Source organism: Coregonus lavaretus (genome assembly GCF_964263955.1).
Source record: "Coregonus lavaretus genome assembly, chromosome: 11".
Classification (NCBI taxonomy): Eukaryota; Metazoa; Chordata; class Actinopteri; order Salmoniformes; family Salmonidae; genus Coregonus; species Coregonus lavaretus.
This window is the reverse complement of record NC_139998.1, coordinates 6,511,857-6,583,945: the sequence shown is the minus strand read 5'-3', so window position 1 is coordinate 6,583,945 and position 72,089 is coordinate 6,511,857. Positions and strand designations below refer to the sequence as shown.

Genomic DNA, 72,089 nt, shown 5'->3' with positions numbered 1-72,089 from the left:
GGGTGTAATCATTAGTCCAAAAGTTGCAAATTAGAATTTCTATTGGACAAATTCAGGTATGTTTATCCCCGTTTCGTTCCGTTTGCTTCCGTTTAAGAACGTTTTTCAACAGAATCGGCGGCATAAATACACCCCTGATCACACGCAAACAGTTCACTTTCATAGCAGCCACATACAAACAGCATGATCACTTTGCTCGTTGTATATATCATTCCTTCTCGCAACTATCTATGCACTCTCCTCCTCTCACCTTTTCCTTTCGCTTGTGGACTTCAGTGCACAACACATCAGCTGTCTGTGACCAGGCGAAAAAGCTTTGACCGCTAACCGCTACACACAGACTACATCGTTGTCACGTCATAGTCAACTAGAGGTACTAGAACTAACGCGTTAGTAAACCCGCTACAATCATGCAGTACAGTGTACAGTCAGAAAGCAGTTTAGCAGTTACAACGGTGCTCCCCTGTGGCAATAAATTAATAAAACCAAAAGCTTACCTTGACTTGGAAGAGTTCCAGTGTTGGATAGCCATAGCCAGCTAGCTACCATAGCATCCCTCTCTGTTTGAGCCGTGTGTTTGCGTAGGCTAAACTAGCTAGCTGCATAAGCAGTTTAGCAGTTACAACGGCGGGCCCCGTTGGCAATACATTTACAAAACCAAAAGCTTACCTTGACTTGGAAGAGTTCCAGTGTTGGATAGCTATAGCCAGCTAACTAACATAGTATCCCTCTCTGTTTGAGCCGGTGTTTGAGTAGACTAAACTAACTAGCTGCATTTGCTAGCTAAGTGAAAGTTTAAAGAAACAAAACCAAATATATCTCTTTCTCTCTCTCTCTCTCTCTCGCCCTCTCTCTCTCTCTCTCTCTCGCTCTCTCTCTCTCTCTCTCTCTCTCTCTCTCTTCTCTCTGTTCAAAACTGTCCAACTATTGTCTTTCTCTCTCTTTGAGTCATCTACTCACCACATTTTATGCACTGCAGTGCTAGCTAGCTGTAGCTTATGCTTTCAGTACTAGATTCATTCTCTGATCCTTTGATTGGGTGGACAACATGTCAGTTCATGCTGCAAGAGCTCTGATAGGTTGGAGGACGTCCTCCGGAAGTGTCATAATTACTGTGTAAGTCTATGGAAGGGGGTGAGAACCATGAGCCTCCTAGGTTTTGTATTGAAGTCAATGTACCCAGAGGAGGACAGAAGCTAGCTGTCCTCCGGCTACACCATGGTGCTACCTTACAGAGAGCTGCTGAGGCTACTGTAGACCTTCATTGCAAAACAGTGGGTGTTTCTCAAAATGCATACTACTGTGCTCCGAGCACGCAAATTGGAGCACGGGAGGGTGCAAGCTTCAACGGAAAATATGCAAATAAATATGATGCAACCACGTAAAATGATGCAAATTGTATTGAAATCAATGGCGGGCATCATTTGAGCTGAAGCAAGAGAAAATAAACGTACATCTCATATGTTGCCTGAGTACAATATTTTCTTGATACGTTAATAAATACATGCTGTGTTAATTAGGGCATGGTTACCTACCTACAGTACCCACTGTAGTGTGCGTAGGTCGTAAGCCCATAGTAAGAAAATAGAGCTAACTGGCTAGCTACTACTGTTAGCTAGCCAGATAGCCACAAAGAATTGTTAGCTAGCTGCCCACGAAGAATCAACATCTACCTTGGATAACATTGATTTTAGGTCATTTTTGCCTGTTATATTATCTGGTTAGCTACATTATTACGATTCACATATAGCTAGCTGATAATTATGAAGTAAAAGTTTTGCTTTGTGTATATCTTGTTTCGTCTCTATTGTTGCCATTGTCCTGGCTGGAAGAAGGTTCAGTGAACGGGGAGATGCAGCGTGAGGTAATACAGTAGGGGTGTGTGCTTCTCAAATGAAACGTTTTATGTGTTCTCCACACTCTCGTCCTCACAAGAACGTACTCAAGAGAATGTCCTCGGAGAATGTACTTGGAGCATGAGAGTGTGGAGCATGGTAGTATGCATATTGAGAAACACCCATAGTGTTTTAATAAATTATTTGGTGACATGAATATATTTAGTATAGTTTTTTCTAAAAATGATAACTTTTTTAATGTTTCACTATTTCGATTTTTATGAAATTCACTGAGGAGCCTCCACTGCCGTATACTTGACCGTATGCTGATTAAGATAAACAGAGTAAGGTGTTTACATGACTATTGCATAATCTGCCTATTGCCATAATCAGTTGAATATCAAATTATTATTATTATGTAAACGTATCCTACTCCAGAGATTGTTGATCTACCACCCCCACAGATGTGCAAGAACAGGCCGCCTACCTCACAGTGGTCAGCGCGCGAAGCTGGGCACAGTGCGCAGTTTAACTACAGTTGGCTAGTGATATCGCCTGGGGTTGTTCGGCATTCAAAAGTACTTGTAGATCAATGACTGGGCGTCTGTACGTGTGTTCGTGCGTGCATGCGTGTGTGTGTGTGTGTACACTGCATAGATGTTGCTGTATTTTCAGCGTCCACCAGAGCAGTAGGTGTAACTGAATCCAGCTCAGAGAGCAAATGTCTGCTAGGTAACATTAGAGACATCTATAAATAAACAGAGACGCATACTCCTCTAACGTTCCAATGCGCCAACGCCGATCTTAGTGGCCTATACGGAACACATGGAATGATGAGCTCATGGCAACAGGCTTCTTCTGATCCTCTGGGGGTGTATCTACAAAGTCTGATCCTAACCGAATTGTTCCATTTCACTTCATCATGAAGCAATTTAGTTTGGATCCATGCTAGAATGTTAATGGTTAACTGAAATGACAAGTAGCCTAATTCATAGGCTATTACTGTGTAATTACCATTTTACTAGATGCAGTAGGCTACAAGTAAATATCTGGTAATATATTTTCCAACCCTAGGTTAAGTGTTCTGAGAAGAGGTAGATCTTGTTACAAATAAAATGAATAACATCAACATCAATCATTTAGAGTTGTGCAAGTTACATACACTATAAGTGTGTGTGCATGTGTCCAATGCAGGTGTCTTCAACTCCTTCCTTATGACCTTTTCTCCTCATGGCTCAAGGAGGCCTTATGACCCTTTCTCCTCATGGCTCAAGGAGGCCTTATGACCTTTTCTCTTCACCCCTGATAACAAACTTTTCCCTGCCACCTGGCAGGTCATTACAGACCATTACAAAATGAACAATGTATATGAAATCTAACATGAAAGCAGCAGTGCATGATGCCTCCTGAGTGGCGCAGTGGTCTAAGGCACTGCATCGCAGTGCTAACTGTGCCACTAGAGATCCTGGTTCGAATCCAGGCTCCGGGAGACTCATGGGCGGCGCACATTTCACTGTCATGAGATGAGTCACAAACACCTTCTTACAAAAGAAGCAGAAATTATTAATTGTGCTCTATCAAAATAATATTGGAATTTGGAACGCTGTTATTCTTCCCATAAAATGAACATAAAAGTTACATGTGTTAATGTAGCCTGGGTACCAGTCTTTTTAGCTAACATTCCACTCCTTGCGGAATGTTCGCTAAAAAGACTGGTACCCAAACTAGTGTTAAAGACAGACTCATTAATTCCCAAATAAAATTTCACTTTTTTTCCTGGTTTAATATATCTCGAAATGTATAGATGAAGATGAATATGCCATTTGTATCACTTCAAAGTGATACAAATGAAGGTTTTATCAATTATAAGTAGGCCTACAACAGCTTTGTTTACAAATTGCATGTCAGATTTTGCCAGGTAATTATGACGCATAGGCTTATTGATAATTTATCTTATGTACATTCTATATGTCCCTCTGATCCATCCATTACTACAGCAACACATTAACAATACATATCTAGCTATATCCCTCTCAATATGAAAGAGACTCATAAATGAGAGTTAAGTGATACAGAATAAACGTGTAATTTAGCTGACAAATGCATGTCGTAACGGTTAATAATATTGGCTCCAGGCTGTCAGTCCGTCTGACGATACACAGGAGCGCAGATTTGAAACCACTGGTGGGTTTATCGCACAAAGTTGCTTTGATGTTGCTAGCTTGAGCTTCTGAATGAAAACTGGAATTGTGGGTGATTTTCATTCAGGAAGGAATTGAGAATATTTTCCTAGTGCAACACCTGCTAGTTGGACCATATTTCAGACTTGTCAGCATGCCAGTGCCAGCAGCATGTTGGACACTATGGATAATAATCACGAAAGCCAGCTCTGTCTACTGTTAGCTAGCTAGCTAATTTAGCTGGCTAGCAAAAAGATAGATCCACACACGCATTGCTTGCAAATGTGCATAGCCTACCGGTGGGTGATTATGCTTGTTGTAAGCTACAAGCAAACGAGAACAACAGCCGTCTGATACTGACTGATGGAAGGGTGGCTGGCCCAGCGGCTGCTTGAGAACTTTCAGATATAGCACTGGGTTTGTTTTGTCGCCCTGACAGTTTAATATTTCATAATCACAAATGACGTAATGAGATTTACTGAGTCTGGCTTTAATGTCATAGAAATAACAAATTAATAGAAAAGGCGTCTCCATTCAAGTCAATGGTGGCATAATGGGTGGACTGGCAGCCATTTTGAGTGTACCCATGCCAGAAAGTAAAATCAGGAAGTGTACCCTTCAATCTGTTCTGTGATTTGTTGAGTCAACTAAACTGACATGACAAAAAATAAATTCCATTGCATGAGCCACATCAGTTAGCATCATTAGAAATATAGCTAAGCTTATTTTGCTTAGTTCATAAGTAGCTACATAAAACCACAATTTATGAGTGAGAATGTCACAGGAAAACGACAGTCAGTTTAGCCTCTATCTGGAAAGTGTGGCTTGTCTTTTTGAATGTCAATGTTGCTAAGTGAGATCAGGCCAGCAAGTTTTAACTGACGTGGTGCATTTCTGTGGAGTCAGATGGAATTACAGTCAGGCTGGCACCAGTTAGCAATGAGCAATCGAGAGGCCGGCGTCCCTCCAGAGTTGTCGTGCGCCTTGCAGTTGTTTAATTATTTAACATACATTGAATGCCATGTCCATTTGAAAAACGGTTTGTGATTTCCTATAAGTATTTACAAGTACTGTAAATTATTGTGTGTGCAAAATATATCCAATAATGAGGGCCAGTCCTGGTTCCCTGGATCAACAGGTGACAAAAAAATACATCCAGTCAAATCAAATTGAATGAAAGAGACATAGAAAAAAATACTAAAAATAACACTAAACTAAATCAAGTAAAAAAATAAGATAAAACAAAAATAGCCTATAGGCATATAGTATAGACATTGTTTGCCCGTGTGCAGAATAACTACAGTGCATTAGCAGGATATCATTATAATTCAAGTATATCTACATAGTGCAGTTAGGTGACATAACTATTGCATTGGTCCGGTAGACTAAAGTGATTTAAGTGTGTCTATGAATAAATGGTAAGTATGTGGTAGGGTGCAGTAGTCAGCCCAGGGTTGAGCTGTTGGAACGGTCTTGTGGTTTGGGGGTAGAGGCTGGCTTTGAGACAGGTGGTCTCAAAGCCACCTGTCTTGATGTTAACCCTCACTCTATGTAGAGGTGTTTTGGAAATCTGCCCTCAAACCACTATGGAAATGTATATTGCAACTGTAAAAAATGTATTTTGATGGGTTTGCCTGACTCATGTTTATTATGCTATTTGAAGCAGACTTGAAACTCAATCATAATCTGTGTCATAAATCAGTGATTCTCAACCTGTGGGCACGCGACACAAATTTGATTTTGGATGGGTTGCGAGTGTCTGATTACTTATTTTTTTACTAACATTTTTTTTTAATACTCCAATCTGAATTTACACTAAAATCCAGGTAGAAAGTGTGTAGAAATGATAATAAACCTATATTTTTTAAATAATTTAGCTTCTGAACAATTTTTCTGAAATCACAGTATTTCCAATATAGAGTTATTAGCAGCGCTATTTAGCGGATTTGGTTGATTTGGTGGTCTCAAACAAGTGAACTTAACATTCTTCATCCAGAATATGAACAAAATGTAATTATTGACAATGAGAAAGGTGGGACTGTAACATAGACTACATTTCTCCAAAAGTTCCATATGTAGAAACAGTTCTGAATCATTAAAGTTTCAGAGAACAATTAAACCACTGAATTAGCTACATGTTTTGGAAATTAGTTAACCTAACATCCACCAAACCAATGAAAAGTTAAGTTAAACTTGTAGCTACTTCCCCAACAGCTGATCATATTGGCTAAAACCCAAACGTCTTTCCACACCGATGTGTCAGGTGTTTCCCCACTACCGAGAACCACCCTGGTGGTATTTGAGATACAGTCGGGAAGGGCTGTGCCTCGCCTGCGGGATCCCCGCCACCTCTATGGTGTGTCTGGACATGTGTCCCAAACACTCCGACGCTTGCCCTACGAGTGTGAGGTCATCCCGGGGGAAATACAGAATATTTGTGAGCCGGTTTCCTATTTCATGTTCTCTTCTCAAGCTTTTTAGTTTAGGAGTAGACTTAATGAAAGCTAGACTTTATACCGGAGAGCGTTTTATGTCTGGAGGAAGCCCTTTTGGCTTTCCTGTGTTCCCGGGGTGGGCTCCTCCCTCCCCAGAGCCCCTGTGCCCTCAGATGAACACCAATGAGCGTCTTAGTCTAAGGAGGAGGACATAATTGTCTACAATACACAGGTAATAGAAAATGTCAATCACTGAGCTGCTCTCGCCTGGCATATATACAGCATACAGGATGTTTTTAATATGATGGACTGCTTTCACGGACCCAGATTAAACCTAGTCCTGGACTAAGATGCACTTTCAATTGCGATTCTCCAGCGAGCAGGATTTTAAGTCCAGGATGAGGCTTACTCTGTTTCCACTAGGGAAGGGGTTCTCAAAGTGGGGTCTGCAGACCTCTGGGGCCAGATTTCAAAATACATTATAATTATTTATTGTTTACATAATATTTTTTAAATTAATTTTACTAACAACAACAGATTAAGCAAGTTTTGGCCAAGGGATACTTGAAACAATTTTAGAGGGTGTAATACAATACAATACAATGTAATATGATTAATCTACAATTTAAGTTCTTAACCCTGGGCAGCCTGTCACGTTGTATAATGATTAGAAGACAGGCGCAGGAATACGTATTAGGGATTTTATTTCCTCCACCCAACACAAGGTACGTCATACAAAATGACGGGGACGAAGCCCAAAACAAACACGTATATATATATATCACAGGGATGGTTCCCAAACAAAAGAGTGAGGTGTAAACCTCTAAACAATCCACGGGACGAGACCCGTAATACCAAGTGCACAATCCACGGTACTCATGAGACCAACGGACATGGGACAATAATCGACAAGGACAATGGGGAACAGAGGGCACATATACAGTGGGGTGAACAAGTATTTGATACACTGCCGATTTTGCAGGTTTTCCTACTTACAAAGCATGTAGAGGTCTGTAATTTTTATCATAGGTACACTTCAACTGTGAGAGACGGAATCTAAAACAAACAAAAATCCAGAAAATCACATTGTATGATTTTTAAGTAATTAATTTGCATTTTATTGCATGACGTACTGTAAGTATTTGATCACCTACCAACAAGTAAGAATTCCGGCTCTCACAGACCTGTTAGTTTTTCTTTAAGAAGCCCTCCTGTTCTCCACTCATTACCTGTATTAACTGCACCTGTTTGAACTCGTTACCTGTATAAAAGACACCTGTCCACACACTCAATCAAGCAGAATCCAACCTCTCTACAATGGCCAAGACCAGAGAGCTGTGTAAGGACATCAGGGATAAAATTGTAGACCTGCACAAGGCTGGGATGGGCTACAGGACAATAGGCAAGCAGCTTGGTGAGAAGGCAACAACTGTTGGTGCAATTATTAGAAAATGGAAGAAGTTCAAGATGACGGTCAATCACCCTCGGTCTGGGGCTCCATGCAAGATCTCACCTCGTGGGGCATCAATGATCATGAGGAAGGTGAGGGATCAGCCCAGAACTACACGGCAGGACCTGGTCAATGACCTGAAGAGAGTTGGGACCACAGTCTCAAAGAAAACCATTAGTAACACACTACGCCGTCATGGATTAAAATCCTGCAGCGCACGCAAGGTCACCCTGCTCAAGCCAGCGCATGTCCAGGCCCGTCTGAAGTTTGCCAATTACCATCTGGATGATCCAGAGGAGGAATGGGAGAAGGTCATGTGGTCTGATGAGACAAAAATAGAGCTTTTTGGTCTAAATTCCACTCGCCGTGTTTGGAGGAAGAAGAAAGATGAGTACAACCCCAAGAACACCATCCCAACCGTGAAGCATGGAGGTGGAAACATCATTCTTTGGGGATGCTTTTCTGCAAAGGGGACAGGACGACTGCACCGTATTGAGGGGAGGATGGATGGGGCCATGTATCGCGAGATCTTGGCCAACAACCTCCTTCCCTCAGTAAGAGCATTGAAGATAGGTCATGGCTGGGTCTTCCAGCATGACAACGACCCGAAACACACAGCCAGGGCAACTAAGTAGTGGTTCCGTAAGAAGCATCTCAAGGTCCTGGAGTGGCCTAGCCAGTCTCCAGACCTGAACCCAATAGAAAATCTTTGGAGGGAGCTGAAAGCCCGTATTGCCCAGCGACAGCCCCGAAACCTGAAGGAACTGGAGAAGGTCTGTATGGAGGAGTGGGCCAAAATCCCTGCTGCAGTGTGTGCAAACCTGGTCAAGACCTACAGGAAACGTATGATCTCTGTAATTGCAAACAAAGGTTTCTGTACCAAATATTAAGTTCTGCTTTTCTGATGTATCAAATACTTATGTCATGCAATAAAATGCAAGTTAAGTACTTAAAAATCATACAATGTGATTTATTGGATTTTTGTTTTAGATTCCATCTCTCACTGTTGAAGTTTACCTATGATAAAAATTACAGACCTCTACATGCTTTGTAAGTAGGAAAACCTGAAAAATTGGCAGTGTATCAAATACTTGCTCTCCCCACTGTATACATATACTAATCAGGGAGGATGGGAACCAGGTGTGCATAATGAGACAAGACAGTCCGGGGTTGGTGGTAATGATCCAGGTCAGTGATGCCTAGAAGACCGGTGACATAGACCTCTGGAGCTGGTGAACGGAATGAGCAGCAGTACCGGGGGGATCCTGACACAGGCTCACAGAGATATTGGTATCCACAATACTCCACCAATTATCACATTTTCAACTCAAGAATTATTCTATTCCTGCCAAAATGTATTTTTTTTAAACATAAATGCACTGTAATTTAAGCTTTAAAACTACAAAGTTTTCTCTCTGCCTCATGACAAAATGTGTAGAATTGCAGGAATTTAGCTTGAAAACTGCAACATTTTCTCTCCGATGCCAAGAGGTGGGCCTTTAAAATGCTCCTTCCCAGGGCCTGAGACTTGGTTCATCCGGCCATGCACTGCCGAAGTCATAGTAAAACTCCTTGTATGCTATTTTTATGACACTCGAGTTGTGTTCTGAATATAAGGGGTCCTGGGTTCTTGTGTGGGGGGCCGTCGTTCTGCCCTGACCCCTGCTGCTGTGTCTCTCTCTGGGCCTGATGACACCACTCTGCTGTTCGAGGGACGCTTCGAGAGTGGCGACCTGCTGAAAGCAACAAGAGTGTGAGTACAGAACATCCATAAGTATTGTCAACCCTCTCACACTGTCATTCAGTTCTGAGTGATTGACAATTTCCATTCTGTGTTGTGTGATTTAATTTCAATCCTCTAATATTGTCACTCATCCTAGTCATGAGTGAATGAATGCCCACAGCCATTTACATTCTGTCTAATATTATTTCATTTAATTTCAGTGATGAATTTGATTACGAGCTCTCTCTGCGCACCGACCTGTACAAGGAGAAGCACACTCAGGGGTTCTACTTCCAGGTGAGGAACACCCGTGCGGGGGTGCGTTAACTGCTGAAGGTAGGTTGTTATTGCCATTTTTACTGTGACTCTTTTCCCTCTCCATCTTTTTTACATTTTTTTGTGTTTTACCAGATTTTCATGTGATATAGCCAACATTTTAAATACATGTTGATTTGATTTGATTTGATAGTGACTAGCCTGTGTGAGGAGGGGCAGCTGCCCCTGCTCTACTCTGAGGAGATTGCCTGGGTCCAGGGTGTAGGCTGGCATTGGGTGGGTCAACAGGCCTCCTTCCAATGTAAGGTGCACCAGCACACCAACCAGCCCTGCTACTCCCTCTCCTGGACCTTCTGCTTCCCTTACTACCAAGTCCTTACTACCAAGTAAAGAAAATGAGAGAATGTGCTTCAGCACTCCAGCACCAAAAGGACAGCACTCACTTGATTATAAATTACAAATGAAGCTTTGTCTAAAGGCCCAATGCAGTCAAAAATGAGATTTTCCTGTGTTTGAAATATATTTCCACACTATGAGGTTGGAATAATACTGTGGAATTGTGAACAGTGTAAGAGCTCTTTGAAAAGACTGCCTGAAATTTCAGCCTGTATTGGTGGGATGGAGTTTTGGCCTGCCTGGTAACATCACCAGGAGGTAGAGTATATTAGTTAACAGACCAATAAGAAAGAGAGTTCCAAACCTCTCTGCCAATAACTGCTAGTTTTCAGTTTTCCACTCCCCACTCAGACCACTCCCAGACAGTCCTAGCAAAATTCTTGCTTGAGAAATTGTTCTTTGCTAAGAAGCTATTTTAGTTAATTTTTTGACATTTTTTATTGAAAACAACCACAGTAAGGTACTTAATTGTTAACCCAGAAATTAAATGATATTGAGATACAAACAGCTGCATTGGACCTTTAAATTAATTTTCTTTATCTTATTCAAGCAAGATGTCTTAGTAGACCACACACTGTCAACCGTCATACGTTTTGGCTTGCACCTTCTTCAGTGCGACACACCTAAACGACATGTCTTTAATACACAAACATTCGTATAAATGTTTCCCTTATGACAAGGACACCTGCTACCGTTCTCACTGCTACCCCTACACCTACTCCAACCTGTGGGCCCACCCAAAGTTGTGTGAGGAGAGTAAGGTGCTGCTGTACTTTGATCACACAATGTCTTCACCTACGGCTGTGAGAACCCCAGGCCCGCTGACAGACACTCTCACGAATGCGTCTTTCCTCTGATTCTCAGCAAGAACTGCCCTGAGATAGTACAGTACTCCTCCTGTACTCGGGCTCCCGAGTGGCGCAGCGGTCTAAGTCACTGCATCTCAGTGCTTGAGGTTTCACTACAGACCCCCTGGTTCGATTCCAGGCTGTATCACAACCGGCCGTGATTGGGAGTCCCATAGGGCGGCGCATAATTGGCCCACGTCGCCGGTGTAGGCCGTCATTGTAAATAAGAATTTGTTCTTAACTGACTTGCCTAGTTAAATAAATAAAAATGGTTTCTGTGTTTTATCCCCCTCAGTCAAGGCCAGGGCCCATATCCATAAAGCTTCTCCGAGTAGGAGTGCTGATCTAGGATCAGGTCGTCCCTGTCCATATAATCTTATTCATTATGATCTAAAAGGCAAAACTGATCCTAGATCAGCAATTCTACTCTGAGATGCTTTGTGAATACCGGCCCAGTTGAGATGAAACACCCAACAGAAGATCAGACAGTTTTAAGTAGTTTGAGAATACATTTTCCTTGATTTGAACTGCTGTTGGCTGCTGGGGTTTCCAAGATGCAACAAATCTTAGCAAAAGACTGGCCTCTCAAACATCGGATCTTTATGTGTCCTCCACACATGAAAAAATACTATAGCATACTATGGTATAAATTCTATAGTACTAACTGTAGTGTTTTTGCAGACTTTACTGTAGTATTCACTGTATTATACTGTAGTATTTACAGTGAACTATAGTATAAATACTTTAGTAAAATAAAACTGTAGTGTATATGTAATGTTTTGTAGATTGTAGTATACTGTAGTATTTACTGTAGTTTTTTTGCAGACTGTACTATACTGTAGTATTTACTATAGTGTTTTTGTTTTTTTACCTTTGATATTGAAGAGGAGGCTTTCTCCTTCAGGAAACCTACTGGAGAAATACTAAAAGAGCAAATGTTCCATAACCTGTAGGTAGGTAGGTCTGGGGCCTGAACAGATAGTTCAGAGCTTCTGCTATTTTCTATAACCTGCATGGAACACAATTTAGTCTATACTTGGCATGTAGGTTTCTCACTTATCGGTGGCACAAATTGCGACATTGGGGAGGGGAATACTGTTGTATTTACCATAGATAGAAAAGTGTAGTGTTTTTGCGGACTGTAGTGTTTTTGCGGACGTTACTGTAGTATTTACTACAGTGTTTGTTGTGTTTGTTGTGTGGATAATACTGTAGTATTTACTGTAGTATTCTACAGTATACTACAACATTCTACACATGATCGAGGGATATTACAGTGTGTAGTATAGTATTCTACTGTATACTACAGTTTACTGTAGAATTTTATAGTAAGTACTGTAGTATTCTATAGTAAACTGTAGTATTATTTTCATGTGGGTCAGTTTTCGTTTGGGAGCTTTAAGTGTTTAAGCTTTAAGGTTCAGCGCAGGAAGGAGGGGACAGACAGAGTGGCTCTGTGGGGGCCAGGGGCCTTTTCTCCTTTACCCTAAAGACTTCTGTGGCTCCAACATCGGCAAGGATATCCACCACATCGCTGCATTTTTCCATCTCTACCATGTCTCTCCAGCAGAAGAGAGAGAAAGGGAGAGAAAGAGAGACAGAGAGACAGTGGAGCTAGATTTTTGAATGGAAAGGAAAGCTTTGATAGACTTAAAGCTAAAGTACTTTACTTTAGTCAGAGAACTCGGCACGTCTCAGGTTTTACCAGTCAGATTCAGTCAGTCCAAAGATTTCACTTTTGGTTTGATTTCAGGTTAGAGGAAGGGGACCCATTTCAGCATTGAGGACCTGGAGATGTTGGGGGGGGGCTCCGTTCTGTGACACACTACTGGACTATTGTGAACTGCATAGGACAAAGGTGTGACCAGAGCCATTGGGGTGGAACTGTTTGAGTGTAACCTGTAACGAAGATTCAATATCAGCTTGTTCACATTAGAAACAGACAGAGGCACCAGTCTCACCCGTCTGTAATGTTCTTCCTGCAGTATAGTGCGTGTGTGAGAGCTACAGGAGATGATGAGGTAGGAGGCAGGTCTGCCCATAGACACAGAACCAACTGATACCTCACTGACTGGCCGTGAGGCCAGGCACAGGTTACCCCATTCACCACAGAACATCATTTAGGGCCCGATTCAGTGCTGAGTTATTCCCGCACAATTTGGAATTTTGCATAAATAATTCATTGATGTGTATAGTTGTGTTTCAGCACCAGTGGATCCAACAGCTTAAAGTCAGATGGACCTCCTGCTCACCTCCAGGCCTTTAACAAGGTAGTAACAGTGGTAGTAGCAAACTAACAGTAGTGTTCTTGTACCATCAACAGAAAGTTTAGTACTGTATCTAGGTTGGATTTCCGAGGTCGCAAATAACTCCCATAACCCAGATGACGTCCCAGAAGAAGCTGAAGTCCAAGAAGGAGAGGAACAGATCTCACCTTGTGGCGGTCAGAGAGAGAGGAGAAGGGGATACGTATACTCAGTGTTTGGCGGATGTTTGTGTCATTCTCTCACTCTGAATATGGACTGCACTATCAGATTTTTCCTTTAGAAGTACGAATACATTTCCTTTCGGTAATTTGTTAGTTTGTCTTATTAAGCTTAATTTTTGCTATTCTTTTACGTTACAGGATAATGGTGTCAAAGAGATGTTAGAGAAAAGCAACATTACATATTCAATGAAGATGAAGAGGATGAATGCACACATCTGAACATGTTGAACATGAACTGTTTCCCTATCCACAAGAGTTAGGGCCAAACCCTAACCCTGCTAACCAGTCTGATGAAAGGGAAGCATGTCAGGTGAATCAGGAGCTGGCAGACAGACACACGACCAGGGAGAGATAGAGACGAGTGGTGTCACGTTCACTCCCTCGCTCTCTGTAGCCCCATACACACTTTGCAGAACTTTACACAACCATTGTGTTTTGTCTCCACTACAGTTCAGTTAATATTTTTGTGCAGACAAACTCAGCAAAAAAATATCTGTTACCAACTATTGTGGCAAATGCGTTGTGCAGTTGTAGAACCTGAGAACCTCTGTTTGAGTTCCAGCTGATGGCTTCTCCAGCAGTACACAGGAGGGAGCCTCCCAAATGGAGGGGGAGACTACTAGTCCCCCCACAGCCCAGCCTTCCAGATAAGAAGGTAGTCTGTTGTGGTAGTCTAAGGAGGGAGAGAGAGGCCTGCTAAGCCTGCTTAGCAAGGCTCCATTTCATAATTATCTTACCACCCTCAAGTGGTGTAGGAGAATACTGCATCTCCACATGCTCACAATATGATATCATGTTCATTTCAATCCCTGAATGAATTAAATCCCTGCGTGAATCTCTGAACATTCCTCGAAGCATGCAGCATGTTCGGTGCCTGAATCACTGTTCTTTCTCCAGGTGTCTGTCCTATACCTGGTCTTCGATACCGAGAGGGGGGCCATGACATCGAAGCTATATCCTCCATCTAATAACTTCCTTCAATGTAGTTATTACTACACAATTTCCTTCTCTCTGTATTTCCTCTATCCCACCCTCATATTCACAAGCCAAAGCCAAAAACCTGTATGTTTTACAGTATGTATATACGTAGCGGAGTACATGCAGCACCTGATGGCAGAGTAGATGAGCAGCAGGATGCAGTTGACCCTCGGCCAGACACTCAATGGTAGAGTAACTACCTTAGTAGACATCATTTCTGTTGCTTATAGCCCTCAAGGTCTGCTTGTCTTCTCTTCTGTTCTCTTCTTCTCTTCTCTGCTCTTCTCTTCTCTTCCCTTCGCTTCAATACATACAATATTCTATGAGTGCCTAAAATCACTTTATTTCTCACTGAAATACCACATACACGCTTGTCAGCGCATGTTTTGAGCATCTCTTCCTGTACATGTTGTATCCTAGGCTACGACTGGGGCCCTGCTCAGTGCCCCCAGGCTGCCCGCCTGCTACCCCATCATGTGCCCTCCTTCCTGCGTCCCACCGTGCCCACTTCACAGCTGCCCAGGGACAGCAGGGACAGGGAGCGCCTCCCCAGTCATTCTCAGCAACTGCCCGGCCTGGCTGACCTGGCTGCAGGAGACAGGACCATCGAAAGGCTCTCCCCAGTCCAGTGTAAGCAGAACACTGAGCATGGAGTTGGTTACTGGTACAGTTACTAGTACTGGTCTGAAACTGGCTGGCCTTAACTAATTATGTCTAAGATGTTGCAGATAGCTAGCTATTGTGAAGGCTTTACTTGCGATTATCATAATATGTTATTGGATTAGCTACTTTAGTTGAATGCACTTATTGTAAGTCACACTGGATAAGAGTGTCTGCTAAAATGTCAAAAGAAGCATTCTATTTCTCCTAAATCTTTTTCTTCTTCTGAACAGGGAGAGGGCCCCATTCCTACAATGCCCCTGCCAGTATGCAACTCAGATTCAACCGGTAAGAAAAACACAACATAAACCAGGTTTCCATCCAACCTTGTTATGGGAGTAAAGGACATGTCGGATAAAAAAATGTAATGACATGTCTGATGGAAACGGAACATTTGTCGGGAAACGTTCCAAATTTCGACAAAACTAAACACACTAGACAAGGTGTCGGTAAAATGTATTATGCGAGAAATGACCATGGAACCGCTTTTACGCGCAAATATTGATATAATAACCATCATATCGAAGTAAACTTGGAGTCACGCAATGACATGGTGTGTGGTCGTCCCACAACGACTCGTTGGGAAATCATGCAGTTTATTAGGCTACAGATTAAATAAGTTATGCCGAACATCACAGGGTGATGAAAGTGCAAGGTGATGAGCTTGATGCTCCTTTCCAATAAATATTGAGGGTCGTATTCTGGTGAAATGATCATCGATGCTTGGCTGCCGAGACCGAGTCTGCGTCTCTCTAATGGATAGGCAGACCATTCCATAAAAATTGAGCTCTATAGGAGAAAGCCCTGCCTCCAGCTGTTTGCTTAGAAATTCTAGGGAAAATAAGGAGGCCTGAGTCTTGTGACCATAGCGTACGTGTAGGTATGTATGGTAGGACCAAATCGGAGAGATAGGTAGGAGCAAGCCCATCTAATACTTTGGTTAGCAGTAAAACCTTGAAATCAGCCCTAGCCTTAACAGGAAGCCAGTGTAGAGTCTTTGGCATTGGAGTAATATGATCAAATATTTTGGTTCTAGTCAAGATTCTAGCAGCCATGTTTAGCACTAACTGAAGTTCATTTCTAGAGAATCTAGAAGTGACAAAAGCATGGATTAGCTTTCTGCATTATTTTTGGACAAAACTTTTCTGATTTTTGCAATGTTACGAAGATGGAAAAAAGCTGTCCTTGAAATATTCTTGATATGTTCGTCATAAGAGAGATCAGGGTCCAGAGTAACTCCAAGGTATTTCACAGGTTTTTTTTAGATGACTATACAACCATCAAGATTAATTGTCAGATCCAACAGAAGATCTCTTTGTTTCTTGGGACCTAGAACTAGCATCTGTTTTGTCCGAGTTTAAAAGTAAAACATTTGCCACTTCCTTATTTCTGAAACACTTGCTTCCAGGGTAGACAATTTTGGGGCTTCACCATGTTTCATCGAAATGCAGAGCTGTGTGTCGTCCACATAGCAATGAAAGTTAACATTGTGTTTCCGAATGACATCACCAAGAGGTAAAATATATAGTGAAAACAATAGTGGTCCTAAAACGGATCCTTGTGGAACACTGAAACGTACAATTGATTTGTCAGAGGACAAACCATCCACAGAGACGAACTGATATCTTTCCGACAGCTAAGATCTAAACCAGGCAAGAACTTGTCCGTGTAGACCAATTAAGGTTTCCAATCTCTCCAAAAGAATGTGGTGATCGATGGTGTCAAAAGCAGTACTAAGGTCTAGGAGCACGAGGACAGATGCAGAGCCTTGGTCTGACGCCATTAAAAGGTAATTTACCACCTTCACGAGTGCAGTCTCAGTGCTATGATGGGGTCTAAAAAACCAGACTGAAGCATTTCGTATACATTTTTTGTCTTCAGGAAGGCAGTGAGTTGCTGCACAACAGCTTTTTCAAAATTATTTGAGAGGAATGGGAGATTCGATATAGGCCGATCGTTTTTTACATTTTCTGGGTCAAGGTTTGGCTTTTTCAAGAGAGGCTTTATTACTGCCACTTTTAGTGAGTGTGGTACACGTCCAGTGGATAGGGAGCCATCTATTATGTTCAACATAGGAGGGCCAAGCACAGGAAGTAGCTCTTTCAGTAGTTTAGTTGGAAAAGGGTCCAGTATGCAGCTTGATGGTTTAGAGGCCATGACTATTTTCATGAATGTGTCAAGAGATACAGGATTAAAAAACTTGAGTGTCTCCATTGATCCTAGGTCCTGGCAGTTTTGTGCAGACTCAGGACAGCTGAGGTTTGGAGAAATATGCAGATTCAAAGAGGAGTCTGTAATTTGCTTTGTAATGATCAATATCTTTTCGTCGAAGAAGTTGAATTCATCACTGCTGAAGTGAAAGGCATCCTCTCTTGGGGAATGCTGCTTTTTAGTTAGCTTTGCGACAGTATCAAAAATACATTTAGGATTGTTCTTATTCTCCTCAATTAGGTTGGAAAAATAGGATGATCGAGCAGCAGTGAGGGCTCTTCGATATTGTACTGTTCTTTCTTTCCAAGCTAGTAGGAAGACTTCCAGTTTGGTGGAGCGCAATTTCCCTTCCAATTTTCTGGAGGCTTGCTTCAGGGCTTGGGTATTTTCTGTATACCAGGGAGCTAATTTCTTGTGACAAATGTTTTTTGTTTATAGGGGTGCGACTGATTCTAGGCTATTACGCAAGGTTAAATTTAGATCCTCAGTTAGGTCGTTAACTGATTTTTGTACTCCGACGTCCTTGAGTAGGTGGAGTGAGTCTGGAAGGGCCTCTAGGAATTTTTGGGTTGTCTGAGAATTTATAGCATGGCTTTTGATGGTCCTTGGTTGGGGTCTGAGCAGATTATTTGTTGCGATTGCAAATGTAATAAGATGGTGGTCCGATAGTCCAGGGTTATGAGGAAAAACATTTAGATCCACAATATTTATTCCACGGGACAAAACTAGATCCAGGGTATGACTGTGGCAATGAGTAGGTCCAGAGACATGTTGGACCAAACCCACTGAGTCGATGATGGCTCCGAAAGCCTTTTGTAGTGGGTCTGTGGACTTTTCTATGTGAATATTAAAGTCACCAAAAATGTGAATATTATGTGCCATGACTACAAGGTCCGATAGGAATTCAGGGAACTCAGTGAGGAACTCTGTATACGGCCCAGGAGGCCTGTAAACTGTAGCTATAAAAAGTGATTGAGTAGGCTGCATAGATTTCATGACTAGAAGCTCAAAAGACGAAAACGCAGTCATTTTGGGGTGGGGTGAATTGACATTTGCTATCGTAAATGTTAGCAACACCTCTACCTTTGCGGGATGCGCAGGGGATATGGTCACTAGTGTAAACAGGAGGAGAGGCCTCATTTAACACAGTAAATCCATCAGGCTTAAGCCATGTTTCAGTCAGGCCAATCACATCAAGATTATGATCATTGATTAGTTATTTGACCATAACTGCCTTAGAAGTGAGGGATCTAACATTAAGTAGCCCTATTTTGAGATGTGAGATATCACAATCTCTTTCAATAATGACAGGAATGGAGGAGGTCTTTATTCCAGTGAGATTGCTAAGGCGAACACCGCCATGTTTAGTTTTGCTCAACCTAGATCGAGGCACAGACACGGTCTCAATGGGGATATCTGAGCTGACTACACTGACTGTCCTAGTGGCAGACTCCACTAAGCTGGCAGGCTGGCCAACAGCCTGCTGCCTGGCCTGCACCCTATCTCATTGTGGAGCTAGAGGAGTTCATCGCTGGTTGAAAACAGTTTTCTGCCCCTCCCAAAAGATAGAATTTGTAGATAATTGGCCCTTTTTCTGGGATTCACCCACAAACAGGACCAAGCCTGGCCTGCTGAGGAGTGATGGACTCCATCCTAGCTGGAGGGGTGCTCTCATCTTATCTACCAACATAGACAGGGCTCTGAGTTGTGAGACTCTGCTGTAGAGCTCATCACTTGCCCTAACTGGGAGGGGGCCAGAGACAATTACTCAATGCCGATACATCTTACTAGCTAATTTACACGCTGAAGCTATGTTGCTCTTGGTGACCTCTGACTGTTTCATCCTAACACCGTTGGTGCCAACGTGGATAACAATATCACTATACTCTCTACACTCGCCCGTTTTTGCCTTAGCCAGCACCATCTTCAGATTAGCCTTTACGTCGGTAGCCCTGCCCCCTGTTAAACAGTGTATGATCGCTGGATGATTATTTTTAAGTCTAATATTGCGGGTAATGGAGTCACCAATGACTAGGGTTTTCAATTTGTCAAAGCTAATGGTGGGAGGCTGCGGTGGCTCAGACCCTGTAATGGGTGGAGGAGAGACCTGAGAAGGCTCGGCCTCTGACTCCGACTTGTTGCTTAATGGGGAGAACCGGTTGAAAGTTTCTGTCACCGGTTGAGCATGCCGACAGCATTACTTTCCAGAAGCCTTGAGAAAATTGTCCGGCTGCGGGGACTGTGTGAGGGGATTTATACTACTATCTGTACTTACTGGTGGCACAGATGCTGTTTCATCCTTTCCTACACTTAAATTGCCCTTGCCTCACGATTGCATCTGAAGCTGGGCTTGCAGCACGGCTATCCTCACCATAAGGCAATAGTTTTCCTGTATATTATGAGTACAGCGACTGCAATTAGATGGCATAGTGTTAATGTTACTACATAGCTTCGGCTGGTGGAGGTCCTGTAGAAACATGTCCAGATAAAGCGTCCTTTGAGAAAAAGTTGAATGAAAAAAGTTGAGCGAGGGAAAAAAATATATATAAAAATAACTAAGACGTTGGTAAAATGTGTTAAATGAAGATTGATTAAACGGTTTTAAAAAACACTGCTAGCTTATTTTGGGTTAACGTTTTTGAACTCCAAGCACAGATAGGATACATGTAAATTCATTTCCTAAGGCATTAATCATGCAAACACATTAGTTTTTTATTGTGACATGGCCTCAGTGAGATTCCAACCTATAATCTTCTCTTGTTTATCCATGAAATGAGTCCACTGCGCCACCAGGAAGGAGCTAGCGTGCTTAATGAGTGCTTTTTTACGCATGCAAAGCTGTTAATTTTAGTCTAGTAAAAATACACCCCATTTCAAAGTAAACAAACACTCATTAAGTTTAGGTGTGGCCAATTAGTAGGCGTGGCCAACACACCTGAACACACTTAACAAGATAAAGGATAGAGAGAGTTTTGTTAATGTTGAGAATGGAATGTATAAATTTTTTAATAACATTCTTAGAATGCTCTCTGAATGTACAAATGTTTTCTTGTGGTTTTTATGGAATGTTTTCTTAACGTTCTTGGAACAATTTGAGAACATTACTTTAAATAGGACCATGAGTAAACCTCTAGGAAATGTTATGCTGACGTACTGAAAATCCTGCAGAATTACGTTGTTTCTTAACATTCTTGGAACAATTTGAGAGCATTCCCAATGTCAAACTAGTTGGAGAACGTTCCTAGAACATTACAAAATTTTTAATTAAATGTAACCATGTTTGAACTATTAGGAAACATTCTGTTAAAGTAATGAAATACCAAGAAAAATATAGTTTTTTAAGTTGCTTAAATTTGCTGAGAACGTTCCAAAGCCAAGCAACTGTCCTGCACCAGTCCAAGAAAGTTGTGGGAAGGCTGTATGCAAAATGACCATAGGACAACCACACTCTCACCAAGCTCTAAGAAACAAATGGTTCTCAGAACGTTATGTGCTAGCTGTGGAATCCATTAGCCTGGTCCCAGATCTATTTGTGTTCTAAAAGTAACTTCAGCATACAAAACAACTGAATCAAAAGACTCCAGAAAATCAATCACAAAATTCATTTAAATGTTTTTTTGGGGGAAAGTTTTAATTAAGCAATCAAATAAATGTAATCAAATTTCGAATCAAATTCCCTGATTGTTTGAACACAATGGAATTTCAATTCCAGTTTGCAACTGTAAAAAAATATTTTAAATATCCTAGTAAACAATATCAGACAACAGACAATACAACAGTTTTAACATTAAAACAATAACATTTTACTCCCTTTTTATCCTGCATACAGTAAATGTCAATCTATTCCGGCAAGAATGAAACACAAAAAGAAGAAGCGGAAAGTAACTGGAGGAACTAAAAGAAACACGTTGGTAAAACACCAACACAAAAAGACTGCATCAGGAACCTCACCGATGAATGTGAGCTAATGTACTGCACTGCAATGTAATGTACTGTATTCATATTCAGACTGTATCAAGTTATTAACAGTGTTAAAAACATCATGCGATAATCCACACAAAATAGTTTGTCCTGGGTGGCGAGATTAGGCTTTCCACCATGTCAAAGCAAAGCCAGCTCCCTTCGCGATCAGTGTGTCTACATAGTCTCTGTAGTGATGCTGACAATCTGCGGCTGCACCCTATTCCTGTTGCAGTTAAACAACCAGGAACCCCTGCGGTGGCGGTACCTCTTGGACAGCAGCACGTAGAGCACGGGGTTAACACAGGGGTGGAGGTACTGGAGGACTGTGCAGATGAAGTAGAACATCTCCCAGGACTGGCCGTTGTGGTAGAGGTCAAGGTACACACACAGCTCCAGGATGTACCTAAGAATGAAGACGAGTCAGGAGAAGAGGTATAAACTAGAAGTGTTAGAAGAACACTTACTCACTATGAAAAATAATTTCCTAACGTATACAATAAAGTCATCATCATCTTCATCATCATCATCATACCCGGGAAGCCAGCAGATGGAGAAGGTCCCGGCTGCCAGGAACACCATGAGGGAGGCTCGGCGTGTGTTGCGGGCACTGGCCACAGACATGACTGGGCTCTTGTGGAGGAAGCAGGCAAGCCGGACGTAGTTGAAGGCGATCACCAGCATGGGGACGAAGTAGTAGAGCATGAACTGGCTGAGGACCACCTGGTGGAGGGATGGATAGATGAATGGATTGAAAATGTTGTTTCTTCTCACATTAATTGGACACCATTTTGTTTTAGCAAATGAAAATAACAGTACAAAAAAATTTACAGACCTGGTTACTTCCAGTGACATTCTTTGAACTAAACATAAGGCCTTTTGTTACACATTGTGTGCATCTCAAATGGCACCCTATTCCCTGTAGTAGACCAGGTCAAAAGTTGTGCCCTACTTAGCAAACAGAGTACAATTTCAGACCAAGCCATTGTTACCTGATAGTGGTGTTCCTGTATGGTGGGCAGGCAGAATGAAAAATTACTCAAGCCGGGGCCCAGGCTCTCCTTGGTGGCGAAGATCCTTAGAGGCAGGCTGATGAAGAAGGCTGATGCCCAGACCAAGACGAACATCAGGACCACCAGGTCCATGGTAGGAGGGTGGTAGGGGTTGGTGATGATCATGGCCCGTGTCATGGACACGGCACACAGGCTGTAGGTGCTGGCTGCCAGGGAGAAGGCCAGAAAGAACTGGTACACCTTGCAGGAGGTGTCCCCCAGCGGCCACGAGTAGCTGAAGAAGAAGATAGAAGGAGCTGATGAAAGATTATAAGGTTATAGTCACAGTCAAAGAGAAATGGAAATCTTGCTTCTGCTTTTATCCCAAATCCTCAGAGACAAACACAGTGCTCACATCCCGCAAGATTCCTCTGTTTGTCAAACCTGGGTTTTGATCTGCTGGCAACACTCCAGGCCCAGTGGCCCCTCTCTAACCTATGGCTATTGGCTAGGCTACCTGACAGTTGAGTAAACTAGCACACCTTATTCAACTAGTCAAGGGTGTGATGATTAGACTACAAGGTGAATCAGGTGTGCTACGTCTTTAATAGCTTAGATTGAATACATGGCACAGATAGGGGTCCCCGAGAAGAGGTTTGCTACCTGACGGCAGAGTGCAAGGTGAATGGTATCAGCAGCAGAGTGAGGAAGTCTGCCAGAGCCATGCTGAGCAGCAGGATGTCCAGCCGGTTCTTCCTCAGGGTGTTGTACTTGGCGAACAGAGAGAACACCAGTAGGTTGGCACAGAAACCGATGCCCAGGATCACCCCGCAGGTACAGGCAAAGATCAGGGAGAACGTGTTGGGGACAGCCTGTTGTGTGAGCAAAGATTTAAATATAATCTCAATCTCAAAAGGGTTAGATAATCTCAGTTCTTGGAAACTTTTCAATATAGTTTAATTTATATCAAATTTCACAATCCACTTTTTTATCAGTGGAGGCTCTTTAGGTGAGGAAGGGGAGGACCGTCCTACTAAGTGAATTTCTTAAAAATACAAATAGTGAAACATAAAAAAAGTATACAACTATACTAAATATATTCAAATGTCACCAAATAACTGATTAAAACACACTGTTTTGCAATGAAGGTCTACAGTAGCCTCAACAGCACCCTCTAGGGTAGCACCATGGTGTAGCCGGAGGACAGCTATTTTCCATCCTCCTCTGGGTACATTGACTTCAATACAAAACCTAGGAGGCTCATGGTTCTCACCCCCTTCCATAGACTTACACAGTAATTATGGTGACTTCCGGAGAACGTCCTCAGAACTCTTGATGTATGAACTGACATCTTGTCCATCCAATAAAAGGATCAGAGACTAAATATTGTACTGAAAGCATAAGCTACAGCTAGCTAGCACTGCAGTGCATGAAGTATGGTGAGTAGCTGACTCAAAGAGAGAAAAAGACAATAGTTGAACCATTTTGAACAAATTAATTTCTTCAAAAATTAAGGCGAACCAGCAGAGAGAGCGAGAGAGAAAGAGCTAACTATTTCATTAGTTTACCTTTCACTTAGCTAATGCAGCTAATTTAGCCTACTCAACAACCTGACTCAGAGAGGAATGCTATTTATGTTAGCTAGCTAGCTGGCTAAGGCTATCCAACAATGCAACTCTTCCAACTGTTATACTGCTTGCTGTACACTGTACTGCATGATTGTACACATGGATTGTGGGTTTACTAACTCGTTAGTTCTAGTTTGTTGACTATAACGTTAATAAGGTGACAGCGATTATTATCTTTAATTATCTGTTCTTTTTATTTTTCTTAAAGCTGCATTGTTGGTTAAGGGCTTGTAAGTAAGCGTTTCACTGTGAGGTCTACACCTGTTGTATTCGGCACATGTGACAAATAAAATTGTATTTGATTTGAACGATGTAGGCTGTGTAGCGGTTTGCTGTCATGATATGAAGGTTTGGCTTGGAGCGTTTTTTTGCGCCTGGTCACAGACTGCTGTTGTGTTTTGCACTGAAGCCTACAAGCTAAGGGAAAAGGTGAGAGGAGGACAGCGCGTAGATGCGAGAAAGGAATTATACAACGAGCAAAGTGATGATGCTTTTTGTGGCTGCTATGAAAGTGAACTGTGTGTGCGGGTGGTCAGGGGTGTATTTATTTAGCTGATTCTGTTGCAAAACATTTCTTAAACGGAAGCAAACAGAACGAAACGGGAGGGACTTACCTGAATTTGTCCAATAGAAACTTTTGTTTTACTGTTTGGACAAATGATTACACCCCAGATCAGCTAGATGCAGGCAAGAGTGTGCAAGGCGATATTGAATGTGTCATTGTCTGTCACATTGATTACTTCAATTTGTCTTTCGACCTGTGCACCTACATTATAAACATTAATTTGTAGGCTAGGTTGTAGCAACCCTCATGATGGTCTAGGACGCATTCGAGTATCATGTAGTAGCCTAAACTTATCAATGTTACGTTGAGCTGGGTGAAAGGAATATGATTGACAGTCATCCAATGTGCTGTAATAGAAATAAGTCCTCCTTAAATCCTCCAAAAAAATACGTCCTCCTTAATCTTAAACGGCATTACCGCCACTGAGTTTTATATACATTTACATTACATACATATACATCAAGCTTGATCTAGATTTTATGATCACAAAATTATTATTGGGTTATTATTGTATTTAAAAAGTTTACCTACTACTGGACTACAACTGACTTGCTCTGTACCTGAAATAATTATTTGGATGACCCTGTTTTGCTATTGTGTGTTACTTACCATACTCTTGGGTTATTGAGTGAAGTATCCTCATGTGTACCAAGATAAACAGCAGTATTCTCCGTCATGGGTGAATCCGTTAGCCATCCTTGGAATTTTAGAGTATCCCCATAATGAAAACTGTTAAAGAAAAGTGTATTGCGTGTGAAGTCTATGACTCTTAGTTTTTGTTTGCTGACGATGGAGAAAGGCAAACATCACTCACTCAGGTCAAATTGATTCTGGTTGGATGAGTTTAAAGGGAGAGTACTCACATCTGACTCTGAATGTAGCACAGTTACAGTTTTTGAAGGACTGAGGTGTATGTCTATGTTCATGCATGTTGTCTGTGTTGTATTGTTGTATCTTATAGTTTTCCAGAGAATGTGTTTTTGGAAATTCCAATGGTTATTATTATGTAATGTAAATACTGTAGCTTCTGAATGGAAGTGTGAGGGTTTATTACAAGAAGTGAAAAACCTGTCACAGACCTTCTCTGACCTTTCATATGAGTAAAACGTAGACATTAGAGAAAAATTATCCATATTTTATTGGTGTGTGTTCTGTGGGGGTTTCCATACAGTATGTGTTATGTCAGCATATTTAGCGTCCATACGAACAGACCCTACTCTCAAACGAAAACGTTCCACTTTCCTTTCCGTTTATTGTATTCCATTGATTGTCTCCCACCCTCTCCCTCACCTCTCTCCCTCTCGCTCTCCTCAGTGAGTTATTAAGGCCTCTTTCCATTGTTACATTGATTTCTTCAGTACAGTAGTGTGGAGCGCCAGTCTTCTGATTGGGTCTTTATCAGGCCATTCCACTGTGTTTATGACTCTAGGTCTGGCTAATGGCCTCAGTACAGGCTCTTAGGACAGGATGTAGCTACAGTCCTAACACTGCTGCCTGGTGCATTTACTCCCTCCCCTCCCCTCCAATACCAGCAGGTCCATAGAGGGTGTGACCCAAATGGCACCCTATTCCCTACATAGTGCACTAATTTTGATGGGCTCTGGTCAAAGGTAGTGCACTATATAGGGAATAGGGTGCCATTTTGGACATATCCATTCAGTCCATTCAGTCAGAGACTGTTAAAACACACCACATGGTTCTCTAGTGTGACATTAACAACCTTGTAAGGTCCCTTGTTCATGCTGAATAGTCAACAAATAGGCTATATTGATGACTTTCTCTTTGGTGATAGGCTACAGTAACTCTATGTTCAACTCATTGGCGCAATAATGGAATTTATATAAGAAAATGGGATGGTACAGTATTTGATTGGACTACATCGTATGTAGAGAGAACACAATGTATTCATAAAGCTTTTATTGTTTGATAATTTTTTTGAAATGATGGTGCTCTCAGTGCAAGTGCTAAACTTGAAATAAGTCTGTGATTATACCAACAGTTTAAACTCTGTCTTCTTTGATAAAAAATTGTTTCTAAAACTAGAGAGAGTGAGTTTGATGGAACAATCCAATAAGTCAATGAGATGGTAATAGGCAATACTATAATTGGAAGAAAACAAAATAAATACAAATAAAAATGAAGTGTTTATCAACAGGAAGGAAGGAACATTTTTCTCAACAAAAATCTACCACAAAGGAGAACACTTATGTAACTTAACAAAAACATAAGGATATCATAATTATATCTAAAGTGCATTATGTTGTTATTATAAAATTATCGAAAGTCAGCAGCACCGTAATACATTCACAAAATAAATACACAGTTCAAATTAAATAAATTATAGTAGAAATATTTGTTATGGATGCTAACTACAGATACAAAATGTATTCACAAGAGCCACCAAGCATTAAAAAGAATAATCCTCCCTAATTTTGTGAATTTAAGTATGTATAGACAATAAATATTTTATGCATAACGTTTAATGCGTAGCCTATACTCTACTTTACATATGGGCGTCTAGTTGGATGAGTGTGTGATCAGCCCCTGAAAGGCACCTTTCGTACATCGTTTTCTTACTAATTATAAAGGAGAAGGAGTAAAGTATAGTTTGTCATTTGACATACACTACCGTTCAAAAGTTTGGGGTCACTTAGAAATGTCCTTGTTTTTGAAAGAAAAGCAATTTTTTTGTCCATTAAAATAACATAAAATTGATAATAAATACAGTGTAGACATTGTTAATGTTGTAAATGGCTATTGTAGCTGGAAACGGCTGATTTTTTTATGGAATATCTACATAGGTGTACAGAGGCCCATTATCAACAACCATCAGTCCTGTGTTCCAATGGCACGTTGTGTTTGCTAATCCAAGTTTATCATTTTAAAAGGCTAATTGATCATTAGAAAACCCTTTTGCAATTATGTTAGCACAGCTGAAAACTGTTGTGCTGATTAAAGAAGCAATAAAACTGGCCTTGAGACTAGTTGAGTATCTGGAGCATCAGCAATTGTGGGTTCGATTACAGGCTCAAAATGGCCACAAACAAATAACTTTCTTCTGAAACTCGTCAGTCTATTCTTGTTCTGAGAAATGAAGGCTATTCCATGCGAGAAATTGCCAAGAAACTGAAGATCTCATACAACGCTGTTTACTACTCCCTTCACAGAACAGCGCAAACTGGCTCTAACCAGAATAGAAAGAGGAGTGGGAGGCCCCGGTGCACAACTGAGCAAGAGGACAAATGCATTAGAGTGTCTAGTTTGAGAAACAGACGCCTCACAGGTCCTCAACTGGCAGCTTCATTAAATAGTACCCGCAAAACACCAGTCTCAACGTCAACAGTGAAGAGGCGACTCCGGGATGCTGACCTAGGCAGAGATGCAAAGAAAAAGCCATATCTCAGACTGGCCAATAAAAATAAAAGATGGGCAAAAGGACACAGATACTGGACTTTTTCTTTGCAACTCTGCCTAGGTCAGCATCCCGGAGTCACTGTTGACGTTGAGACTGTTGTTTTGCGGGTACTATTTAATGAAGCTGCCAGTTGGATTAGCAAACACAACGTGCCATTGGAACACAGGACTGATGGTTGCTGATAATGGGCCTCTGTACACCTATGTAGATATTCCATTAAAAGTCAGCCGGTTCCAGCTACAATAGCCATGTACAACATTATCAATGTCTACACTGTATTTATTATCAATTTGATGTTATTTTAATGGACAAAAAAAATATTTAGAAAACAAGGACATTTCTAAGTGACCCCAAACTTTTGAACGGTAGTGTATCTCAAGATCTGCATATTATTCACCTAATAAATACGAATACGAAAGTAATATGTGTTATTATATAGTATGAAAACACCTCTGAGCTCTGGATATATAAAAGTACTGTATATCAAGGCAAAAAATAGAAAAAAGCAGCTGATTAAAACAAGAAAGGCAAAGAACAATGTCCACCATGGTATGGGGAGACTGTTTCAGTTATTTGGTGGAGAGTCTTTGAGATCTCAATCAGTCATGCTGGAACTGCTCTCTGTCAGAGTTATTAGTGCAGCACCACCCAAAGGCCACATGATGTAGTCTGTCTGTGTGTCACCCGATGTCTATAGTCCTCTGTGACTCCTTATGTGTCTCCCGTGTCGTGATAATGGTTGTGTCGCCCTCCGCCTCCTCTTCTCACTCTCCCTCCGTCTCCCTCTCTCTCCCTTCACCTTCTTTTTCCTCTTGGTGGCCACCTTCAGCGGCTGGTCCTTGTAGGCCACAGACTTGTTGGTCTCCTGGGGGAGGTTGCCCCCCTCCCCTCCCAGCCGGAAACTCAGAGGGAGGTTCTTGGTCCCTCCGGGGGGTTTGGGGGGGCGTAGGGCGTTCCCGCTGAAGGTGATGTGGCCCCCGTTGGCGTTGTTCCTACTCTGGGGAGGCGGGGCTCGCTCGCTGTCGGCCGTGTGGACTTTATCTAGCAGCTCCTGGAGCCAGAGGCGCCTCTTGAACTCCTCCAGAGACCGACCCTTGTCGTGCATCAGCTGGGCGTGACTCACTGACCTCCTCCTGAAGGGAGAGAGGAGAAGGAGATTGTCAATGAGTGTTTCAACTGGACTCACTCTCTTTGTAAGAGTAGATGGTAAAGAAAAATAGTATATTTTGTGCCATACCTCTTCAGAAGGTCCGTAGTGGTAACACAGGCTCTTTGCATTTAAAAAAAATACCTTTAACTACTCTTTAAGAGAGTAGTCCACCTTTCCCACTGTCCTCTCCTGATCGATCTCCAAACAACCTATCACTTTATTTTATATCTATTATTTTGTGGCACCTACAGTACAGTGTAGCACAGTATAAACCTACAGTATATTGACTGACTAAACCTACTTGTGAGGTGTTGATAGTTGAACGACAGCCAAGGTCATGTTCCAGTAGACCTCAATAGGTGGCAGCATAAACAAAGACATGTAGTACCTGGGAGAGCTCAAAGCTGTCCATGTTACTGTATGAATGCTGTGTGAAGCTATCTGACCACCACAACATGTACAAGAGGAACATAAGCTAACAAGCCACATATTCAACCACAAAGCATGTCCCCTGGGCCACAAAAGTCAATCAAAACCTTGCCATGCACAGGGCTGAGTTTGACAGATGTAGGCGTGATGCAAATCTATGTTCTTAATTAAAGGCTAACAATGTTTTACATGAGAAAACACAAATCCATGCAGGTCTAAAATATGTACAATTTACCCATTTGTTCTTGGTGTATTCTATATAATTTCAGCATAAAACTAAACGTAACGTAGTCCCCTGTAGCTCAGTTGGTAGAGCATGGCGCGTCTTACAGTGAAATGCTTACAAGCCCTTAATCAACAATGCAGTTTTAAGAAAATTAAAAAAGTGTTAAGTAAAAAATAGATAAGTATAAAATAAAAATAGCAAATAATTAAAGAGCAGCAGTACATCAGTCCCGTGTAGCTCAGTTGGTAGAGCATGGCGCTTGCAACGCCAGGGTTGTGGGTTCGTTTCCCACGGGGGGCCAGTATGAAAATGTATGCACTCACTAACTGTAAGTCGCTCTGGATAAGAGCGTCTGCTAAATGGCTAAAATGTAACAGAACTACAAAACGTAGTACTGTAAAGTAGTACAACTTACATGTAGTTTTATCTGTAGTTACTTTTGATTTTAGGTTCCCGTGATTTATACCATTGACATCTATTTCTACATTCATACCACTGTAGGCCTGTCCAAATATCTAGACCTCTTTTCTCAAATCATCAAACAGCGGATTGAGTAAACTTGGTACTGTATACTGTAAATGTGTTATAGTACATCAACCTTAGATGTGATTCAAGTGATCATGGTTTAAACGTTACCATTGATTGATATATTTCCATTATTACCAGCCTTTTACGATGCTATTCAACATTCAACAATGGAAAACCATGATGCTATACCAAAGGGTTTCTTAGTTGGTGCATAAAACCAGTTAGTCCAGATACACAAACAAAAAAAATGTTGAGTGTCTTGGCTATTCAACATAGGCGACAGAGAGACTTACATTCTGTTAGTGAGAGCATCGATGGGTCTTCCGTAGAGCGGCACTGGGGAGCACAGCAGGAACACAGCTAGACTCAACTGCTGGAACATGCCTCTGGAACAGAGTATTCTGGAACAGTAACTCTGGAACACCCAACAGACAACATTCTGTCATTCATTGTATCGCCATTCGCCAGGAACTTCAGGAACTATGTACAGTATCATGTACATAGCATGGTTTATTAATGATGATTTCATTGAAAATGACCACCTGCAAACTCCCATTGAAAACAACAATCGAAACTTTGAAATGGAAGATGCAATGCCCATTTAATTGAGATCTAATAGATTGAAGATACACACATTGAAGAACAAGGTTTAATGCGGTACTGTAGGTGGTACAGTAGGTCCTCAGAGGTTTGCAGCTTACCTTACTGCTACTTATCTAGTGGTTTTACTTGGCAGCATAGATACAGTTGCTGACAAACTCGACTACTTTCTGAGCCCCCTTTGATTCCCTCGCCTGACATAATTTGTATCTACTGAACAAGACCACCTGGTAATACTGAAATACAAAGAAAAATACTGAAATATCAAAGAAACATCAAGCAAATAAAGAATCCATCCAAGTACAGAGATAGGCTTTTCTGGTACTTCCAAATACACATCAAATACACACAATATAAAAATACTTACATGGAGTAGATTCCCAAAACAAGTTATCCACAAAAAGGTTTGGTTAAGTCCACAAATTCCCCAAAAGAGATATCTTTGCAAACTTTCCAAGATCCCAAAACGAGTTATCTACAATATTTAAAAAAGTACAAACTGTAATTTATTCTGCCAAATTCTATTTGGTTCAGTCAGACTTAAACAAATCTGTCTATGTCCACTAGCGAGAGACAACATGGTAACATGGCGAAAGCCCCTTGAGACCGGTCCAGCCAGAGATCTCCCGATACCTCAGGTATATTTAGCTATTTATTTCTCTCAAATCCCAATGAAAAAGGAGAGGGAAAATTAGGACAAATTTGAGGCACAGACTGCAGCACATCAGCTTCTCTTATGCTGATAGCTCCTGTAACAATCTTGTGAAGTGCTCTCCTGTAGCATCATGTCTGTATGGCTCGAGCAGGAGCAGGGGAGGTGAGAAAGTGTGAAGCATGCTGCTGCCTTGCCTGACCACTCCAAGCGACCGTTTGTGGGTGTGAGCGTGTGTATGTGAGTGGGAAGTGAGAGTGAACCTCAGTGGGTAAAGCTGCAAACGCTGCCCTTGCCTCTGCCCATCTCAGTCCAGACCTCCTGACACCCCTGTACACAGACACACACTCACTCTCTCTCACTCTCTCACACACACACACACAGAGACCAGAACTGACAAGAAGGTGGCGCTCATGCAACACTCGTAACAAAGAATAGAAGATACTAACAGCAGAAGAGTTCATTGGTGTAATTGTGTTATTTGACAGCCTTATGGTATTTTAAAAAGGTGGACTTCAAAACTTTTGTCATCTCTGTCCCTTAAAATCTAAATAGGTAGCTACAGTATGTAAACAGTATGTAATATAATGGATTCTGATGACACTGTTGCATTATTCATAGTGACATATCATTTCATGATGTGATTCAAAAAGACTGGTGTCAGGCGCAACAACAGAAGCCCCCATGCAGGAGCCCCCCTTGGCCTCCGAGATAAACACAGGCCTCAGGCCCTCACCACCATCCCCTGGGAACATGACCGTAACCTCAGAGAAACCCAACCACACACTACATCTTACTACAGGCGTTCATGTCATTAAACCAGACTGGCACGTAATGGTCACAGTGGCCAGGGAGGTATCTTGTCTTTATTCCGTAGAGTAGACCACAAGGTTGGGGTCAATTCCATTTCAATTAAGAGAGTTTCAGTTTGTGTCTTGAATCGACTGAGTTGAAATGGAATTGACCCCAACCCAAGACTCAAGATCCTAGGACTACACTCTTAGAGAAAAGGGTTCCAAAAGGGTTCTGCGGCTGTCCCCATAGAATAACCCTTTTTGGTTCCAGGTAGAAGTCTTTTGGGATCCATGTAGAACCCTCTGTGGAAAGGGTTCTACATGGAACCCGAAAGTGTTCTACCTGGAACCCAAAAGGGTTCTACATGGAACCAAAAGGGGTTATTCAAAGGGTTCTCCTATGAGGACAGCCGAATAACCCTTTTTGGCCTTTTTTCTAAGAGTGTAGGATAAATGTAAAAATCCAGGTATTTCTCAGTCAGAAATGTGTTGAAATCTGTTATGGGTTTTGCTATATGTCAGGTCTGCTACAAAGACAGGCGGCAGGTAGCTTAGTGGGTAAGAGCGTTGTGCCAGTAACCGAAAGGTCGCTGGTTCTAATCCCCGAGCCGACTAGGTGAAAAATCTGTCGATGTGCCCTTGAGCAAGGCACTTAACCCTAATTGCTCCTGTAAGTCGCTCTGGATAAGAGCGTCTGCTAAATGACTAAAATGTAAAATGTAAAGACAGCATTGATCAGAAACTTGTTAAGGCTCAGTGACCTCGGCATCCAAATATTGCAATCATTCAACCAGTTTTATTAGGGCATGAACACATGAGTATATAAATATATTATATAGATATAAATCTACAGACGTTATAAATCGTTGTAGTATATTTTACTAAAAATAGAATAGTATACATTCGAGCTCAGCAAGTTCTAAATATATCGCTAGTTGTCATGGTCGTTGCGAGACGGGTCAGACCAAAGTGCAGCGTGGTATGTGTACATGTTTATTAAGACGAATAAACACTTGACAAAATAACAAACCAACGAAAACGTGAAGTCCTATGGGCTATACACACAACAAGCCTAACAGGAACACAACCAAGATCCCACCACTAAGGTAGGCAACATGGCTGCTTAAGTATGATCCCCAATCAGAGACAACGATTGACAGCTGCCTCTGATTGGGAACCACACCCGGCCAACATAGAAATACAACACTAGATATACACATAGAAATTCACACCCTGACCAAACCAACTAAAGACAACCGGGCTCTCAAGGCCAGGGCGTGACACTAGTTGCACATATAAAACACAGCATCAAATACAGTGCATTCGGAAAGTATTCAGATCCCTTGACTTTTTCCACATTTTGTTACATTACAGCCGTATTCTAAAATTGATTAAATTGTTTTTTTTGTTCATCAATCTATACACAATACCCCATAATGACAAAGCAAAAACAGGTTTGTAGAAAATGTTGCTAATTTTTTTTTTTTAAAAAAAGTACATATGACATTTACATAAGTATTCAGACCCTTTACTCAGTACTTTGTTGAAGCACCTTTGGCAGCGATTACAGCCTTGAGTCTTCTTGGGTATGACGCTACAAACTTAGCACACCTGTATTTGGGGAGTTTCTCCCATTCTTCTCTGCAGATCCTCTCAAGCTCTGTCAGGTTGGATGGGGAACGTCACTGCACAGCTATTTTCAGGTCTCTCCAGAGATGTTCGATCGGGTTCATGTTCGGGTTCTGGCTTGTCCACTCAAGGACATTCAGAGACTTGTCCCGAAGCCACTCCTGCATTGTCTTGGTTGTGTGCTTAGGGTCGTTGTCCTGTTGGAAGATGAACCTTCGCCCCAGTCTGATTTCCTGAGCACTCTGGAGCAGATTTTCACCAAGGATCTCTCTGTACTTTGCTCCGTTCATCTTTGCCTCGATCCTGACTAGTCTTCCAGTCCCTGCCGCTGAAAAACATCCCCACAGCATGATGCTGCCACCACCATGCTTCACCGTAGGGATGGTGCCAGGTTTCCTCCAGACGTGACAATTGGCATTCAGGCCAAAGAGTTCAATCTTGGTTTCATCAGACCAGAGAATCTTGTTTCTCATGGTCTGAGAGTCCTTTAGGTGCCTTTTGGCAAATTCCAAGCGGGCTGTCATGTGCCTTTTACTGAGGAGTGTCTTCCGTCTGGCCACTCTACCATAAAGGCCTGATTGGTGGAGTGCTGCAGAGATGGTTGTCCTTCTGGAAGGTTCTCCCATCTCCACAGAGGAACTCTGGAGCTCTTTCAGAGTGACCATCGGGTTCTTGGTCACCTCCCTGACCATGGCTCTTCTCCCCCGATTGCTCAGCTTTAGGAAGAGTCTTGGTGGTTCCAAACTTCTTCCATTTAAGAATGATGGAGGCCACTTTGTTCTTGGGGACCTTCAATGCTGCAGAAAGTTTTTGGTACCCTTCCCCTGATCTGTGCCTCGACCCCTTCCTGTCTTGGAGCTCTACGAACAATTCCTTCAACCTCATGGCTTGGTTTTTGCTCTGACATGCACTGTCAACTGTGGGACCTTATATAGACCGGTGTGTGCCTTTCCAAATCATGTCCAATCAATTGAACTTACCACAGGTGGACTCCAATCAAGTTGTAGAAACATCTCAAGGATTATCAATGGAAACAGGATTCACCGGAGCTCAATTTCTAGTCTCATAGCAAAGGGTCTGAATACTTATGTAAATAAGGTATTTCTGTTTTTTATTTTGTATAAATTTGCACAAAAAAAATAAAAACTGTTTTCGCTTTGTCATTATGGGGTAGTGTGTGTAGATTGTTGAGGGGGGGAAAAAATGTAATCAATTTTAGAATAAGGCTGTAACACAACAAAATGTGGAAAAAGTCAAGGGGTCTGAATACTTTTCGAATGCACTGTATGTCAACATGCAGCCTGATATTGCCCAAAATCTGGATTTTATAACATGCATCTCTCTTCATGTATAAAACTAATAAACCTGCATTTTGTAAGTGCTTTAGCTCAGTGAACGTTAGTAAAAAGAAACACACCAGGATATGTACCCAGTGGGTAGTGGATTACTTAATACATTTTACAAGTAACCAATTCAGCAAGGGGTCTTACTATAAAGTACCTTCAATTGGGGACAGAACATAATTATGTTAGAGTAGGACCCCGCTCCCATCCTCCCCAAAAATCAGCTTACTATAGTTTCCAACTGGTCTGCCTCCCCAACCCTAACTAATAACACTTTCACATTCGGTAGGAAAAAAATACCTCATTTGATTCCATTCTGTAAAGTCCGACTTTTACCTGCAAAAGAATATGAAAAAAATCCTCCCATTTCCTGGCAGGCTCAGACCAGCATGCAGAATCCGAGCCAGGAAAGCTGCTTTTGATTCATGCTCAATTGCTCGCTCAACACAGAACATCATTAGGTAGCTGTACGTTCTTCATCCTACAGTTCTTGAACAACACTTTTTCTTCTCACTTTTACACACACGTACAGTTCAGATGGTAACACATACACAAACACACTTCTCTCACCCTATTCAAAATAATTATATTCATTTTACTTCTGTGCTTTTCCAAAACAGCTCATACCCCATGTTGAAGCCAAAGTAACACCCTCAAATTTATTCAGCACTAATCCAGACGTCATCATTTTGTATTTTGGGACCTGCTCTAATCTGGAATATATTTGTATACTTGTATACTTTCTCTGCACTGTCCTATATTTGCATCCTAAATCCTAGCTTTGCTCATTGTATGCATTCTATATTCCACCTTCTGTCGTTGAGCTTTAACCAGACACATTTGTGAGCTCCATATCATTTTATTGTGTCTCCTCGTCTGACTGACTGAAGTACAAAGCAGTTCTTCTTCTTCTTCTTCTTCTTCTTCTTCTTCTTCTTCTTCTTCTTCTTCTTCTTCTTCTTCTTCTTCTTCTTCTTCTTCTTCTTCTCATATACAGTAGGTTTGCATGACATGATTGTCAGTTTGTCTTGAAAAAGCAAAAGATTACACTCATTCACAATGTTTAACGCATGTTTAATCTAACCACTGTGTACATAGCCTATACAGTGAAAAACAACATAAAGAGGTTATGGTGTGTTTGATTAAGGTTTATTTATGCTTTAGTCAGTGCTTGGATATCTTGGCCATTTCTACGCATATTAACTCTTGGTTTGTTAGTTTGGAAAACCTTAATGTGAAAAATGGGTTTTGCAGAGGAGTTTTACTTTACTTTCCCTCTCAGTGGTCTCTCAGAAGTCAATTATAGGCAACTATAACTTAGTTCATTTGAGGTGTGCTGCTGTACTGTACAATGTCTCACTTTGGGCAGTAAGAATAACGTTTTGCTGCTCCTGCTCTACAAATCATTCACACCCATCAATCTTAACTTTCAACTGGCAAAATCTTTTTTTAAGTCTAAAATAAATGTCTGTACTGTATTCCCCCTTGGCCTCTTGCAACTGCCCTCTATTCCAACCCTTTCAACAACTTTATCATTATATCTCCACATGTTTATCCTGAGACATTGGCATTGTGGTGCCTAATCTATAGTATACTTTCTAACGTATGGATTAAATCTGAAGTGGATTGCAAAATGTGAATACAAATCTTACTTTGACGTTTCAACTTTCCCTGCCAGCATTTCAGTGGAAACAGCAAAGTCATTGAATGCCCTGAAATGTTCTTATCGAGAATAAGTTTGTTTAATAACTAAAAAAATTCTCAGCAGTAAATAATCAGCATTGTTAGCTAGTACAGTGTATATATGATTCTAAACTTTTTCAAATATTTATCTTTGTTTAAACTAGATGGATATGGGGCCTTGAAGTAGCTATCTATGAGACAACCTTAGTAAAATGGACTTGACGTAACGGAAATGTGCAATGCCAAATATTTATGTTCTTTCTCTTCCTCTTCCTCTTCTAACAAAACCACCTCAAAATAATCTAGTAGACAATGCATTTTACATACTGTCCGAGTGTCACGCCCTGGCTCTGGGGACACTGTTATGTTGAGCCAGGGTGTGTAATTCTATGTTTGGATTTCTATGTTGGCCTGAGTGACTCCCAATCAGAGGCAACGAGTGTCAGCTGGTTGTCTCTGATTGGGAGCCATATTTAGCTGTCTGTCTTTCACTTTGTGTTTGTGGTTTCTTGTTCGTGTTGGTTTGTGTTGTAACCATAGACGTCACGTTTTTCGTTTGTTGTTTTGATCGTGTGATCATTTAATAAATATAATATGTTCACCTTCAACGCTGCGCATTGGTCCTCCTCATTAGACGATCGTGACAGAAGAAACCACCAAGATGTGACCAAGCAGCGTGTCCAGGAGCCATCGCCAGGGAGATCCCTAACAGATCTCCTTCGCCTCCTCGACTGGGTCAAGCCGAGTGAGGAAGAGAAGGGCTTGACGTTGTGGCAGAAGGGCGAAAGGCTGGCGAGGGACATGGAGACCTGGTCCACGGGTAGGAGAAACGGCCAGAAAATTTTTAGGGGGGGGCTAACGGCGTGGACGACGGGCCAGCAGGAGACCGCGGCAGAGCGGCCCAGCGGATTGGCAGAGGAGGCCGCCAGGTTACGGGGGCCACTGGTCGAAGAGGGGGTGGAAGATATAGAGGCAAGGCGAGAGGTACTGGCGTGTGTTGCCAGTCCGGTCCGGCCTGTTCCTGATCCCCACGTAGGGCCAGTGGTGTGTGTTCCCAGTACGGTCCGGCCTGTTCCTGCCACTCGCACCAAGTCTACGGTGCGCATCGCCAGCTCGGCCCGGCCCATTCCTGCTCCCCGCACCAAGTCTGTGGTGCGCGTCGCCAGCCCAGTCCGGCCCATTCCTGCTCCCCGCACCAAGTCTGTGGTGCGTTTCGTCAGCCCTGTCCGGCCCGTTCCTGCTCTCCGCACCAAGTCTGTGGTGCGCGTCGCCAGCCCAGTCTGGCCCATTCCTGCTCCCCGCACCAAGTCTGTGGTGCGTATCGTCAGCCCTGTCCGGCCCGCTCCTGCTCCCCGCGCCAAGCCAGTGGTGTGCGTCGTCAGTCCAGCACGGCCCGTGCCTGTTCCCCACACCAGGCCAGTGGTGTGCGTCGTCGGTCCGGCACGGCCCGTGCCTGTTCCACTGGTGCCTGGTCCGGCACCGGTCAGATGCGTTACGCCGGAGCTGGAGCAATCCGCTCCATCAGTGTGCAGTCCAGCTCCGGCCAGCGGGGCCAGACCGGACCAGGGGTACTTTGGGGGGTTGGAGAGGGAGTGGGGTTCAGGCCCGGAGCCGGATCCGCCGCCGAGGCGGAGTGCCCACCCGGTCCCTCCCCTGTGGTATTTAGTTGGCGCGGTCGGAGTCCGCGCCTTTAGGGGGGGGTACTGTCACGCCCTGGCTCTGGGGACACTGTTATGTTGAGCCAGGGTGTGTAATTCTATGTTTGGATTTCTATGTTGGCCTGAGTGACTCCCAATCAGAGGCAACGAGTGTCAGCTGGTTGTCTCTGATTGGGAGCCATATTTAGCTGTCTGTCTTTCACTTTGTGTTTGTGGTTTCTTGTTTGTGTTGTAACCATAGACGTCACGTTTTTCGTTTGTTGTTTTGATCGTGTGATCATTTAATAAATATAATATGTTCACCTTCAACGCTGCGCATTGGTCCTCCTCATTAGACGATCGTGACACCGAGGAAAAACTATTCTGTCCATACTTTTGCTATTTCATGACAATAGTTTATCTGAGTTTTAGGGAAGACCATTTGAAGACATTCCAAGATACTGTAGAACTTTGACAATTCTTTCTCGATCTCACACACACACTCACACTCACACTCACACACACAAACACACAATCTTAATTAATTGTTTTTGGTACGATGGATATAACTTCCACAGAATGTCATTTATTTCAGTGTGTTTTACCTAAAACTACAACAGGTTACAATACACAATGAGTTCACTCTTCTAGTCTCACTCTGAAGCTCTGAAAGCCTTACATCCTGAACATTACCTAATGCCTGTGCAGGGTTACCATAACAAGGCCGCGTCCCAAATGGAACCCTATTCCCTATACAGTACAATGCACTACTAAGTAGTGAACTATACATGTACAGTGCATTCGGAAAGTATTCAGACCACTTCACGTTTTCCACATTTTGTTACGTTACAGCCTTATTCTGAAATGGATTAAATTGTTTTTCCCCCTCATCAACCTACACACAATACCCCATAATGACAAAGCAAAAACAGGTTTTTAGAAATTTTTGCAAATGTATTACAAATAAAAAACTGAAATATCACATTTACATAAGTATTCAGACCCTTTTCTCAGTACTTTGTTGAAGCACCTTTAGCAGCGATTACAGCCTTGAGTCTTCTTGGGTATGATGCTACAAGCTTGGCACACCTGTATTTGGGGAGTTTGTTCCATTCTTCTTTGCAGATCCGTTCAGGCTCTGTCAGATTGGATGGGGAGTGTCGCTGCACAGCTATTTTCAGGTCTCTCCAGAGATGTTAGATTGGGTTCAAGTCCAGGCTCTGGCTGGGAAACTCAAGGACATTCAGAGACTTGTCCCGAAGCCACTCCTGCATTGACTTGGCTGTGTGCTTAGGGTCGTTGTCATGTTGGAAGGTGAACCTTCGCCCCATTCTGAGGTCCTGAGCGCTCTGGAACAGGTTTTCATCAAGGATCTCTCTGTACTTTGCTCCGTTTAGCTTTCCCTCGATCCTGACTAGTCTCCCAGTCCCTGCCGCTGAAAAGAATCCCCACAGCATGATGCTGCCACCACCATGCTTCACCGTAGAGATGGTGCCAGGTTTCCTCCAGATGTGACGCTTGGCATTCAGGCCAAAGAGTTCAATCTTGGTTTCATCAGACCAGAGAATCTTGTTTCTCATGGTCTGAGAGTCCTTTAGGTGCCTTTTGGCTAACTCCAAGCGGGCTGTCATGTGCCTTTTACTGAGGAATGGCTTCCGCATGGCCACTACCATAAAGGTCTGATGGGGGAGTGCTGAGAAATGGTTGTCCTTCTGGAATGTTCTCCCATCTCCACAGAGGAACTCTGGAGCTCTGTCAGTGACCATTGGGTTCTTGGTCACCTCCTTGACCAAGGCCCTTCTCCCCCGATTGCTCAGTTTGGCCGGGCGGCTAGCTCTAGGAAGAGTCTTGGTGGTTCCAAACTTCATCCATTTAAGAATGATGGAGGCCACTGTGTTCTTGGGGACCTTCAATGCTGCAGAAAAGTTTTGGTACCCTTCCCCTGATCTGTGCCTTCGACACAATCCTGTCTCTGAGCTCTACGGACAATTCCTTCGACCTCATGGCTTGGTTTTTGCTCTGACATGCACTGTCAACTGTGGGACCTTATATAGACAGGTGTGTGCCTTTCCAAATCATGTCCAATAAATTGAATTTACCACAGGTGGACTCCAACCAAGTTGTAGAAACATCTCAAGGATGATCAACGGAAACAGGATGCACCTGAGCTCAATTTTGAGTCTCATAGCAAAGGGTCTGAATACTTATGTAAATAAGGTATTTCTGTTTTAGTTTTTTTGTAAATTAGCAAACATTTCCAAAAACCTGTTTTCGCTTTGTCATTATGGGGTATTGTGTGTAGATTGTTGAGGGGGGAAAAGTATTTAATAATCAATTTTAGAATAAGGCTGTAACGTAACAAAATGTGGAAAAAAGGAAGGGGTCTGAATACTTAAGGAATGTCCTGTATATGGAATAGGATCTGTGGTAGCTGGGCATGGGTTTTGCGGTTTCTCCTCTATGTCTTTGCTATTTGATGTATAAATGATCAGCTGTATGTAAGGCAATACTCTGAGGCCGATTTCTCATTTCTAACTTCTAGCTGGATTTGTTTTACGTTGTCGTAAATGTCAGGCTATTGGAGACAGTGAGCCAAGAAGGTCTTAATGGGGCAAAAGCATGTTGATCAGAATCAGAACAGTCTAGAGCCCAAGCAGCCCAGGCAAGTACATTTTATAAATATCTGCCATGGGACATTTTGCCTGTAAAAGGTTTGTTTAAGAAAGAGTAGGCTATATACTGTAGTTAAGATACAATTATTCCTGCCTGGAATATCCTTCTCTCGTCTCCTATGATTCCTATGGATAAAATGTTTTTGGTTTTACCTGGTATTAACTTATATTAAATAGTATCAATAGAATGAGATTGTAGGCTAAAATTGTATTGTTCACCCTATCATGTCTTCATAAAGCACCAACAACATGGCTTAGATCGGAAAATTATGTCTGCTATTCAATGCGTCCAAGCTTGTCATCAGACCTAGCTCAGATGAAAAATAATCTGTTTTGACTGCTGCTGAATGTACAGTGAGGGAAGAAAGTATTTGATCCCGTGCTGATTTTGTACGTTTGCCCACTGACAAAGAAATGATCATTCTATAATTTTAATGGTAGGTTTATTTGAACAGTGAGAGACAGAATAACAACAACAAAATCCAGAAAAACACATGTAAAAAATGTTATAAATTGATTTGCATTTTAATGAGGGAAATAAGTATTTGACCCTCTCTCAATCAGAAAGATTTCTGGCTCCCAGGTGTCTTTTATACAGGTAACGAGCTGAGATTAGGAGCACACTCTTAAAGGGAGTGCTCCTAATCTCAGTTTGTTACCTGTATAAAAGACACCTGTCCACAGAAGCAATCAATCAATCAGATTCCAAACTCTCCACCATAGCCAAGACCAAAGAGCTCTCCAAGGATGTCAGGGACAAGATTGTAGACCTACACAAGGCTGGAATGGGCTACAAGACCATCGCCAAGCAGCTTGGTGAGAAGGTGACAACAGTTGGTGCGATTATTCGCAAATGGAAGAAACACAAAATAACTGTCAATCTCCCTCGGCCTGGGGCTCCATGCAAGATCTCACCTCGTGGAGTTGCAATGATCATGAGAACGATGAGGAATCAGCCCAGAACTACACGGGAGGATCTTGTCAATGATCTCAAGGCAGCTGGGACCATAGTCACCAAGAAAACAATTGGTAACACACTACGCCGTGAAGGACTGAAATCCTGCAGCGCCCGCAAGGTCCCCCTGCTCAAGAAAGCACATATACATGCCCGTTTTAAGTTTGCCAATGAACATCTGAATGATTCAGAGGAGAACTGGGTGAAAGTGTTGTGGTCAGATGAGACCAAAATGGAGCTCTTTGGCATCAACTCAACTCGCCGTGTTTGGAGGAGGAGGAATACTGCCTATGACCCCAAGAACACCATCCCCACCGTCAAACATGGAGGTGGAAACATTATGCTCTGGGGGTGTTTTTCTGCTAAGGGGACAGGACAACTTCACCACATCAAAGGGACGATGGACGGGTGAGAACCTCCTTCCCTCAGCCAGGGCATTGAAAATGGGTCGTGGATGGGTATTCCAGCATGACAATGACCCAAAACACACGGCCAAGGCAACAAAGGAGTGGCTCAAGAAGAAGCACATTAAGGTCCTGGAGTGGCCTAGCCAGTCTCCAGACCTTAATCCCATAGAAAATCTGTGGAGGGAGCTGAAGGTTCGAGATGCCAAACGTCAGCCTCGAAACCTTAATGACTTGGAGAAGATCTGCAAAGAGGAGTGGGACAAAATCCCTCCTGAGATGTGTGCAAACCTGGTGGCCAACTACAAGAAACATCTGACCTCTGTGATTACCAACAAGGGTTTTGCCACCAAGTACTAAGTCATGTTTTGCAGAGGGGTCAAATAATTATTTCCCTCATTAAAATGCAAATCAATTTATAACATTTTTGACATGCGTTTTTCTGGATTTTTTTGTTGTTATTCTGTCTCTCACTCTTCAAATAAACCTACCATTAAAATTATAGACTGATCATTTCTTTGTCAGTGGGCAAACGTACAAAATCAGCAGGGGATCAAATACTTTTTTCCCTCACTGTAGCCTCCACCCAGTAAGTGGACTGGAACAGGGCAGAGAAAGGAAGGACGTCTTGCAGTGAGTCAGTCTGGTCGTATAGCTCATCTCAGCACGCCATCAGGCTTTTGCCACTGGAGGATGGACAGCACAGGAGCTGAAACCCTTCCTGTTGCGTTAATGGGGCACAGTAAAAGGACTGGTGTTTCTTCTGGTCATTCTCCATCCTTCTTCTCTCTCTCAGCTGAATATTTATTTTATAGCAATTCGCTCACTCTCTGTATAGATGTAACCCTAACCAAATTGCCAATCCACGATCCATCCATTCTTCCAGTATAATAATAATAATAATATGCCATTTAGCAGACGCTTTTATCCAAAGCGACTTACAGTCATGCGTGCATATATTTTTGTGAATGGGTGGTCCCGGGGATCGAACCCACTACCTTGGCTACAGAGGACCACTTACACACTTCCAGCCATTCATTGTACAGTATTAGATTGTTATAGAGTACTATGCTTTCCTAACCCTACATTATTCTAGGTCATCCATCACCAAGTTCACCAATTATTCTAGCCGCAAGGCTCCACAGGCCGCAAACCTAAACACTCTTACCGCCGAGTCAAGCCACAAAAGGTGCTCAACCCCTCCTTGATCAAAACACACTGTTAAGGTTTTAGAAAAATGGCACTGGACTTCAAGAGACACAGCCAACTTTACCACTGAAATAGATTTCAATACATTTACATTTCCACAGCTACTGTCCCCCATATTCCAGAATGGTAATGAATTAGCAAACAAAAGCCTCAAAAAGAAAATAAGAATTCTCTTCAGTTTTTCTTTCTTCAATGAAATACCATCAACCACACAAGGAAAACAAAGGGGCCTAGTTTATTTAATTCTGTGTTTCCTGTGTTTTGAATCATATTGTACAACAGCTGATGAAACTAACACTGTAAAAGTGTGAAACAATTTGATCAGTGTTATTTCCTGATAGTTGCTGGTTAAAAATACAATCTACACAGGACCTTCTAATCAGCACGTTTGCATGGGCGGGAGTTTCGTCTTTCCATGGTGACATCACCATGCGGTGGTTAATAGACCAATAACAAAGAGCGTTCCAAACCTCTCTGCCAATAACAGCTAGTTTTCATTGTCACCTCCCCACTCAGACCACTCCTAGACAGTCCTAGCACATTTTTTGCTAGAGAAATAGTATTTTGATAAAAAGCTATTTTTGCCCATTTGATCGGAAATCTATTAAGCGCTTTTCAGAAAGCCCGCGGAATATTGCAGAGTACCCCGCCAAGTCCATGACTTGTCCCTCTAGTCAAAGCGGCTAGTGCCTTCACACACAAGTGTGACAGCCCACAGTCTATGCGACAGCCGGTGGTGATAATAGCAACGAAATAAACAAACGATTATCGCTATAACACCATAAGCATGCATAAAAACGTATTTACATGCAACAGAATGATTAATCCAAAATGGATTAGAAAACAATCATTTTCATTGTTAAACATGACTCTGTAAATTGATAGTGTTAGCCAAGTTATCTGGTCCTGCTGTTGGACGTACGTGCTGACGTATCACCACGCAGGCTACGTTTTCTACTGTGATTGGTCAACAACGACAGCACCGCTTGAAAAATAGAGCAGAATCCTATTTTCTCCGCCTCGGCTGAGCGGCTTTGCTGACCGTGCCGATTGGATAGAATTTAATTGAAGATGAATGGGCAACCCCGTCCGCCACGCACTGTCTGTCAGCGCCTTTACAATAAGGTACCTAATTTTTACCCAGAAATGATTTGATATTGATATAAAAAAGGCTGCATTGGGCCTTTAATTGGGGTAATTCACTGACACCACCTTCAAGGATGCTTCAATCAACGGTTTTCAAGCACCATTGATTACAGAAAATAAATAATAAGATTATATTCTTAAGAAATTTGCAGTTTGCAGAATAATGTTTTGATTTCCTTTTTACCAATCTGCAAAATGTAAAGGTCAAAGCAATCAACAGCACCAGGCGGTGATGTGTAGCTGGTGAAATGTGTTTCACACAGAGAGATGACGACGATTGTGACCTTTTGTGACCAATTGATTATGACCTACCATTTTATACAGCAAATTGTATGTGTGTCTGTGAGATTTAGAGTCAGAGAGTGCGTGTTGTGTGAGAGACAGAGTTGGCGTATATGTGTGTATAAGTGGCCTGTGTGTGGCCGGTCGGCTGGACTCAGCAGCCCTCTCTAGGCTGATCTTGGCCCCTGGCTGTTGCTTGGCATTCAGCTTGTCTGTAAAGAAACAGCTGGAGGCAAAGCCAACACCAGTCCCACTCTGAGAGCGCCCTGCCAGCAGTGACAGATTCCAGAACTTTCCATGGTACTGCGTCGCCATGCCAACAGGGCTTTGGCAAGCCACTGGCCCGTCCTGATCTGCACACCTGGCCCACCTAGAGTCCAGAATCACCTTCCCTGTCACTGCCTGATGAACAGGTCATTTACAACCCAAGTGTTTGTGTGTTTGTAAGAGTTATGGGCCCAGGGAAAGAAAACAGTGTGGTGGTAGGACCTCCTGTGTGTTAAGCCCTAATCAAACAGGGTGGGAGAACCTGATAGAATAGCTGTTTGAAACTTTAGGGCCAGAGTCAAGCAAACCTGCAATTCACAAATTCAGAAAATGTTATTCACTAGGGTTGGGCGGTATACCGTACATACCGTATCCCTGGGTATTTTGAAATCACAGGAGGTTGGTGGCACCTTAATTGGGGAGGATGGGCTTGTGGTAATGGCTGGAGTGGAATTGGTGGAATTATATGAAATACATCAAACACGTGGTTTCCAGGTGTTTGACGCCATTCCATTTGCTCCATTCCAGCCATTATTATGAGCCGTCCTCCCCTCAGCAGCCTCCACTCTTTGAAATACCCTCTGTATGATTTTCCATTACCGTCAATACCGGAAAAAAATAATACATTTTAATATTTGTACTTGTTAAATAAATACCTGCAGTCAACTTGTGCACTAGGTAATAGATAAAGCAGATCACAATCATCATTTCGCCTGTTAGATTATTTTTCATTATGAAGTTTACCGGTACTAGTTTCCCAAAACAGCTGTTTGAGCCAGTCACAGGTGTTTGTTTATAAAGAAGAACACTGAGCAAAACGGGAGATTCGTGAGGTGAGTCACTCCTGCAGCGCAACTTAAGTGAGGTGATCAAGTTACACTTGTATGAAATTCACTACTAATGTTTGCCAGCTATATATATCTTATGACTATTAAGTTAACTATCTAAGTGGCTAACGTTAGCGGGCAAGATCTTCTTGCTTACAGTAGCAGAGACAATCCCCTTCTAGATTAAGATCCTTGCTGTCTAACATTTGTTTTGTGCATGCTGCAAACTGTGTTTTGAGATACTTGCATAATTTGAGCTGGGTTGTCTGACTTAGTGAGCTCATTAGCATTTATCTAGAATCCGCTATGGGAATTCCTTATTACTTGTTAGCATTTTGTTAGCATTCTGGTAACTGATGTTTTTTGGCTTTCTTTACATTTGAAAAAATTATCGCCCCTTGTGTGCACTGCCGGTAATAACGTACAGTGAGGGAAAAAAGTATTTGATCCCCTGCTGATATTGTACGTTTGCCCACTGACAAAGACATGATCAGTCTATAATTTTAATGGTAGGTTTATTTGAACAGTGAGAGACAGAATAACAACAACAAAATCCAGAAAAACGCATGTCAAAAATGTTATAAATTGATTTGCATTTTAATAAGGGGAATAAGTATTTGACCCCTCTGCAAAACATGACTTAGTACTTGGTGGCAAAACCCTTGTTGGCAATCACAGAGGTCAGACGTTTCTTGTAGTTGGCCACCAGGTTTGCACACATCTCAGGAGGGATTTTGTCCCACTCCTCTTTGCAGATCTTCTCCAAGTCATTAAGGTTTCGAGGCTGACGTTTGGCAACTCGAACCTTCAGCTCCCTCCACAGATTTTCTATGGGATTAAGGTCTGGAGACTGGCTAGGCCACTCCAGGACCTTAATGTGCTTCTTCTTGAGCCACTCCTTTGTTGCCTTGGCCGTGTGTTTTGGGTCATTGTCATGCTGGAATACCCATCCACGACCCATTTTCAATGCCCTGGCTGAGGGAAGGAGGTTCTCACCCAAGATTTGACGGTACATGGCCCCGTCCATCGTCCCTTTGATGCGGTGAAGTTGTCCTATCCCCTTAGAAGAAAAACACCCCCAAAGCATAATGTTTCCACCTCCATGTTTGACGGTGGGGATGGTGTTCTTGGGGTCATAGGCAGCATTCCTCCTCCTCCAAACACGGCGAGTTGAGTTGATGCCAAAGAGCTCCATTTTGGTCTCATCTGACCACAACACTTTCACCCAGTTCTCCTCTGAATCATTCAGATGTTCATTGGCAAACTTCAGACGGGCATGTATATGTGCTTTCTTGAGCAGGGGGACCTTGCGGGCGCTGCAGGATTTCAGTCCTTCACGGCGTAGTGTGTTACCAATTGTTTTCTTGGTGACTATGGTCCCAGCTGCCTTGAGATCATTGACAAGATCCTCCTGTGTAGTTCTGGGCTGATTCCTCACCGTTCTCATGATCATTGCAACTCCACGAGGTGAGATCTTGCATGGAGCCCCAGGCCGAGTTAGATTGACAGTTATTTTGTGTTTCTTCCATTTGCGAATAATCACACCAACTGTTGTCACCTTCTCACCAAGCTGCTTGGCGATGGTCTTGTAGCCCATTCCAGCCTTGTGTAGGTCTACAATCTTGTCCCTGACATCCTTGGAGAGCTCTTTGGTCTTGGCCATGGTGGAGAGTTTGGAATCTGATTGATTAATTGCTTCTGTGGACAGGTGTCTTTTATACAGGTAACAAACTGAGATTAGGAGCACTCCCTTTTAGAGTGTGCTCCTAATCTCAGCTCGTTACCTGTATAAAAGACACCTGGGAGCCAGAAATCTTTCTGATTGAGAGGGGGTCAAATATTTATTTCCCTCATTAAAATGCAAATCAATTTATAATATTTTTGACATGCGTTTTTCTGGATTTTTTGGTTGTTATTCTGTCTCTCACTGTTCAAATAAACCTACCATTAAAATTATAGACTGATCATTTCTTTGTCAGTGGGCTAACGTACAAAATCAGCACAGGATCAAAAAAAAAAATCCCCTCACTGTATATGGCACAGGCAGGGTATGAAGGTATGGAAATAGGATACTGCCCAACCCTATACTAGCTCCTGCACTGCAAAACAAACACCCTTTCATTCAAATCAAAGCTTGTTTTGTCTCATCCAGTAAACATTGTTTGAGTATTATTGAAAATTGACTTTATGTGGCGCAGTGAAGGTTACCCACACTGTGGATTTGACTGAATTCCTGCCTTTCCTGTAAATGTAAACCCCTTGGAGTAGGCTATAGCATTTCCCATGTGATGTCACATTATGTGTATTTAATTTGTAATGCTCTTTTGTGTAGCACTGATAGAATGACAAAATCTTATTACATTAGAACAGTCAGTCACTATTAATGAAACAACTTTGTCCACTGATCTTGATTTGAGCTGATGATACTGTATCTACAGCAATTTTCAGCTGGTCTGTAAAGCCATACTGGAGCCACTGTGGATTGAATTACCTTCTATGTGAAAAAGTGCTATTTATCATTGTCATTTCGAGACGCATTTGAACCAGCGATCTAAGGATAAACTCCTTGGCTTACTGCCTGGGTGCTGCCTTAGGAGCCTTAACACTGGTCACTGTTAGAGGTCACAATGTCCTTATTAGACACTGTGTGAGCCTGCCAGGTCTGAGCTCCACTGTGAGGGATGCTTTGGCATGTCCACCTCAGTCCAGTAAGTGATCAGGTGTTTGACTCTGTCTGGTAGGAAGGAAGTTCTTATTAATGCTGAGAGAGAAGGCAGAGTCTCAGCAACCTCAGGCATGCCTGCCCACTCTCTCTCTCTCTCTCTCTCTCTCTCTCTCTCTCTCTCTCTCTCTCTCTCTCTCTCTCTCTCTCTCTCTCTCTCTCTCTTTCTCTCTCTCTCTCTCTCCCTCTCTCTCTCTCTCTCTCTCTCTCTCTCTCTCTCTCTCTCTCTCTCTCTCTCTCTCACACACACACACACATACTCACACATGCACACACACACACACACACACACACACACTGACACACACTTGCATTAACGCACACACAAACACACTCACAATCGCTCACGCACACACACCCTCTCTCTCACACACACACAAACCACACACACACAAATTCAGATCCAAACAGCAGCAGGCAGGCGCTCACTGTGGTTCATTACTGTAAGAGGGTGTAATCCAAGGTGTGCTGTTACAGGAAAGGGGGTGATTGGGAACAGATACAGTATTTAAAGCTGTGAAGGTGTCTGAAAATAAATGTTAGGACTGAACACCCACCCTTTCTCCTTACAGTATGTTCCTCTGGCTTTCCTTCGCCATCCTCCTTTCCTCCCACCCTCTCTCCCTCCCACCTCTTCTCCCCCATCTCTACCTTCCTGCATTCAAAGCAGCTGCGTCAGTGTACTGTATCTCTACATCTCTGAGCTCAGTTTGAATGAAACACTAGCTCGCTCTGTGCTGTCTTGGGAAACCCCTACTCTCTTCACAAGCAGACTAGCTATTTATTGGCTATTTACAAAAACTTACTATAAATGTACCTGATTTTTTTTATGTTTGTAAAAAACCAAATCAGTGAATAGGCCTGCCTAAACACAAATAACGCTTACACAGACAGAAGTCAGATAATGTTGAATACAAGATGGCACCGACAAACATGGTCACCCTGTTTCTAGCTCCTAGCCAACTTTGGACATTAGATCGGCGGTCACTCACCAGAAATTAGAGCAAAAATGTGACTTCCCTGACCTGGGTCCTTTGGTCTGAACTTTCCGAGGCAGCTCTATTCATCCCGGGTGCTGTACCAAAATGCTGACGCCGGAGAAGAGGAAGAAGAAGTGGGGCCCTAGTCAGACTCAGGCAGCGTGCATACCCTCTATCGCTTCCGAGTATATTGCTCCCTAACACTCAGTCTCTGGACAAGAAAGTAGACGAGCTCAGGGCGAGAATCTCCTTCCAGAGAGACATCAGGGACTGTAACATACTCTGTTTTACGGAATAATGTCTCTCTCCAAATGTATTCTCCCTATCCATTCAGCAAGCGGGGTTCTCCGCCCATCACGCGGACAGGAAGAAAGAACTCTCCAGGAAAAAGAAAGGCGGAGGGGTATGTTTCATGATTAACAACTCATAGTGTGATTGTGGTAACGTACAGGTACTCAAGTCCATTTGTTCTTCTGATCTGGAATACCTCACCATCAAATACTGACCACATTACCTCCCAAGATAATTTTATTCGGTCATCATCACTGCGGTGTATATTCCTCCCCAAGCCAACACCGCGACAGCTCTCAAGGATTGAGACTATGTGCAAACTGGAAACCTCATATCCTGAAGCCACATTTACAGGTATTGTAGCTGGGGACTTTAATAAAGGACATCTGAAGAAAACGCTACCGAAATTATATCAACACATGTCCTATGCGACATGTGCATCACAAACTCTTGATCATTGCTACTCTCCCTTATGGGACGGCAACAAGGCCCTCCCCAGCCCTCCCTTCAGCAAATCAGATCATGCCTCCATTCTGCTCCTCCCCACCTATAGACAGAAACTTAAACAGGAAGCACCCATGGTAAGGACTGTTCAACGTTGGTCTGACCAATCGTAATCTATGCTTCAAGATTGTTTTGACAACACTGACTAGGAAATGTTCCGGATCGCCTCTGAAAATAATATTGACGTATACACTGACTCGATGACTGTGTTCATCAGGAAGTGCATAGAGGATGTTGTTCCCAACTTATCCAAACCAAAACCGTGGATAGATGGCCGCATTCGTGCAAAACTGAAAGCGCAAACCACTGCATTTAACCATGGCAAGTTGATTAGAAACATGGACGTGTACAAACAGACCAGCTACAACCTTCGTAAGGCAATCAGAGGCAAAACGACAGTACAGGGACAAAGTGAAGTCGAAATTCAACGGCTCAGAGACAAGTAGTATGTGGCAGGGACTCCAGACAATCACGGATTGATCCCACCGTTGCCCGCTTAGAGGAAAACAACATTGAGCCACAACGCTGGCCTCCTCCGCTAACAAGGACAGTGTGCTCTCATCCCATGTGGCCAACGTGAGTAAGTAATTTAAGCGTGTTCACCCTCGCAAGGCTGCTTGCCCAGATGGCATCCCAAGACGTGTCCTCAGAGTATGTGCAGACCAGCTGACTGGAGTGTTTACGGACATATTAAATCGATCCATATTCCAGTCTGTTGTCCCCACTTGCTTCAAGATGCCCACCATTGTTCCTGTACCCAAGAAAGTGAAGGTAACTGAACTAAATTAATATCGCCCCGTAGCATAAAGTGCTTTGAGGGGCTAGTTAAGGACCATATCACCTCCACCTTACCCAACAACCTAGACCCACTACAATTCACATACCAACCCAACAGATCCAAGGATGATGCAATCGACATTACACTGCACACTGCCCTATCCCACCTGGACAAGATAAATATCTATGTAAGAATGCTGTTCATCGACTACAGCTCAGCCTTCAACACCATAGTGCCCTCCAAGGTCATCACTAAGCTCAGGACCCCGGGTCTGAACCCCTCCCTGTGCAACTGAGTCCTGGACTTCCTGACAGGCCGACCCCAAGTGGTGAAGGTAGGCAGCAACACCTCTGCCACGCTGATTCTCAACACGGGGGCCCCGCAGGGGTGCGTGCTCAGCCCCCTCCTGTACTCCCTGTTCACCCATGACTGCATGGCCACCCATGTCTCCAAGTCAATCATCAAGTATGCTGACGACACAGAAGTAGAAAGCCTGATTACCAACAATGACAAGACAGCCTACAGGGAGGAGGTGAGAGCCCCAGCAGAGTGGTGCCAGGAAAATAACCTCTCCCTCAATATCAACAAAACAAAGGAGTTGACGTGGACTACAGGAGAAAGCAGAGACAGCACGCCCCCATCCACATCGACTGGGCTGCAGTGGTGAGAGTCAAAAGCTTCAAATTCCTCTGCGTGCACATTACAGACGACCTGAAATGGTACCTTCACACAGACAGTGTGGTGAAGAAGGCGCAACAGCGCCTCTTCAACCTCAAAAGGCTGAAGAAATTCTGATTGGCCCCTTAAGAACCTCACAAACTTCTACAGATGCACCATTGAGAGCATCCTGTTGGCCTGTATCACCGCCTGGTACGGCAAATGCACCATCCACAAATGCAGGGCTCTCCAGAGGGTGGTGCGGTCAGCCCAATGCTTCATCAGGGGCACACTGCCTGCCCTCTGGGACATCTACAGCACCCGGTGTCAAAAAAAGGCCAAAGAGATCATCAAGGACCTCAGCCACCTGAGCCACGGACTGTTCACCCCACTACCTCAAGAAGGAGGAGACAAAGCTGGGACCGAGCGACTGATGAACAGCTGTTAAACAGGCACCACTAGCCGGCTCCGCCCAGTACCTGCCCTGAATCTTAGTCACTGTTACTAGCCGGCTACCACCCAGTACTCTACCCAGCACCTTAGAGACTGTTGTTTTGCCGTATTTACAGTGCGGGAAAAAAGTAAGAGAAGGTGACAACAGTTGGTGCGATTACTCGCAAATGGAAGAAACACAAAAGAACTGTCAATCTCCCTCGGCCTGGGGCTCCATGCAAGATCTCACCTCGTGGAGTTACAATGAGTTGCAATGAGGAATCAGCCCAGAACTACACGGGAGGATCTTGTCAATGATCTCAAGGCAGCCGGGACCATAGTCAACAAGAAAACAATTGGTAACACACTACGCCGTGAAGGACTGAAATCCTGCAGCGCCCGCAAGGTCCCCCTGCTCAAGAAAGCACATATACAGGCCCGTCTGAAGTCTGCCAATGAACATCTGAATGATTCAGAGGAGAACTGGGTGAAAGTGTTGTGGTCAGATGAGACCAAAATCGAGCTCTTTGGCATCAACTCAACTCGTCGTGTTTGTAGGAGGAGGAATGCTGCCTATGACCCCAAGAACACCATCCCCACCGTCAAACATGGAGGTGGAAACATAATGCTTTGGGGGTGTTTTTCTGCTAAGGGGACAGGACAACTTCACCGCATCAAAGGGACGATGGACGGGGCCATGTACCGTCAAATCTTGGGTGATAACCTCCTTCCCTCAGCCAGGGCATTGAAAATGGGTCGTGGATGGGTATTCCAGGATGACAATGACCCAAAACACACGGCCAAGGCAACAAAGGAGTGGCTCAAGAAGAAGCACATTAAGGTCCTGTAGTGGCCTAGCCAGTCTCCAGACCTTAATCCCATAGAAAATCTGTGGAGGGAGCTGAAGGTTCGAGTTGCCAAACGTCAGCCTCGAAACCTTAATGACTTGGAGAAGATCTGCAAAGAGGAGTGAGACAAAATCCCTCCTGAGATGTGTGCAAACCTGATGGCCAACTACAAGAAACATCTGACCTCTGTGATTGCCAACAAGGGTTTTGCCACCAAGTACTAAGTCATGTTTTGCAGAGGGGTCAAATACTTATTTCCTTCATTAAAATGCAAATCAATTTATAACATTTTTGACATACGTTTTTCTGGATTTTTGTTGTTGTTATTCTGTCTCTCACTCTTCAAATAAACCTACCATTAAAATTATAGACTGATCATGTCTTTGTCAGTGGGCAAACATACAAAATCAGCAGGGGATCAAATACTTTTTTCCCTCACTGTACATAGTCATTGAACACTGGTCACCTTAATAATATTTACATACTGTTTTACCCACTTTATATGTATATACTGTCATCTAGTCATGGCTCATCCTATATAACAACTGCTGTACACACCCTTTATGTACAGCATCAGTCAAAAGTTTGGACACACCTACTCATTCCAGGGTTTTTGTTTATTTTTACTATTTTCTATTAATAGTGAAGACATCAAAGCTATGAAATAACATATATGGAATCACGTAATAACCAAAAAACTGTTAAAAAATTCAAAATATATTTCATATTTGAGATTCTTCAAAGTAGCCACCCTTTGCCTTGATGGCAGCTTTACACACTCTTGGCATTCTCTCAACCAGCTTCCTGAGGTAGTCACCTGGAATGCATTCAATTAACAGGTGTGCCTTCTTAAAAGTTAACTTGTGGAATTTCTTTCCTTCTTAATGCGTTTGAGCCAATCAGTTGTGTTGTGACAAGGTAGGGGTGGTATACAGAAGATAGCCCTATTTGGTAAAAGACCAAGTCAATATTATGTCAAGAACAGCTCAAATAAGCAAAGAGAAACGACAGTCCATCATTACTTTAAGACATGAAGGTCAGTCAATACGGAACATTTCAACAACTTTGAAAGTTTCTTCAAGTGCAGTCGCAAAAACCATCAAGCGCTATGATGAAACTGGCTCTCATGAGGACCGCCACAGGAAAGGAAGACCCAGAGTTACCTCTGCTGCAGAGGATAAGTTCATTAGAGTTACCAGCCTCAGAAATTGCAGCTCAAATAAATGCTGCGCAGAGTTCAAGTAACGGACACGTCTCAACATCAACTGTTCAGAGGAGACTGTGTGAAACAGGCCTTAATGGTCGAATTGCTGCAAAGAAACCACTACTAAAGGACACCAATAAGAAGAGGAGACTTGCTTGGGTCAAGAAACACAAGCAATGGACATTAGACCTGTGGAAATCTGTCCTTTGGTCTGATGAGTCCATGTTTGAGATTTTTGTTTCCAACCGCCGTGTCATTGTGAGACGCAGAGTAGGTGAACGGATGATCTCTGCATGTGTGGTCCCATCGTGAAGCATGGAGGAGGAGGTGTGATGGTGTGGGGGTGCTTTGCTGGTAACACTGTCTGTGATCTATTTAGAATTCAAGTGGTGTGGCTTTAGAATTCAAGGCACATCACAGCATTCTGCAGCGATACGCCATCCCATCTGGTTTGTGCTTAGCAGGACTATCATTTGTTTTTCAATAGGACAATGACCCAACACACCTCCCGGTTGTGTAAGGGCTATTTGACCAAGAAGGATAGTGATGGAGTGCTGCATCAGATGACCTGGCCTCCAAAATCACCCGAACTCAACCCAATTGAGATGGTTTGGGATGAGTTGGAAAGCTATTTTTTTGTCCATTAAAAGAACATAAAATTGATCAGAAATACGGTGTAGACATTGTTAATGTTGTAAATGGCTATTGTAGCTGGAAACGGCTGATTTTTAATGGAATATCTACATTGGCATACAGAGGCCCATTATCAGCAACCATCAGTCCTGTGTTCCAATGGCACGTTGTGTTTGTTAATCCAAGTTTCTAGGCAGAGTTGTAAAGAAAAAGACATATCTCAGACTGGCCAATAAAAAGAAAAGATTACGATGGGCAGTCTGAGATATGGCTTTTTCTTTGCAACTCTGCCTAGAAGGTCAGCATCCCGGAGTTGCCTCTTCACTGTTGACGTTGAGACTGGTGTTTTGCAGGTACTATTTAATGAAGCTGCCAGTTGAGGACCTGTGAGGCGTCTGTTTCTCAAACTATATACTCTAATGTATTTGTCCTCTTGCTCAGTTGTGCACCGGGGCCTCCCACTCCTCTTTCTATTCTGGTTAGAGCCAGTTTGCGCTGTTGTGTGAAGGGAGTAGTACACAGCGTTGTACGAGATCTTCAGTTTCTTGGCAATTTCTCGCATGGAATAGCCTTAATTTCTCCGAACAAGAATAGACTGACGAGTTTCAGAAGAAAGTTATTTGTTTCTGGCCATTTTGAGCCTGTAATCGAACCCACAATTGCTGATGCTCCAGATACTCAACTAGTCTCAAGAAGGCCAGTTTTATTGCTTCTTTAATCAGCCTTTTCAAATGATAAACTTGGATCAGCAAACACAACGTGCTATTGGAACACAGGACTGATGGTTGCTGATAATGGGCCTCTGTACGCCTATGTAGATATTCCATTAAAAATCAGCTTTTTCCAGCTACAATAGCCATTTACAACATTAACAATGTCCACACTGTATTTCTGATCAAGTTGATGTTATTTTAATGGACAAAAAAATGCTTTTCTTTCAAAAACAAGGACATTTCTAAGTGACCCCAAACTTTTGAATGGTAGTGTACGTATATATCTACATATATATTTCTTAATTTCTTTCTTTTAATTTTTTTGGTTATTTGTGAATTGTTTTGCATTGCTAGGTATTATTGAATTGAATTACATTTATTTGGGTAACAGACATATACAACAAAATGTACAATGTGGACCCAGAGGATATCACTTAAAAGTATTAATTAAAACGCTTGTTTCCGAAGTGGTCCTCGATGGTAAAAACAATAACACATATAATATATAATAATATATATATAATGATTAAAAGGCAAGACAAAATTACAAACATTCATTTATATTGACATCCTAGAAAGTGACACTATTCACTGAACTTTTCCCTAACCTTACCAATTAACCATATTCATTCCACATTTCGACCTTAAAAAACAATCAATTCATTACACATGACCTGCAGTAGGGGGCACAAGGGGCAGTGGAGTGGTTTCTCTTACTTAGACAACCTTTTCCAAATGAAAGCCTTTGCCTGCTTTTTAAAGCTATTTCTACTTTTTCTTTGCTTGATCTCCAAGGGGAGGCTATTCCATAGACAAATGCCTGTATAGGAAAACGTGCTCCACGCAGTACTGTTTACTTTTGCGATTTTACAAGACATAACACTAGCTCTGGTATTGTAACTGTGCTGGTTATAGACCATATCAATGTGGTTTTTCATATAACCTGAGGCACGATCATTTAAGATGTCAAACATATGATTGAGTTTAAGTTGGTCCACTGTGGACTCTAAAGGCAACAAGCCCACCTCCCAGAACTCCTGTACCCCTATGTGGGTCCTAGGGGGGACATTCAGCATATACCTGATAACATTATTTTGCATGACCTGCATTCTCTTTTTCAGCTTTTTTGATAGTCCACTATACCAAGCAGAGCAGGCATAATCAAAATGACACTGAATCAAGGTTGAGACAAGCAGTTTCTTAACTTTGATGTTAAAATATCTAGTGTTACGATATAAGATTTTCAATTTGTTCGCCATTTTAGATTTTTTTTGTTGTTGCAGCAATCAGGTCTCCAGAAAGGGATTGATCTTGGGACACACCAAGATAAGTTACACTTGTCTTGGATTCAATCTCCTTTTTCCCAAATATAGCAACAATTTGTTGTCAGTCGACCAATCTCTAACAGAATGCAATTCCTTACTCAGGGTCTCCTCTATCTAAGCCGTATTCTTCCCTGATACCAGTAAGGCTGAGTCATCAGCATAAAGCAGGAGTTTGCAATTTACTGTATCTGGCATATCATTGACGTATATAAGAAATAAGAGAGGCCCTAAAATTGATCCCTGCGGTACTCCACGGGATATTTCTTTGGCCTCAGACAGAACATCACCAACATTACATACTTACATACTGTTCTGTTGGTCAAATAAAACCTAAACCAATTCACTGCTACATCATTAAGACCCATGCATTTCAGTTTCATCAGGAGAGGCTTTCCTCACCATACTTGTATAGTTCCCCTTCCCAGTTTCCTGCTTGATGTGGTCAAAAAGGTGGATAAGGCAAGTATCAGTGGGATGAGCTGTTCTAAAGCCAGATTGGAGTTCATAAAAAAGTTTGTGCTCGAGAAGGTATCCTTCAAGTTGATTTAAAACGAATCTCTCAACAACTTTGGATAAGGTGCTGAGGATCGACATAGGCCTGTAGTTTCCTACATTTGTTTTACTGCTCTTCTTGTGGAGCGGAACCACCCTGGCTGTTTTGAAATCATTGGGGAATTTACAACTGCTATTAGAAAGGTTTACAATATGCTCGTGTCCAGCAGCCCAATGTTTTGTACTGCGTTTAAACAGCCTAAATTGCAAACAAGTGAAATGTTGCTTTGAGAATTTACAGCTTCATCATATGACAAGGGTTGGATATCTCCACACTTTATGTGAACAAAGAAATCACAAATGTCGCAAAACTAGAAACACGCATTTCACTGCACCTGTGATAACATCTGCAAATCTGTGTACGCGGCCAATAAACTTAGATTTGATTAGATTTTATAAAAACTGTGTTAGGATAGTAAGGCATCTTTGACAGCAGCAACTGGAATGACAGATCACACCCACTCAGCCACTGAAGGAGGTTCCTCCCATTAACGCTGCACTTTAAAGGCCAGCAACACTTATTTTTCCCGCTGTAATACATCTGTGCCACGAGCTCAACTCCCCCTTGGGATAATGTAGTATAAACTTACTCAACATGGCTCAATATTTCCAAAGCCACCCACACAAGCCTTGTGTAGCGTTAGTGTACCCCAGCTAGGGAAAGGGAGCTAGGAGCTCTGAATCAGTACAGCTTTATTTACAACCCTTTAAAAACAAACTTTCAAAACCTAATTCCCTTTTGCTCATGCATTACTGTAGAGGTAATGAAAGCCTGGCCTTATGCAGAGGCTTGAATGGATGAGACAGAGGCCTGAGCGTGTGGGCGGTACAAAACAAACAGTTACCTCTAGCTGCTCTAGCCTTCCCCCGGCCAGGCTTTACGAGGGGACGCAGATTGGAGAAATATGATGGTTTGTTGTGAGCAAAATTCGGCCCTATGGATTTAGACTGTTGGAAAACCATAGTCGGACAGAAAACAAGTTTGTCTGGCGAGGGCATGTGTTTGGACAACACTGCGTGTTGATTTATCTGCTTCCTAGAATGTGTAATCGAATGTCTAATGGACTCACTGTTCATTTGTGAATTAACACATTCTTACATTTACATCATTGATGCTGGACATATGCTTTCAATTTTAGCTAGTACGAATATATTATTTTAGTTTTTTTGCCATCTTGACAAGGATTATATTCTATATCCAGTATCCACTCCACCAAAGGCAACGCAAAGCGACTTAACTCCAACCCTTGGCCCTCTGTTAGGGTATGTTGACAGGGTATGAGAAATCTATCTACCTTTTAAAAACAGTATTACCAGTCTTGCAATATACCTGTATTTGAAACATGCTGAAAGACCCAATTAGCTTAATGGCAAAACGACAAGACCTATAAAACTACCTGAAACAGAAGGGAAGCAATTGCACAAGAGAAGGTATTACAGGGCGGTGCAAAGTACGAGGGAAAGTTATCCTTCACATTAATGTTACTGGATTCAAATCAAATCAAATTTTATTGGTCACATGCGCCGAATACAACAGGTGCAGACATTACAGTGAAATGCTTACTTACAGCCCTTAACCAACAGTGCATTTATTTTAAACAAAAAAGTAAGAATAAAACAACAACAAAAAAGTGTTGAGAAAAAAAGAGCAGAAGTAAAATAAAGTGACAGTAGGGAGGCTATATATACAATAAAATAAAGTGACAGTAGGGAGGCTATATATACAGGGGGGTACCGTTGCATAGTCAATGTGCGGGGCCACCGGCTAGTTGAGGTAGTTGAGGTAATATGTACATGTGGGTAGAGTTAAAGTGACTATGCATAAATACTTAACAGAGTAGCAGCAGCGTAAAAAGGATGGGGTGGGGGGGCAGTGCAAATAGTCCGGGTAGCCATGATTAGCTGTTCAGGAGTCTTATGGCTTGGGGGTAGAAGCTGTTGAGAAGTCTTTTGGACCTAGACTTGGCACTCCGGTACCGCTTGCCGTGCGGTAGCAGAGAGAACAGTCTATGACTAGGGTGACTGGAGTCTTTGACAATTTTGAGGGCCTTCCTCTGACACCGCCTGGTATAGAGGTCCTGGATGGCAGGGAGCTTTGCCCCAGTGATGTACTGGGCCGTACGCACTACCCTCTGTAGTGCCTTGCGGTCAGAGGCCAAGCAGTTGCCATACCAGGCGGTGATGCAACCAGTCAGGATGCTCTCGATGGTGCAGCTGTAGAATTTTTTGAGGATCTGAGGACCCATGCCAAATCTTTTTAGTCTCCTGAGGGGGAATAGGCTTTGTCGTGCCCTCTTCACGACTGTCTTGGTGTGTTTGGACCATGATAGTTCGTTGGTGATGTGGACACCAAGGAACTTGAAGCTCTCAACCTGTTCCACTACAGCCCCGTCGATGAGAATGGGGGCGTGCTCAGTCCTCTTTTTTTTCCTGTAGTCCACAATCATCTCCTTTGTCTTGGTCACGTTGAGGGAGAGGTTGTTGTCCTGGCACCACACGGCCAGATCTCTGACCTCCTCCCTATAGGCTGTCTCATTGTTGTCGGTGATCAGGCCTACCACTGTTGTGTCGTCGGCAAACTTAATGATGGTGTTGGAGTCGTGCCTGGCCATGCAGTCATGGGTGAACAGAGAGTACAGGAGGGGACTGAGCACGCACCCCTGAGGGGCCCCCGTGTTGAGGATCAGTGTGGCAGATGTGTTGTTACCTACCCTTACCACCTGGGGGCGGCCCGTCAGGAAGTCCAGGATCCAGTTGCAGAGGGAGGTGTTTAGTCCCAGGATCCTTAGCTTAGTGATGAGCTTAGAGGGCACTATAGTGTTGAATGCTGAGCTGTAGTCAATGAATAGCATTCTCACGTAGGTGTTCCTCTTGTCCAGGTGGGAAAGGGCAGTGTGGAGTGCGATAGAGATTGCATCATCTGTGGATCTGTTGGGGCGGTATGCAAATTGGAGTGGGTCTAGGGTTTCTGGGATTATGCTGTTGATGTGAGCCATGACCAGTCTTTCAAAGCACTTCATGGCTACAGACGTCAGTGCTACGGGTCGGTAGTCATTTAGGCAGGTTATCTTAGAGTTCTTGGGCACGGGGACTATGGTGGTCTGCTTGAAACATGTTGGTATTACAGACTCAGTCAGGGACATGTTGAAAATGTCAGTGAAGACACTTGCCAGTTGGTCAGCACATGCTCGGAGTACACGTCCTGGTAATCCGTCTGGCCCTGCGGCCTTGTGAATGTTGACCTGCTTAAAAGTCTTACTCACATCGGCTACGGAGAGCGTGATCACATAGTCGTCCGGAACAGCTGGTGCTCTCATGCATGCTTCAGTGTTGCTTGCCTCGAAGCGAGCATAGAAGTGGTTTAGCTCGTCTGGTAGGCTTGTGTCACTGGGCAGCTCGCGGCTGTGCTTCCCTTTGTAGTCTGTAATAGTTTTCAAGCCCTGCCACATCCGACGAGCGTCAGAGCCAGTGTAGTATGATTCAATCTTAGACCTGTATTGACTCTTTGCCTGTTTGATGGTTCGTCGGAGGTCATAGCGGGATTTCTTATAAGCGTCCGGGTTAGAGTCCCGTTCCTTGAAAGCGGCAGCTCTACCCTTTAGCTTAGTGCGGATGTTTCCTGTAATCCATGGCTTCTGGTTGGGGTATGTACGTACGGTCACTGTGGGGACGACATCATCGATGCACTTATTGATGAAGCCAGTGACTGATGTGGTGTACTCCTCAATGCTGTCTGAAGAATCCCGGAACATGTTCCAGTCTGTGCTAGCAAAACAGTCCTGTAGCTTAGCATCTGCGTCATCTGGATTCAGTGGAGCTTGAGGTAAATAGCACAAGAGGATCAAATGGAATGTACTTTTTAACAAATATGGGAGATTCTAATCTAGGAAGAAGATTCATATACAAACTGAAATCATCTGGATGATTTCACTGTTTGAATCATCTCATGCGCTCTATAAAAGCATACAGTCAGATAACAGACCAAAGTTTGACTCACGATCTTACAGAATGTTTAAGAAGAAGCGACAAGAGATAAACTTTAAGCACCTAAAGCAAATTCTAGCACCACTACACAATCTTTAACCATTGGACTGATATCAATATTTTTATCCATTTTGTTGAACATGTCGCCACTTCCCTTTCTTTAACTGCCATTTACCAACCCTGTCTGTTTAAAACTGTTGACTTGATTAAACATGGCACATAATTTATGAAGAACTGAAAAGGAGACATCCATTTTGTCTGTCTGTCTTTATTAAAGTTGAATGAAGTCTACAGTAACAAAAGGATATATGACCTCATGGCCTGGGGTAAAAAGAGATGAAGTCATTGTTAACCACAATGGGGCTTTTTTCTTAGTTTTAATAATCTGACTAAAATAGTTACCGTATGCTCAAGGGGTGTTCCATGCACCACTCCACTCTTCGAGCACTTTGCCTTTTGATCAGAGACTGAATTATAGCGTGCATGAGTAACCAGGTGAGGGACATCTCTGGACAATTTTCAAGTCTAATTTTTAGTCAGGTACTGAAAATTCCTTTCTAATCAAATCAAATCAAAGTTTATTGGTCGAGTACACAGATGTCCCCCCCGGAATTAATCAAGTCTTATTGGATTGAATTTGAAAAATCATTTATAAACTGTGTGTACGTACAAAATATATCCTAAAATGTGTGTCCAAAAGTTTGCATTTATACATTTTTACTTAACGTGAGAATGTGCTCAACTCCCCGCAAACTTTAAACCATGCGTAAACACATCTGCTAGTGGTTGAAATATTGTATTGCAAGCTGGCAAGTGAGTATTTTGTGCAAATGGGGGATATGATGAAAAGCTTATTCATAAAAAACAAAAAACAAGAAAACATATTAACAAGAATGCAGCCATTTGACGTTAGTGAGAAGAGCGAAAATCAATGTATTTTTTTTTTTTTTTTACAAACATTGCAGAATAAATTCTTCACCTTTTCTGGCCGTGATAGGTTCATTTTCCCGAAGTACCCATACAACAAATTAATATGCACAACACTAATTTAATTGGATCTAGTAGCCTTGTAAATAGATAGGCTATATGTATTTGAAGTTTTACAATCCATTAGGCAGCGTGGTTTACAATAAACAGTTGAATTTAACGTTGATCTTTTACATTGAAAGTATTCAGACCCCTTGACTTTTTCCACATTCTGTTACGTTACAGCCTTATTCTAAAATTGGTTAAATTGTTTGTTTTTTCTCATCAATCTACACACAATACCGCATAATGATGAAGCAAAAACAGGTTTTTATAAATTTTTGCTAATATATAACAAATAAAAAATGGAAATATCACATTTACATAAGTATTCAGACCCTTTACTCAGTACTTTGTTGAAGCACCTTTCGCAGTGATTACAGCATCGAGTCTTCTTGGGTATGACACTACAAGCTTGGCACACCTGTATTTGGGGAGTTTCTCCCATTCTTCTCTGCAGATCCTCTCAAGCTCTGTCAGGTTGGATGGGGAGCGTTGCTGCACAACTATTTTCAGGTCTCTCCAGAGATGTTCGATCGGGTTCAAGTCCGGGCTCTGGCTGGGCCACTCAAGGACATTCAGAGACTTGTCCCGAAGCCACTCCTGTATTGTCTTGGCTGTGTGCTTAGGGTCGTTGTTCTGTTGGAAGGTGAACCTTCGCCCCAGTCTGAGGTCCTGAGCGCTCTGGAGCAGGTTTTCATCAAGGATCTTTCTGTACTTTGCTCCATTCATCTTTGCCTCGATCCTGACTAGTCTCCCAGTCCCTGCCGCTGAAAACATAGGGATGGTGCCAGGTTGCCTCTCGACTTTAGGTGCCTTTTGGCAAACTCCAAGAGGGCTGTCATGTGCCTTTTACTGAGGAGAAGCTTCCATCTGGTCACTCTACCATAAAGGTGTGATTGGTGGAGTGCTGCAGAGATGGTTGTCCTTCTGGAAGTTTCTCCCATCTCCACAGAGGAACTCCAGAGCTCTGTCAGAGTGACCATCAGGTTCTTGGTCACCTCCCTGACCAAGGCCCTTCTCACCCTGATTGCTCAGTTTGGCCGGGCGGCCAGCTCTAGGAAGAGCCTTGGTGGTTCCAAACTTCTTCCATTTAAGAATGATGGAGGCCACTGTGTTCTTGGGGACCTTCAAGGCTGCAGACATTTTTTGGTGTCCTTCCCCAGATCTGTGCCTCGACACAATCCTGTCTCAGAGCTCTACGGACAATTCCTTCGACCCCATGGCTTGGTTTTTACTCTGACATGCACTGTCAACTGTAGGACCTTATATAGACAGGTGTGTACCTTTCCAAATCATGTCCAATCAATTGAATTTACCACAGGTGGCCTCTAATCAAGTTGTAGAAACATCTCAAGGAAGATCAATGGAAACAGGATGCACCTGAGCTCAATTTTGAGTCTCATAGCAAAGTGTCTGAATCCATATGTAAATAAGGTATTTCTGTTTAAAATATTTAATACATTTGCTAATATCTCTGAAAAACAGTTTTCGCTTTGTCATTATGGGGTATAGTGTGTAGATTACATAGTTTTTATTTTTATTTAATCAATTTTAGAATAAGGCTGTAACGTAACAAAATGTGGAAAAAGTCAAGGGGTCTGAATACTTTCTGAAGGCACTGTACGCTACTATAAGTACTGTAAATGCTTTTTGTTTTGTAGCCTGACCTAGACAATGTTTCAGAATTCGCGGGCAGTCCATTATATTTAGGTTGGGTGAAAAGTTGATGCAAAACATTGTTGAATTGAAACGTTTTGCTGACAGGTCCACAAAAATCTGCCATTCTTTTCTCTTTCAGAAACTAACACAGTCCAGATACAGTTTAAATTAGTGGAAAATATGAAATATTCTGCCAACACTGTAAATAGAGTGGTAGTTTATGTAAAATATTTGACAGTATGGGTACAAAAAGTGATGTAATTTCTAAACGGTTCACCTGATATTGATGAAAATACTGTCTGCACTTTAACCTCATAGTATTGTATCATTTCAAAGCCAAAGTGCTGGAATACATAGCCAAAACAGAAAATGTGTCACTGTCCCAATACTTTTGGAGCTCACTGTATCTCACATGTAAAGGACCACCTAAAGAGCAACTATGTGAATAACTAATTTTTTACCTAAATGTCAAATAGAATCTTACAGTCACAATCTATTGCTCAAGATGGATAAGTTATACGGTACCTGAGGATAAGTACACTTTTACACTATCCATAATTTGTTAATTATTATTTTATGATCCTAATGAGGAAATTATCTTTAAAAGCCTGGAGGGCTTGTTGTCTTGAGAATGAGAACCTTTGGTTTGTTATGGGGAAGATTCTGTCGTGAACTGCTCTCAAGCGTTGTGCTCATCAAGTCTTCAACTTCTCTTTCATAATAACCACCCCCAAGTATTGGGACCTGCCCTGTAGTTAACACAAAATGTGTCAACAGTAAATAAAAACAAAATGTTGCCATAGCAACCTCAAATGAGTAACAGCAATAGGTATCATATTTATGCTGCCTTTAATATGGCCAAGATCTCCATAAACTAGTGTACAAAATATCTTTTTTTTTGTACTGTTTGATTTCTAAAATGAGCACAAGCTTATTGGCCCCTTCACTCATGTTATTATCATGTCAGTCCTAATGAGCATTGTTATTAACAGTGAGCTACACTTTAGTACATGGAAAATGTAGACCTAAGTTATCAATCATACAAGTCACTAGTCCAGTAGAGTTCCTGAATCAAGCAGTGGGTTATTAACTCCTTGGTGAAGTGCTTTTTAACTAGAATACAATACATTTTCTTGAAGAAGAAGTCAAGTGAGAGGTGAAAACTAATGCGTTTGGGAGAGAGCTCTGCCAGACAGAACCCTGGTGGCCCGGTCTGTGAGGCTCAGAGCGGGTGGCCTTTCCCTTCCCCCCCGGGCCTGCATGTTAAAACTGTCCAGAGTCTCCCTCTCCCTGCCTTCCCTTCAGCCTTCAGCATATCTCTCTGTCGGCCAAATGCTGCCTGCCTCACATGTCCCAGGGCAGGCTGGCGGCTGCATCCCAAATGGCACCCTATTCCCTATATCGTGCACTACCTTTGACCAGGGCCCATAGGGCTTTATTCAAAAGTAGTGCACTATATAGGGAATACAGTGCCATTTGGGATGCAACCTGGGAGGCTGGAAGGACAAGGCCACTCAGCTCAACAGAGCCTGTATGTGCATTGAAAGTCGTCCATTTAAAATAACCTATGGATAAATAAATACAGAGCTCTAAGTTCACTGTACAGTAATTGGTCAGGAAGCCCATTGGAGGCAAAGCTCATTTACAGTAAATGGATCAGCGTGGAGCTGCTGAAGTGCACTTGGCTCCATACGCGCATTATAACGATTGGACATTTCAAGTGAAGTCCTGGAGGTTTTTTAATATTGCGATGTCTCGCAGACACTGTTTACTTTTTTGTTTGTAAAAAGTCAACACTGTTTGAGTGTGTGAGTACAGGTTTAGTCAAATATAGTGTTTCACAAATAAAAATATTACAGAAAGTGGTAAGAATTATGTAATTTTTGATCATATGATCAGTTCTATTATGTTAGTTTTAGTGGGCAGTGAGGTCAGGTTTGAAATTGAGCTTTTCTAGGTAACAATTAATACCTTACTGTAATTGTTTTAAAATAAAAGGGTAAAAAATAAACAAAAATAGCAATTTCTCAAGCAAGAATTTTGCTAGGACTGTCTGGGAGTGGTCTGAGCGTGGAGGGGAAAACTGAAAACTAGCTGTTATTGGAAGAGAGGTTTGAAACGCTCATTCTTATTGGTCTATTAACTAACTTACCACATTGTGATGTCACCAGGCAGGCCAAAACTCCAGCCCACCAAAACAGGCTGAAATTTCAGTTGGCCTTTTCAAACAGCTCTTACACTAAAAGGGCATTATCATAATTTTCACAATTTCACAGTATTATTCCAACCTAATAGTGTGGAAATATATATAAAACACAGGAAAATCACGTTTTTGACTGCACTAGGACTTTAAACTGTTGAAGTAGTGAACAAACAAGAAGCCTAACAACAGAAGACATATTATCCTCATCTGAAATACAGTGAAGAAATCAACCGAAAGTATCAGCTTAGATGATTGTGGATATGCTTGCTCAAAGACTCAAAGGTCTTTGATAGAGCGGTTTACCCTGACGACCACACACACACACAAACACACAGTCAAACACTGTGGTTAGGCCTGCCGAGTGCCGACCTTGTTGACCAACTGGCTTAGCGTGTGGTTACATGCTGTACGCAAAGCAGTCATTACCGTATTGAATCTGCTCTTCACATAAGAAAACAAACAGGCTCAATCCGTCATTAATGTGTCAAGCTAGACATGTGTGTGTGTGTGTGGTCATTGGGGTAAACCTCTCTATCAGAATGACCTTTGAGTTTTAAATCCTCAGTAAAACATCAGGAAGGACCTGTGAATTTACTTGAGCCTCTTTTTCTTTCGTTAACAAAGGGTCTCCCCTTCCAAAAACAAATTGTAGTGCAGTATAACTGCAGTATGCTTCAAATACTGTGTCCAAAATAATACTGCAGTAATGTTGCAGCCTAACTGCAGTTAGAGTGCAGTATAACTGCAGTTCAACTGCAGTACGCTGCAGTTATTCTGCAATTACTGTGTCCAAAATACCACAGTCGACTGCAGTTACTACACTTTTACTGCAGTTTCAAAACTACAATATTTTTTTGTAAGGGTCAAGAGTGACTCAGAAGTCACTACTTGATCTATCAGAAACATCTATATCCGAGGGCATAACATATTTGTTAGCCATATGTGTAACAGTACTAGTGGTTTAATAATATACTGTAAATGTACAGCAGTAGCAGTGGTGGCAGTGGGTGGTTCCAAAGGCAACCAACGCCATGGCAACACCACAAGCCACAGAACATAAAACACACACACCCACAACCACCTCCTCAACCCCCCCCCCCCCCCCCCCCCCCACCCTTGTTCCTCAGACTTTACTGCACAGCTATCTATACTTGGGCACGGGGATGGAGAGAGGGTCTAACTGTGTCTGACTCGGAGCTGTGCTGTGTGTTGGTTGGCAGCGTGGCTGAAGTTTATGGTAATGTTTTGGGTGATAGGTCGGTCGGGTGCAGTGGGGTGGCGGGTGGCGGGCCAGGGCAGCCATTGGTGGTGGCAGTGTGGTGACTGTGTGTGGCTTCAGGCTGTGTCCAGCTGGCCAGTGTCCGTTCTCTGAGGTCAGGGAAGTGAGAGGAGGCAGGCAGCAGGCAGTTAGACCTTGGGCTGCATGTGGTCAGGGTGGGGGGCGAGAGGGGGCGAGACTGAGGACTGAGCCCCCCTCAACTGTAGACCAGAGCACAGGGCCACTGCAGAGAGGGCACACCCACACACACACACATGCACAGATTGCACAAACAAATGCGCACACACATACACAATATGCACACACACACAGGCATACACCCCTGATGCTGTCCCCCCACAGACAACATCTACCAAGAAAGAGAAATGCTACAGTGACGACCTCATGAGGCTCAGACTCTGGATTTATCACACAGGCACGCACACATAAATGCAAACTGTTTTAAAAGAGGAGCGTGGTTGTCCGTAGGATGTTGAAGAGTGGGTGCTCTTGGTGGAGGGGTGTGGTTGTCTGAAGTGCTGGAAGAGCAGGCTGCTCTTGATGTTGGAGTGGCATAGTGATTCAGGTCGTAGAGGAGTGGTTGTGGAGGAGTGACGGGATCAGTTGGGGATCGGGAGTCCTGTTCGAGGTAGCTGGCTTGTGCAGTGCAGACCCCAAAAAGTCAGGACTCTCGGATGATAATTCAGGAACAGAGGGTAATGTGGGCTTGGAGGAGATCTTGTGGGTTGGATCGGATGTAGCAGTGGTAAGCCTGGGAGGACCAGCGGCCTACGATTTAAACTGTGTGGTCAGGCAGCCCTTGGTGAGAAGCAGAGGAGGTGGCACCGATCCGGAAGGAGTGTCCGGAGAAGGGATCGTCAGAAAAGCCGGATTTGGAGAGGATGTGGAGGAGATGGAGATTGTGATGATCTGTGATGAAGAGGGGGTCGTGAGGGGCTGGGTCGAAGGCTAGGTCGAAGACTGGTGGGGGCTCGGTCGAAGGCTGATGATGCTGGGGGCCGGGTGGCAGGCTGAGGAGGCTGGTGTCGAACGCCAACGAGGCTGTGTCAAAGGCTGGGTCGAAGGCTGATGAGGCCGGGTTGAAGGCTGGGATGGAAACTGATGAGGCTGGGTCAAAGGCTGTGGAGTCTGGTTCCTGGATGGTCTGCTGGTGGAATGCAGGTGAGCTTGGAGATTGTCAGGATGGTGAAGCGGTTGTTGTGTTGGATGAGGCCTGGCAGTGGCAAGGGAGTAGGCTGTAGATGGAGTTGCGGCGGCGGTATGGTTCAGGTCTCCGGGGCCAACCGACTTGGATTGTGCCTGTGAAGGAAGGAGGGAGGGGGATGGGAAATAGGGAGGTTAGGGGCAGAGAGCGCATCCATCCCCAAGCCAGAGCTGGGATTAGGCGGGGGATGGAACAAGAACGGGCATTGCTGGGCCAGCAGAGGGAGCTGTGTGCTTGGCATCAGCAGGAGCAGGCACGGCCGGGCCAACAGGGGGAGCCGTGGAGGCTGTCGGATGCCAGGTCGTAATCTGTGGAGACTGGGTGAGAATCCAGGTCTGGGGCTGGTTTGGGTCTAGTTGGTGGTGGTGGAATATACGGAGGCGGCAGGGGATGTCATCATGGTTGACCTCGGGAGCGTGGCGTCGTCAGGTGGTGGGCAACATTGGGGAGGTGGATGTGGTTGTAGCCCCAGGGAGGAGTGACAGCCGTAGTCAACCAACCGGAGAGAGGCAGAAGTAGTTCAGTGGAAGATAAGTGGCACGAGGGAGAGCGCAAGTAACAAGAGAGAAATGAATCATGGCAGGATAATGATGGCATTTCTAGTGTGTGATAGCCAGTCTGAGTCAAAGTAGTATTGTGGCCAATAAAAGGTTGAAATTAGCATGATGCAACAATCTGATGTGATCTGATACTAAGTGTGGCCTGCCCTCACGTGGGCTATTGAAATGTGACCCTGGACAATACTTTTAAATTAAATTAATTGCATAATGGAATGTGCCAAAAGCAGAGTTTTTATCCAAAATTACTCTTAACATGAATGAAGGGAAAACAGAATTCTAGGGGAATGCTTAGAACAGATTATTTCTTGCCCTAATGGCCCGATGTAGCCTAGCAGCTGTATGGTGATTGATGCCAGCCCATCTAAAATGGAGTTGGCGCACAGAGATTGTGGAAAAGGAACTGCTTCAAGATGGATTACTGTACCGATTATGGATGAATGGCCGGGACTCACGCGGTTTTACGGGGTCCACTGAGGAGCGAGGCATGCGCTTGTATGAGGCCGGGAGATGCTCTGTTGCGTTCGGGGAAGCAGGGCCGGTGGATAGTCGGGAAATGCACTCGGGAGAGTGGTGCACTCTTGAAAATGGGCCGCGGACATGCTGTTTCCTTCTTTTCCTCAAGAAAAGGTTGGGAAGGCAGGTAGCTTGCTGGTCCGTGATATGATAGGAACGAGGGAGATAGTGCCTGAAGGCAGCGATTGAACCGAAATAAAACTCTAGAAAGCATGAAATGCCAAGAGCCAACTTTTTTCCACAGCAAGCTTAAGACACATGGGCTGCATTCCAAACACGTAAAAGACACTCCCTCCTCCACTTACCCTCGCCTTATGCCCTTGGGGGAATCCACGCAACCATCTTTGCCGTCGGTCCAAACAATTAGCCAAGCAAGGGAAGTTGGCGACATAAGTCCCTCAGCCCGCGTTTGTGATCGAGTGTGCGCGTGTACAACTCTGTTCACTCTGGGGCCTGAAACGCCTCATGATTCAATTTGCGATGATTGTACATCCGCTAAGAAAAGTCTGCCAAAATGTAAAACCAACATCAATATGGAGAAGTCAACATACAAGTGTAAGTAAAAATGAATGTAAATAAGTTAGAAATTGTGCTACTAATGCACATGACGGCACAAACACGTCTCGTAAAAGTAAAGATGTTTTTGTTTGGTTAGCTTTTGGAAACGTTAGCTAGCGCATACAACTTCCCCTGACATCACGTAATTTTCGATTTACGTGATATCGTCGGATGGCTAGTATTCGATGTCTGCAGATACGTTGTCTTCTAGCCAAGATATGAAATGCAATCCTAATTGACTGTAGCGCATATAATACACACACACAACAGCTACCAGTGGTTCCACGATGACTGAAAAAACAAACGTGGGACGAACGAGTGACGAATTTCCGGGCAAGAGCGGTCCATTTAAAATTAATTAATTATTCCCTCGCCCCTTGCCCCTTGCCTTGCAAGTGTCAACTCATCATACGTCATGATACGTCATCAGAAGTGTCCACTTAATTTGAGGGCAAAGGGGAGAGGGTGTGTCTTTTACGTGTTTGGAATGCAGCCATCGATTAGAGGTCAGTGAAAGAGACATGACAGGAGCAGATGTATAATGTGACAACAGCTTCAAACAGTGGTAAAAACTGCATTATTTGTTATTGAATAGATATTTCACAGCGATTTAGAAGGGATAATGATTCCCTACACTATACAGTGTTTGATTTATTACATAAACTGAATTTTAGCAACCAGGAAATTAGTGATTACTACTAGATAACACAGCCACGAAGTCAGATTAGCTTTCTCAGTTTGACAACAGATGCCGCTCCAGCAGGAGAAATCAATAGGCGAATAACTCAGCCAATCACAACACAGGCGGGTAAGTAATACTTTGAAACACTATCATTCCACTATTAGCAGCATATATATTATGGACATTTTCTGAAATTACAATGCAAAAATGTCTTATGTGTAGCACCTTTAAATGCTGATATTTGGTTGAGTCCAAACACAATCCAATATTACCTTTGTAATACAGTAAATAGCCTAAACTTGAGGC

General features: G+C 42.9%; 1 protein-coding gene and 1 pseudogene across 2 annotated transcripts; both read right to left on the bottom strand.

The window, feature by feature from the left end:
- Window positions 1-21,617: 21,617 nt before the first annotated feature.
- LOC311137009 (galanin receptor 2a-like) lies at window positions 21,618-25,039 on the bottom strand (the record flags this gene model as incomplete). The annotated part of the gene is made up of 5 exons (XM_084171336.1): window positions 21,618-21,846; window positions 21,976-22,163; window positions 22,433-22,727; window positions 23,096-23,304; window positions 25,016-25,039. 5 exons carry the CDS (start codon window positions 25,037-25,039, stop codon window positions 21,618-21,620), a joined length of 945 nt encoding a protein of 314 aa, XP_084027462.1.
- A 3,681-nt stretch (window positions 25,040-28,720) lies between these two features.
- LOC311137008 lies at window positions 28,721-70,516 on the bottom strand (annotated as a pseudogene). Its single transcript has 5 exons — window positions 70,493-70,516; window positions 69,092-69,413; window positions 68,401-68,489; window positions 30,667-30,788; window positions 28,721-29,173 (listed from the first exon to the last, which is right to left on the bottom strand). The product of its transcript is annotated as an uncharacterized misc_RNA (transcript).
- Window positions 70,517-72,089: the final 1,573 nt, after the last annotated feature.